At 45.5% G+C, this 70823-nt stretch overlaps 2 protein-coding genes and 1 long non-coding RNA gene across 10 annotated transcripts; 2 read left to right on the forward strand and 1 right to left on the reverse strand.

Annotated features, from left to right (window-relative positions):
* Nucleotides 1-273: 273 nt before the first annotated feature.
* On the reverse strand, nt 274-29130 carry IRX5 (iroquois homeobox 5). Of its 5 annotated transcripts, none has more exons than XM_028740116.2 (4): nt 28320-29130; nt 26049-26454; nt 24947-25723; nt 274-819 (listed from the first exon to the last, which is right to left on the reverse strand). In XM_028740116.2, exons 1-4 carry the CDS (start codon nt 28566-28568, stop codon nt 737-739), a joined length of 1515 nt encoding a protein of 504 aa, XP_028595949.2. In that variant the 5' UTR covers nt 28569-29130; the 3' UTR covers nt 274-736. The 5 variants fall into 5 exon arrangements, with proteins under 5 accessions (XP_028595949.2, XP_077787670.1, XP_077787671.1 ...); XM_077931544.1 differs by having other exon boundaries at nt 26049-26488; nt 28320-28605; XM_077931545.1 differs by lacking the exon at nt 28320-29130 and adding an exon at nt 27653-27714.
* On the forward strand, nt 26844-27499 carry LOC114602197 (uncharacterized). Its single transcript, XR_003707877.2, has 2 exons — nt 26844-27247; nt 27330-27499. It is a non-coding gene; the product is annotated as an uncharacterized LOC114602197 (long non-coding RNA).
* Nucleotides 29131-33899: 4769 nt separating the features above from the next.
* LOC114602194 (uncharacterized) lies at nt 33900-46878 on the forward strand. Of its 4 annotated transcripts, XR_013393625.1 has the most exons (4): nt 33900-34655; nt 36945-36996; nt 38723-43907; nt 45640-46878. XR_013393625.1 is itself a non-coding variant. In XM_077931547.1 (3 exons), the coding sequence occupies exons 1-3, from the start codon at nt 34269-34271 to the stop codon at nt 38737-38739; spliced, it is 456 nt and encodes a 151-aa protein (XP_077787673.1). In that variant the 5' UTR covers nt 33900-34268; the 3' UTR covers nt 38740-46878. The 4 variants fall into 4 exon arrangements, 2 of the variants coding, with proteins under 2 accessions (XP_077787673.1, XP_077787672.1); XM_077931547.1 differs by having other exon boundaries at nt 38723-46878; XM_077931546.1 differs by lacking the exon at nt 38723-43907.
* Nucleotides 46879-70823: the final 23945 nt, after the last annotated feature.

Below are 70823 nucleotides of genomic sequence, written 5' to 3' on the forward strand. Positions count from 1 at the left end.
GGTAAAACACATTATGTTGTTTTAGCCCCAAGATGGGGAGTCTATGGTCCTCCAGATCTTGCTGGACTATCACCCATCAACCATGAACACTGGCCATGCTGGCTGAGGCTGATGGGAGCTAAAGTCCAACAACATCTGGAGGGCCACAGGTTCCTCATCATTGCTTCAGCCAGTACTGCAAATTCAAAACAGTCTCTTGTTTACTGATGCAGGCAGTTTAATTTTAATAGTATGTAATATTCCAAAACCAAGGAGAAAGCACAGACCAACTCAAAAGGTTATATATTTTATTGTATTTTTAAAGCATATGGTTTATGGTGAGCGTCTCTGTTCGGCTATACACTCCTGAATTCACCACCGATTCTTGCAAGAGGTTTCTGGAGGTTTTCTAGTCTTCAGCATAAGGTGGGCAGCTGATGCATCTAGTCAAAGGAGGAGGGTGGTGTGTGTGTGTGTGTGTGTGTGTGTGTGTGTTTTCTTGTTTTTGTTTTGCAAGCATCACCTTGGAGTTTATTGTCAGCATTTTTTGCTGTACTGGAATGAAGACCTTTCAAAACTTTCAGACATGCCAACTTGACAGACCAAGCTCTTCCTCCAAGTTTTGCAATGGTTCAATGCCAGGATTAAAATACTTACAACCACAGAAGGGCTCACTTCTTCTTCTCCAGATCAGTGTATGAGAGGAGTGTATGAGAAGAGCGGAGACTGACTCTGTCTCCAGTTGGTCACACTACCTTTAAAAAGATGACTTGGGAGTGAGGGATTCCGGCCAACCACTTGCTGGTTCAGTGTCAGTGCCTTGTGCAGCTGGGTGTCCACCTAAAAAAGGGACATTCTTTGACAAATTAATGAAGCAAAGTTTCCTGGAGATAATGGAAAGGGCATCCCATGACAGTATCGCCTGAGGCATTATCACAATGGACCTCAGAAAGATTGGATCTACCAATCATCTCCAGCCATTCTCCCATGTCCTTAGAGACTTCCTCCCCCTGGGGAGTAGGCTTCCAAACCCATTATTCTCCTTTATGCCAGGGTCAACATCAGGTGTCAATGTTGCCAGGTAGCTGCCAAACCCTAAACGGAGCACCATGCCCAACCTCACCCCACCCTGAGTTGCAACTCTTCTTCCTTGCTGTCATTCCTGATTCCTGATTCCTCAACAAGAGAATAAATGGTTTCATGAAAAATAAGAATGGAGCAGCGATTTCTGCTCACCATCCCAGGGAAGGCTGGTTCCCTAGGGGGGATGGGACACTGCTCCGTAATAATCTCAGTCTGCCCTCATCCAGCACTCGCCTGTATATACAACCAGTCCAGAGGGTGGCTCTGGTTGTCAGCTTCCTCCTCCTCAGTCTCTGTGTTGTCCTTGCAGAACTCCACAGAGAGGAGAACAAGGACAAAATTAGAATTAGTTGGCTCTGCTGGTCTTGACTCTGGCTCCACCTACTGTTGGCCTCCTGCCTTATGCCCTACCAGTTCCAACAGACACCAGGCACCACTGCACTGCTCCCTCTACGTCCAGGCAATGGTGTGAATTGGGTAAGTGACTGGGTGCAGTGTGGTGTGGCTAAGTGAATAGGTAGCACACAAAAAGCAAGAGTTGGGGCTGCAACCTAGTGTAGCCTTGTTGGCTGATATGAAATACTCATTGGGAAAACAGGACTTTGGTCACATACCCCTATCCCTTGGTGCTTTGTTACATCTGCCTTCAGGCCTGCATCAAAGAGTGAAGGAGGAAGAGGGAAGGAGGGGCACTGATCCATGCCAGAGGGGAGGCATGCAGCCAAGGCCTCATCCAAGGGCGCCTTCACGTCTAGGGCCCAGCCCTCATCAACCCAATATTTAGGGCAGAGGTGCCCAGGATTTTGTGACATCTAAGAAGACCGCTTTGTGAAAATGGTGGTCTTGCCAAAAGAATTCCATTTCTGCCTTTGCCTCTTTCATTATAGCAACAATCGAGCGCTTTGGCCGGTTCCTTTATGAAAGTTTAAAATTGGTTTGTCCATTCCTCTCTCTTTTTCTCCACCCACCCCCCTTCCCCTCTTGCTTCTCACACCTTATCTGGTTTCTGCATTCTTCGCTTCTTCAGTAGTCAAAGTGATTGAAAACTGAGCAGACCACCCTTCCCCGCAGCCACTTGTCTTCACATTTCTCATTTACCACCCAATCAAATGGGCCTTTTGTGGATTGCCATTCCCTGTCGTTGCCTCTGTTACATGCAAGGTATTCTTCAGGTCAGGCAGGTTAAAAAGGGGGGGAGAGAGACTCCAGGAAAGGAGATCCACTTCGGCCTAGCTCTCTGCAGCCACATCGCTGCTGGAACCAACCGCCCAATAGAGGAAAGATATACTACCCCTATTTGATGAGCAACGGGCCAATAAATTCATTAATCATCATTTTATGCCTCATCAAACACTTCCCAAGTTCCTCCATGGGAGTTATACAAATTAGCGGGTGAAAAGGCAGTAATTTTAGTTTTGCTAGGTAAGTGCTTTCTGATTGCCTTCCTCAACAATGCTCCCCTTGACAAGCTAATAAATCAGGCCTTTTGGAACCTTCCTGCAAACAATGACTTCACATAGTTTTTGCCGCTGGTTTTTGGCTGGAAAGAGCCAAAGAGGATGATCTGAAGACCAGAAACATTGGGCTTTATTGCCAAGCGAAAGCTTTATTTGTGAAGAAAAGAGGTAAAAATGAAAAGGGAGGCTGAGGGTTAAGGAGGGATGGGAGAATTCATTTTTATTTTTTTATTGAGTGTCACTGATGGAAGAGAGAGACATTTCAAGTGGTAATGATGACACTGGACCATATATAATAAGGACCAGTTCCGGGAACAGAAACACAGAGAGCTACCGTATTCCAGATCAGGCTGCCATGAGTCCATCCAGCTTAGTAAAGAACAGTAGCTCTCTAGAGTCTCAGATCTTTTTCTATGTCTAGGTAAGCACCATACATTTAAAGCACCCCAAAAAAAAAATATCATGGGAACTGAAATTTACCCGTCACAGAGCTACAATTATCAGCACCCTTAACAAACTACAGTTCCCAGGATTCTTTAGTGGGCGATATGCTTTAAATGTATTTCAAATGTGCTGTGGGTACACAAACTCAGACAGAGATCTTTCTTACTGCCTCCTATCTGATTCTCCTAACTGGAGATTGCAGGTTATAAAAAGCTTGGACATGTAAAACCTGTGTGGATGCATCTTAGCATGTATTCTGCGACCGGGTTCATTTGCAGTGTGCATGGCACACCTCAGTTTTATCCTATGTGTTTGCAGGGCTGCTCCAGTGCACTCCTGCTGCTGATATCTGAAGCTGCCAACACTAACCACAATCCATAGGTATCCTGCAGTTTCTTAAGAAAGCTTACTTTTGGATGTGCATCCCCTCAAAGCAGTTACCATTCAGTTTGAAAATGCAAGTTGAGGTGTGCATGTCTGAAACATCCATTGAGCATGTGCAGATGAGAGCTGCATTGAAGAGTTTGGAGGGAATGTTGCAGGGATGGGAGATCAGCCATGTAAAAATGTGACTTGAAAATGGGTGGGCGGGGGGGGGGGAGAGAGAGAGACACCTCACAACATTTCAAGCTGCCAGTGTGTACCTAACCACAGTTTGTTTCTAGGTTGCATAAGGTTGATCTGTATTAGCCTAGTATTAAATTGCCCCAAAGCAGTGTCTTTTAAGAACGTTCATTGCAATTAATTTTACATGCCGCATAATGACTGTTGGGAGGGATGGGTCACATGTAACCAGAAATACAGAAGGATGAGCTTTTCCTATGTCCTCTTTAAAAAGATGCTCTGTCTGTGAAAAAAGCACTTTGTCTCTACCAGCTGGTGAATGCCAGGAATCCATAGGCCAGTGCTCTGTCCCAGGATGGCACTGCTGATGTTCTGCCCTTCCACTCTGGCTCTTTGCTAGGCCTACACACTTAGGCTTGTGCCACTTCCCTGCCTTCCTCGCCCCCCCCCCCCGCCCACTTGAAATCACTGGGAACTACTCATCAGTGATCTGTGCTTTCTGAATTGCAGCCTTCATCTCATTCCAGGGGCTCCGCAGCAAAGGAGGAAGGGATGGCAATGCAACCAATCTCTCTTTGCCGCAGCACTTTGAAATATACACACTGTTAGCCGGGTGGACAGGTGAGGGGCAGTTACATAAATCTAGAGGCTGCTATTGTCAGAAGTAACGGATTGCCAGGGAAAGTCGTAATAGAGACTGTATTTAATCTGTGACCAATTGATTGCTCCAGTGTTTCAGGTATTTGTAGTGTAGGTTTAGATTTGTTGGGTGGTTTTACAGAAAGCCTCTGGGGTGTGCTGTCTTATCTTTTTTCCCCTAAATTGCTGCCTTTGACAGTATCATCCCTTTTTGGGGGGTGGGGGGGGGTGGAATAGAAGAAACTTGGCCGTAAATCACTGTACTAATCAGCTGTCACCAGCCAACATGCATACATTGGCATTCAGCCGGCAAAATTTGTTTTGGAGAGGCCTTTAGCAACAGAAACCATGTTTGTATCAATAACCATCTGTTAGCTTTTCCTGCATAAGTATGTACAACACAGAAAGGAACAAGGCAAAAAGACGGAAAGGGAGAGAACTGGGAAGGGGGAGAGAAGAGAGAGAGAGTATTAATTACCTGTTTTAGGGGGGTGGAAACCTCTAGAAAGGTATACATTAAGTGCCCAGAGCTTGGATTCTCTACGAAATAAAGCTGCAGTGTGCTCATTTTCGCTTCCTAGACAGTCCCACCGGCTGATGTCAAAGGGGATTTATGAGAAAATGTATTTACGTAGGGAGCTAGCCAATGCATGCTTCAAGAGCTTCTGCGATTTCTCCCCCCCCCCCCCCCCGCCTCCAATGAGGCATTCAAGGAAGATTAACCCAAGTATTTGGATCGGATGGAACGCTCGGCAGAACGTCGAAGTGGAACGTTCGGGGAGAGAAAGTGCAGGTTTACTGGGAAGAAAGGCCCGCTGTGCTCAGCCAGACGGACTCCCTTACTCTGTTTAGGATGGCAGCCTTAGAAATGGGGTTCCCCGGTTCTCTATCTCTGAAATCCGCTCGTTCTAATAAACAGGGACGAGGGAGAGAGATTAAAATAGGCTAGAGGACTGCTTTCTCTGCAGCAGTCTAGACCCGAGGTGTAACTTAAGTACGGTGCGCCTCCTCTTCTCTCGGTTAATTTTCCTTCCTCGCATGACTGCGTGCTTCTGGAAATAACTTGGCAAACGGGGAGCCGTTTATCTATTTTATCACGGGACCTGATCCAATTAAATAAGTGCACATTTAAATTTGTATCCATCAAGACAAGAGCGAAGAGGGGGAAAGGCGGCGGCGGCGGCGCTAGGGTGTTTGTACAAACAAATGTCCCTTGCCAAAAAGAGGGGGGGGGGAATAGCCCCATAACTTCCAATAACCCTGCTTGGTTCTGCTTCTCATTTACTCGGTGGATCCACCAAGAAAGTCAGGGCGGTTGGGGGACAAAAGAGCTACCCAAAAAAGTTTTTGGTTTGCCGTGTGTGTGTGTGTGTGTGTGTGCGCGCGCGCGCGCGCTCTTTGGGGGGGGGGGAGGTGTTATGGGGCACGAAATATCAAAACTCTTTGCAAGCGAATAAATCAACAGCCGAGAATGCCTTCCTTAGCAGCCCACGTCTGAGTCCCGGATCCCAGCTTCTGAATACAAGCTGGAACACGAAACTAATTATAACAGTTGAGTAAGTGGATGGCTGGAATGGGGAGGCGTTTCTGTTACAAGTACCACTTTTATTAGAGGAGGGCTGCATCGGGGTTAGTCACAGTTCAAGAACAGCTTTGCAAACAGCAGAAAAATACATGCATCGTTCTTTTGGGGTGTTCGTGGAGGGCACTGCTCGGCTCCCCCTTCCTTAACTTGAGTTTAATAATTGTTCAGGTTCTTCAGATCCCTTGCTCGGAACCATTGCGGCCCCATAGACTGTAAAAAGAGGTTTCAACCATCATCCCAGAACCAGAAAGTCGCCACATTCCATAATGTAGGTGAGCACACAGGAACGACAACTGTGGGCCTTTATTCAACCCACATTGAATAAAGTTTGGGTTTGAGTATATTGAGTGGCATGTGGGTGGCGGGGTTGGGGGGAGGCGTTAGAACTATGCGTGAAACGATCTGCCGGGTGTATATCCCTTTTTCTTCCGTGGATTCAGGCTGGATCTCAGCAGTAAAGAAGAAGAGCGCAGCAGCGCGATCCTATTCTTAAATACTGTAATAGTTGGCGTGATAAACCCGCATAGCTAGGGCGGACAGGCACTTCAGACTCGGCTTCAAGTTCCACGGAGTTGAGAGAGGCTTACTTTCACGAAAGTGGGTATTGGATTCAGGGCCGGGCTGACGCGAACAACAAATGACCCCTCTCCAAGCATGCGTGCGTGCGCGCGCGCACACGCACACATGCACCACGCACCAAGGTACTGAGCATTTTATATCCAACAAAATTATACTCAGCGCATACCCATTGAAAATAATGGTCTCGACCAACTTAGGTCCATTCATTTCCGTGAGCGTAGCTTATATACAATTCATCTTGCTTTATACTAGCGAGGGGTGGAATGGGGATCCTACGTTTCATTGGCAATGAAAATGAAGCAATACTAACTTAAATCAGGCCTGCAGAAAACCATACAGGGCTTTCGACGTTTCCTTGGGAGTTTTTAAAAAAATGATATTTTTAATGAAACAACAATAATAAATTAAATAATTAACTAACTGCTTGCCCTTTCATGACACTCAATATCAGCTGCCGGAGGCAGATGCCTCGCTCTGCCTAATATTAGAGCTGGAACTGAAATATTGTAGTTTTGATATAAATAAATAAAAGTGTGGTTTTTTATCATAATAAAAAGCAGCATCTGAAATAAGCAACAGGTGTACAATCAGGAAGCCACCATATTCTTCCACCCATTTCCCCTTCCTCAGTATTTATGGAGGGCTGCCAGGAGCGCCGAGACTGATACTTAACCTCCTCAGAATGCACTTGCTTTGAAGCGAGGTCGACTGATGTCGTCGGAGCTGGTGCCTGGGTGTATGTAAGAAGCCTGCGGTTTCTAGTTGGGTGGGGCTTGTCTTCACAGAAACCGAGAGGATATTATGACATCCTCGCTTTTGTGATTTTATTTTAGGGATGCGTACGACGCCCTTCACTATTAAACAAGTTCCTGGGGTGGCTTACGATAAAGTGATTTAATCATATAGAATACTGTATGTTTTCTGTTGATATGGCGTGCGTGAGTGGCACCCGGGAGCCCGTCCTATTGAGCTAGGTGAGACCTACTTCCGAATTAACATTCGTAGGGAGGTGTGATGTCACTGTGAGGGGGGGGTGCTTTCACAATCCGTCCTATATAAACCAGGGGAAATGGCAGTACTTGGATTTTTAACAGGGGCTTTTAAATCAGACAGAGGCGTCTGGTTGTCTAAACTGTGGGTTTATGCTGGGGGAGAGGACTTTTCACCAATCCTCAGGGCATGGGCGTGGCCAGGATTTATGTTGTGGGGGGCAGGCTTCATGTTAGGGGGAAAGGCTCTCTGTTAGGGGGGCAGATCCTCAGTAGGTTAAGCATTTTTATTGATTTACCTGGTATGGGGGGGGCAGCGGCCCCCTGCCCCACCCCACCCCCTTGGCTACGCGCATGCTTCAATGATAATTGTGTTGCAGTGATGCAATGTTGGACATGTTAGACATGGAATGAGTTAATTCGTCGAATTAAATTGTTTTTAAAAGCCAAAATAACAGAGGATCTTAAAAGTATTTAATCAAAGTGTACAGCCCTCCTTATTGCCACAATGTAGACTTTACATTGAAGGTAAACCTCTCAGAAATTGAAGTAAATTCGGGATCCTCTGCTTAGGTCTAGCTCTTGACTTCTTAGACACACACACACGGGGGGAAATCACCAACATTGTTTGTCTGATCTTGAATTAGTTAGCTTGTCCAATTTGCCAGTTCTGTGCCAAGGCAAGGGAATGCATTCAGGGAAAAGAAATAAATTGGAAAAAAAAAAAAAAAAAAATGACCATTGAGAAAGTGGGCTCTCCGCCGTTTCACTTCACGATGCCTTGTTCTGCTCTCTCCTCTTTTCAATCAGCTTTAGCGGGCGGAGTGGGTGGGTATTTCTGTGGTAGCTCTGCAGGGCCTGGGGTCGGGGTGTTCAGTGTCCCTGGTTGCAGAGAAGCATGGGGAGGATCTGCCCTCAAGGCGCGCGTTCCTGCTGCTTCTCTGCATGAACAACAAAGAGACAATCTTGGGGCGCTCGAAAGCACAAGGATGAGTCAAATGCTGCTTGTTATTTTAAAGGAGTCTTAAAGGAAACCTTGTCGATTGTAAATACTTTTAAATCACAGAGTTGGGGTGGAGGGAGAACCGTGTGTCGCCTCTTTCAGAACCCTGTGTTAGACTGTCAACTGCAAAACTTATTAATAGACGGTATCTGGCTGGAGGTGAAGATTGTATCACCACGGTGCGGTGTGTGTCTCCCCCCTCAAACCTCTCTGCCCCACCTCCAGTTGCCCAACAGCTGCAGGAATCATATGCCGATTCTTCTGTCCCAAGAGTTTGCCCTGAGGGGCATGTGGGTTTCTTGGTTTATTTAAAAGCTTAGCTACTGGAGTTATTTAAGGAAAGGCTATAACTGACCACCTATTTTACTCCGCTCGCTATCTGTGGCGCTGTCAAAAGAGAGGAAGGGGCATTTTTGATGCCGTGCCCTTGGACACGTGGGTAAGTTTGTCTTAGGAGTGCAACCCTGTGATCTGAACTATGGGGGGGGGGGAGGGACCCTAGCCTTATTTACTCAGACGTACGCCCCAGTGTGTTTAACGGGACTTAATTCCAGGAAAGTTTGCACAGGATCTCAGTCTTAAGTTTGTTCTCCAAGAGGGTCTTATTTAATAGGGAAACGTGGCCTCTGGTTTCCAGAGGAATGGCTTCGGCTCACTTCCCAATGAACCAAACTTGGATTTCTCAAACTGCCCTCGCTGCACTTTTCACGACAGCTGCTTATAGACTGTAAGCTCCGTGCGGACAGGGACCTGCTGCTTATTTGTCGCGAAGCATCCCGTGCACTGATATGTTACCAGGGAGAGGAGCTGCTCGACAGAAGGAGAAGGAGCCCTAATTTGGCATCCTGGTGGCTATCGCCTTTCTAGGGATCCTTTTCTCTTTTAGCTATCAGTATATTGCCAGAGACACATCAGGCTTATATTGGAAAACAGAAGTGCCATCTAGGCAAGTTTATAATTTTCTCAGTCTCGCCTCTGCTTTACAGTGATTGGCCTTTCTAGCAGGGTTGTCGCAAGGGCTGGGGAGAACACCTATGCAGAATGTTTTGAAGCACCCATAGCTACAATCCTCTATATACATAACACACATCTACTTGTGAGGGAGGCCCATTGAATACAGCGGCATTTACTCCCGAGACCTATACAGGATTCATTTGCAAGTCGCTCTAAATAGAGAGAGAGAGCTAAAGGAAAGTTCTCCCTGCGCTGATTGCAGAAGGAAAACATTTAAATCAGCATGCGCTTAAAACTGCTTTACAAACTTTGGCTGGATCGTGTCCTAAATATTATTTTTCTCATCAAAATGCACCCTTAGGCTCAGTAAATCGCTACAACTGCTTTGTGGATAGGGCTATACAGCTCTCTTTCAGCTATGTCCACCAACCCAGAGCGCCTGCTAGAGCAAGCCTATAGAACTCAAAGATACCGTATAGATAGCTAGCAAAATAAATCTCCCAAATCCACGGTTGGCCAAAACCTTATTAAGACCAATAAAAAAGTCACAAAATTGTGGCAAGCTTCCGCGTTCTCCAAATATCTTCGCTAGGCAAGATGTTACACAAAATGTCTCAAAAGAGTAACCTCCTGCAGATAGGTGGAAACTTGCGACTTATTTTGTGTCCATGCCTTAGCTTAGCAAGAAAGTTGTTCCACAACTCTAGATTTTGAACTCTTTTGCTGTAGGTTCCCGCAAAGGAGTGCGTTTAAGATTGCAGCCTTAAGAGCTCAATGCCAATTCTTGGTAATCTACGACCCTTATAGATGATTGTTTTAAAAATGACAACCCAGCTCTTTCCCGGCCAGCTCCCCTTCTTTCTCTCTGAGTAAGGCCGCGGCTTTCTCTTAAGAGCAGATACGCACTAAAAGTCCGTTTCTTTCCCTTTAGACTCTCCTTCTTGTCAGGGACCCGATCCAGTTCAATCTCATTCATTTTCCCGAGAGGCGTGGGGAGAGGCTTAAGTACCACTCTGCAACTGAAATACCTGTGTTTTATCAACCTGTGATAGCACTTCACTTACTTGATATGCACGGTGCCCAGAATTATTGAGGGCAGGGGAGGAGTGGAAATTCTATCTGGTTAATGTGATTTTAACATCCCATATATGCGCGCGCGCGCGCGCACACACACACACACACACACAGAGAGAGAGAGAGAGAGAGAGAGAGAGAGAGAGAGAGAGAGACGCGCGGGGGGAGGCATGTTAAAATAAATCATATTAATCATATATATGTCTCTGTGTGAAAATGTATGTGTGGTTAACATACGAAGTCTCCCTACACTGCTACGAGCTTTCTTTCTTTCTTTCTTTCTTTCTTTCCAAACCTATCGTTCTTTGGTTTTCACCAATCTCCCCCTCCCCGCATCTTGTAGAGGTAAGGAGGCTGCAGGAATGCGAGTCTACAATCAGCCATCTGTCAGTTACAAGTGGCTTTTTCTTTTTTTGGTCGTGAGGAGAGGGCCGAACGCTAGGATACGCTTTCGTGGCGCTGGGGAGCGGGGGGGGGGGGGGAGAGAGAATGGAGGAGGGGGAAGCAGCAGCCTGCCCGCAGACTTTCCCTTCTTCCTGCGGGTCTGTCTCCGAACAACTCCACTCCAAAGGAAACAGCTGGGCTGCATTGCTCGCACCCAAAATTAATTAAGAGCTCCGTTCGTGGGGATTTGATGATTCAATAAAAACCCAGACTCTCATATTCTCCTCTGTGGCTGCAATGATCCACTTCACTCCCCCCCCTCTCTCTCTCTCTTTTTTTTAACTGGGGGGAGATATATGTCCCTAGATAGGACGGACCGGCCTCTTCCCCTCCCCACGAGCGAAGAGGGGGAGGGTGTTTCCAGATTGTCTCTAATGCTCACACTAATTCAAAATTGCCACTTGTTTGCAAGGTTCGGGGAGGGAGGGACGCTCCCTCTCCCTTTTCAAAATGATCGTGATGAGGAACTAGAAAGTGGCGGTGGGGGGATTGCCAGTGCTGTCAAGAATTAACGTATTGGTCGTTTGGAAAAGCAGCTGGTTTGGGGGGTTTTTTGGGGGGGAGGCGGAGGGGTCTGTGTGTGAGACGGTCTAGCGCCTTGCCAAGTCCAGATGGCCTAATACTCTAAGCAGGTCACGTCAAAAAAAGGAGCGGGGAGGAGGGGGAGAGAAGTGGTTGGTTAGGGGAGGTCATGGCTATCGCTTTACACGTCGTGAGCCGAATTCGATTCGGCTCTAGGGACCCCAGGTTTTGACGGGCGAGAGTAAGGCTGCGCGGGGGGTGGGGGAGTTTCTCTCGCGGTTAGTTAATTCGAAGCAAAAGAATGTCTGGCTGCAGCCTGTGCAACAAAAACCACAATTAACAACAACGCCCACTTGTTTTGTTAATTTCTTTAAAAGCAAACAAAACTTTGCTCCCTCCCCAGCGATTTCAGTTTGCAGCCCCCGTCTCAAGCGAGAAGAGGACTTTCCCGAGTTTTTGAAGCGTCTCACAGCCTAGAAGGCTCCGGGTGGAATAGAAACTCTACCTCGTTAACCCAAGGGGGACTTGGGGGGGGGGCAGAGGACTCACTTTAGTTGCCCAGTGACTTCCGAGGATGGAAAGCTGCGCCCCAGATTATTTAATTTCTCCTTTCCCCACCCCCAGGAACGTTTGACTTCAGTGCAAATAAAGACAGTGTCAGAACCCCTTTCAGTGAATCCGAACCTACCTCAGCTCAGTCTAGAAGCAAGAGTATTTAACGCGCGTTCACGCTACAGATATCTTAACGCGGGTTAAACTCGCTGATTGCAAGGATAATCCAAATTAGTTAACCACGAAATAAGCCTAAATGGTTCCCGCACTGATAAAGACCAGAGCATTTTATTCCGGATATGTTCACCTGGAATGACCACCACTAACAAGAGAGGCATTTAGGACAGTCCTTCCACCCAGAGTCATGCAATGGGGAAACGGATCCTTTTGCCAAACACGGGGATTTGAAGAAAGAAAACGCCTTTAAAAATAGGTGCGGTTCATTTGTCCAGCTAAAATCGCCTGAGCGATTATTTCATATGCATCGACTCAAGACTTTGGGTTGCCTGTTGAGGGGGGGCGTTTCTGGGTGGCTGTCTTCATGGGTGTAGCCACGAGGGGCAGGGAGAGACAGCTGCCCCCCCAAATCAATAAAAATACATAGCAAACTGAGGTTCTGCCCCCCCCCCAAAAAAAAATCCTGGCTACGCCCATGGCTGTCTTACCGCAAGTTCTTAAAATCATTTCCCTCTTTTGACGCAATTGGATATTTAATATCTCTTTCAATCATCTAGAACATGCTTCCTCAACCTCGGCCCTCCAGATGTTTTTGGCCTGCAACTCCCAAGATCCCTAGCTAGCAGGACCAGTGGTCAGGGATGCTGGGAACTGTAGTCTCAAAACATCTGAAGGGCTAAGATTGAGGAAGCCTGGTCTAGAAGACGTTTTGTATTAGTATGTCACATCCACACCATACACTCAAAGAATAATTATATACCACTTTAAGAGACATGCTGTCCCCACAAAGAATCTTGGGAACTGTGGTCTGCTAAGAGTCGCCTATCTACTCTCTAACTACAATGTTCCCGGGATTCTCTGGGAACTGGTGAGTGGGGAATCCAGTTTGAGTCCAAATACCTGGGCCTTGGATTAGCCGAGTTGTCTGTGGATCGGGTTCAAAGCGGACGCTTTTAACTTCCAATCAATGAGCCGAGGCCGGTTCAGCGGATGAAACAGATTTCGGGGTCCGCTCAACTCCAAGCAGCTAATGCTCTCCTTAATTCTCTCTGAGCCAGGTCTATCTATCTATCATCTATCTATCTATCTATCATCTATCTATATCTATCTATCTATCTATCTATCTATCTATCTATCTATCATCTATCTATCTATCTATCTATCTATCATCTATCTATCATCTATCGGTTCATCCTTTAGGATCTCTCAGGCCAAGTAATGGATCTGAAAACTGTTCCAACTGGAGTCGAGGTTGGACTGGCACCCTCCTTGGGAGCAAGCCCGTTGAACCCAGACGGATTTACTTCTGAATAAACCTGCATAAGATTACCTGGCACGTTCCCCACCGCCCCCCTTCTCTCAGATCTCTGCTGGCTCCCACTGAAAGGGTTGTTCAAGCCTATACCCACTTACCTGGTAGGAGTAGTAAACTCCAAAGTGTTAGTTTACAATCCTTAGGTTAGTTCTGAGTAAACACACATCGGATCTAGGATACAAAAAGGGTTCCAGGCTGGCATTGTTGATTCCTGGGCGGGAGGCGTGTGACTTTATTCAAGTTCGCTGCTTTCTTGTGATCAAGATGATGATTATTATTAATAATAAGTGAACAAAAATCGTCCTCCTTTTTGGAGGCTGGAAGAGAGAAGTTTCCCCGTAAACTTGATTAGTTTAATTTATTATATGAGTATTATATATCCTTAGTACATGTGGTATTCCACCTCCCCGCTTCTTCCTTTTTCCCCCAGGAGAGGACCAAGTCGGAGGAGTGTTTGAGCATAAGAGGTGCCAAAGAAGGCAAGAGATGATTGGTGGCAAGGGCTTGCCCATCAGAAGGTCAGCAGTTCGAATCCCTGTGAAGGGGTGAGCTCCAGTTGTTTGGTCCCTGCTCCTGCCCACCTAGCAGTTCGAAAGCACACCAGTGCAAGTAGATAATTAGGTACCAGTCCGGCGGGAAGGTAAAAGGCATTTCTGTGCACTGCTCTGGTTCGCCAGAAGTGGCTTATCATGCTAGCCACATGACCTGGAAGCTGTACACCGCTCCCTCGGCCAGAAAAGCGAGATGAGCGCCACAACCCCAGAGCGGTCTGCGACTGGACCTAACGGTCAGGGGTCCCGTTACCTTTTTGGCTACCAAAAAAGCTACCAACAGCACAGGACCGGAACTAGCAGGACGGACGTCTGTCTGCTGCTGCGCAAGAAGCGAGTGCGCACTGGTTTCTTTAAATTGGGAGAAATCAATAAACGCCATTAGAACCAAACAGTTGAAATAATTTCCCTGCCCAATGGGCATCCTGGCTTTCCATAAAATCCATGCAGTGCTGCGTTGCGTTTTATTCCTGCCTTCCTGCTCCCTGCGCCCCAAACCAGCGTTTCTAGTCCTCATGACCGCAAGAGACCAAAGTTTTCTACTCTGCTAAATGTAGACCACCATTGCAGGATGGAGAAGATACATGAATCTGTATTTGTGGCAGCCCTTCTTCACTCCTGCATAGACTATCCAATCCTTGATGCGGTTTCTACTAACGGAACAGTAGTTACACCGCAGCTCACTTGGAGCCTATAGGCCTACTTTATTTGCTAGGCATCTGCCACTCTCAAAAGATGTTCACCTCGCAAAGGACTTTGCTGTCTTTATTGTGCTTGTCCTCACAACAGCCCTGTGAGGTAGGCCACTCATGAAGATTATAAATGTTAGAGCACAACACATTGGCCAAGGCCACAGGATGTCGCTCCCAGAGCTAAGTCCACAAACTCTCACTCCTGTTGCCTGTTTGGAAGAAACAGACAAGACCAAGGTCACCACAGCCCAACTTAGGTGTAAAGATTCCACTTTGCCTTTGTCGCTTAAGCCTTGCAGTTTATTAGCGAGAAATCTCTTGGGGTTTTTTTGCTTTGGAGATGCCCAGTTTTTTCCCTGCCGCAGCCGTCTTCCTCCAAAACCAGTTCGGATTAGTCTAATCGAACTTCAGGGGAGCTAAACCGAAGTAAATATCCACTAACTCCTGTATGGTGCCTGGCTCCTTGCTGGATTAAAACCGGTGTCCGTGGGAGGGAATCAGAAAGTCTCCTGAGCTTCACTCAGAAGCAATCCCGTTGCAATCCGTGTGATTTAAATGCAAACGAAACCGATTTGAGTTTAGTTACCCAAGCCCTCTAGAATATCTCCCTCCATCCTCCCCCCCCCCCAACTCAGTCTTTGTGGATATCTTTGGGCATTGGGGAAACAGCTGTTTTGGGAGCTGGTTGCACAAAAGCTAATATATACTTTCTTTATTGGAGCAGGGATTTCTCTCCTCTTTCCCCCTTTCTTGCAAGAGCATGACAAACTCTCCCTGTTTTCCCCTCAACCCTGAAAGCAGCGTGTGAATAAAACAATTTGAAGGCTACGGAACCATCTTTTATTCATACTGCCTTTAAACAAGAGTGGAAAATATATTCCCACCGGCCCTCAGGCCACTGGAGCCAGAGAGCGGATGATCTTCGAAGCCAGCAGCATCCTTTATCCTCATTGGGAAAGTGTGCTTAGAAACTGGCGTGAAATCGGTTTCAATCCGAATCCTCCGAACCCGAATGACCCTTCGTTTTCACCATAGCGTTTCAGGGACTGCACGCAAAGGAAAACTAGATCCCAGATTCGTCATCACACACACTCCACGGTAAAGCGAAGTAGAATTCGAATCAATGTAGTCACAATAAAACATCGGGGAAGCCTCCAGAATGACAGTAATACGCAATCACTAAAAGCGGGGAACGCTCTCTGGTGATCATTTTAAATCCGAGTCCAGCTCTGGAACCGGGTGTGCGTGGGAACTCGGATGTTAACCTTTCGGAACTCAAGCCGGAGTCAGCATCTGAGTGGAGAAGATTTAAGGGGTAAAGGGGGACCCTCATCCACTGACACGTGTGCGCATGTCTGTATGCCCAAGCTCCCTTTCCCCTTCCCCAAATAATACCACTTTTATAATACCACTTCAGTCAGAACATCCAATTCCCCATATTCGCAGACCATTCGAAGCAAATCAAGGGGTTTAGGCAAGGTTTGAAAGCGTAAGGGCTTGGAGGAGAGAGCTCTCTGTCACCGCAGATCTGTGAAGATGGTTCCTGTGGCTGTTTACTCGTAAAAAAGTCTTACTGAGAGCAATTGGACTTGTGCCTAACTAGGGTGTGGCGAAGTGGACAAAGAAAGTTTGGTGTGTGGAAGGGGACTTAGGTCAATTCTCGGCTCATACCTGTGAAGCTCACCTGACCCTGCTTCGAGTCTCCTTCTCTAACTTACCTTGCATGGCTGTAGTGAAGATAAAATGCGGAGTGGGAGGGAGACGGACTCTGCGGGATTCTTTTATTAATTATTATTATTAAATAATGAATACTCCCTAGAATTGCATCTTTACGCAACTCTGTCCTGTCCAGGTTTTCCTACCGCTTTAAGGGAGGTATCTTCCTGAATAAGTGTACACAGGATCGCAGCCTTTAAAAAATAGTAACAATCGCGTTATTTACTTATTTTTATATATATAATAATAAGTATTCGAGGGCCCTAAAAAAAATCAGTTTGTACTGCCCAATCCTATCTACATTTTACTCGGAAATATATCCCACTGAGTCCAATGGGGTTTACTCCAAGGTAAAGTACACAAAGGACTGAAGGTCTGGACTGCAATCCCGGGCACACTTCCCTAGGCACGGGTCCATTTGAACTTGGTGGGACTTATATCTCAGCAGACACGCATAGGATTGCATTGTTAAGGGCGTTTTGCAAAGCGCAAACTGAATCTGACATCAAGAGGAGTTTAAAAATCCCTTTGGATTAGTTTTCCTTGTTACGGATCTGTTCGTTGCAGGTGGTTTAAATGATCATAAACTCCGAGGAAATGTCAGACAATAGAGCCCTATTCTTGGTGGGGAAGTTTCTTCCTCCCGTTAAAAGATGGGGCGCGGCAGGTGGGGGAGAGAACCACTTTCCTATTTTTACCTTTTCATCACCAATTAAGCCTCCACTCCTTTTGAATCCGGAGAGTTAGGTTAGTCTTTATAGAGTAAATCTGTTCTTCTTGGGCAGCACCTCTTTAAACGAGCCCCTCAGGAGTCCCAGAGAGGGTCACCTAAACCAGAGCAGTTGCGTTCATATGGTAGTGTGCTCCTCTGCCTTCTGCGCGTTTCCTTGAAATAGCTGTTTTATGTTTTATTTTTAACAGTTTGGAAACCGGTTCCGAATACGCCTCCCGCTTCACCCATTCAGGAAGGAAGCACTCGTTAATCTGCTATTGCCGCCCATGCAAACATACACGGGGTCAGACACACGTAGAAATATTTCGGTTAAACTGGTTTGCTGGGAGTATGACCCTCTAGATAGTGTTAGACTACAGTGCCGGTAATCTCTGACCTTTGGACCGGTTGGCTGAGGCTGATGGGAATTGGAGGAGGGAGGATATGAGGAAGGGGCACATGGGTCTACCACCCCTCCTTCCAAGCTCATCTTTGTGGAAGTTTATGCAGACATTGAAATCAAGTTCTGGTGGGAACCTTCCTTTCAGTACTGACTCGGTCCTGGGAGGCATGATGTCTCTGAGCATGTGCAAAGGGTTCTTTCCTTCTGCTGGGGGGGGGGAGCCCGCATCTGGGATGGAGAGGGGGTTTGGAAACAGGCTTTTGATGGTGAGTTTCATCGCTCTCTCTTTGGAAATGATCAACCCCTGTTTTGAAGGCCTCAGTCAAATAGCAGCCAGGAGTCTTTTGACCGGAATCCCAAGCGAGTAGAGGTGAAAAGGAAAATGGTTTTTGCAACACTGGTGATTTCTCTCCCTCTCTCAACTTGAATTGAATCTAGTCATTTCCATGCTTTTTATGGGACTTTCCTCCACACACGCACACTTCGCCTATTAAGCTTACAGCTGGACGTTCACTACAATCCTAAACACGCAGACTAAGGAATAAGCTCTGTCGAAGAGAATGGGATTTACTCCCGTGTAAACATTTAGAGGATTGTACTCCCAAACCCACGTGTCTCCCCCGCAACTATTACGTGAAGCGGCCACCCTCTCAGCAGAAGTGTGAGACCCACCGAACAAAACTTATATCCGAGTAAACATGCATAGGCTGCAGCTGAACGCCCTAATGGATCTTTGTTACCCCCAAGGAGGTGATTTCGGTATTTCAGCCGCCCTAAGAGATGTTCACATTTCGAAACGATTGTTTTCCCGTGTTGTTGTTTTTCCAGCTGAGACAGATCCTTTGGGCTCTTACTCGGGAGAAAACCCCACTTAACGCGGTGGGGCGACGCCGACCTGCCTAGAGAATCCACCTGCGCCTGTTTAGCTCCTTTCAGTGACTGCTCTTCGCAGATCAACCGGTTTGAGGATCAACCGGACCTTCGCGCTAGACAAAACGCCTGCACTCAGTTTACAGGTCCCTGGAAGCCCTGCGCTCCAAACAGGAAACCCGACTTGTAAACGGAGTGCCTTTGACTTCGATTTATATGCAACCCACTTGCTAGCAAGCGCTTCCAAACTCAGGCAAAAGTGGAGTGCGAACTTTCTGGGACTTGTACCTCAGGACGACTTCCCGGCTCCCATCACTTTGATTTGCAGGTAAAGCTGCGCCCCTGAAAGCGAAAGGAGGGGTGAATAATCGGCTTTTAATCGGCATGCGTCTGAAACCCAAACGAGCCGATCATTAGTTAATTACCACCGAGTTTGTAACAGCCTCTGATGACTGCTCTCTGAAGTGCTGTTTACTCCAACCGTAACCTAAGAGGGATTTTCTTTTTCTGTTTTTAGGAGGTTAAGGCCAGGGAAGCGGGGTTGCCTTGTCTTCTCCCCACCCCCTGAAAGTGAGATCTAAAAGTTATAAGTCTGCAGCGTGGAGGAATGAAGCAATATTTGGAGAGGGATCAGAGACAGAAAGATTCCGGGTTTGAAATTACTGCTTCATTATGTTCTCATTTTAAAAAAATAAAAATCAGAGAAACTACTTTCCCCCAGACCATTCCGGGGCGCTGGCAAACGGTTTGCAGGCGTTTGTGTGCGTGGACGGAGGGGAAGGTTGACCTCACCTCGCTGCGGTTTGATCTGCGCGTCGCGGTTTTCGATTTGCAGAACAGAGATCTGGCTGGAACACGAGGCCAATCAGTCCTCGCAGACCCTATCTAAACCTGCAACATGCACAGCCCTGAGGAAACCTCGATCTCCAAACGAGCGTCAACTCAGAGCATTTCAAACGCTATCCATGGCATGTGTGCTTGCAGAGGAAGAAGTCTCACACTCTTAAGCGGGCATCAGGATTGTGATCCTACGCGAAGGGACTCCGAAAGCAGTGAAGGCTTTTTTTCCAGGAACGCGTTTGCATGCTTACTTAATCCGAAGCAGGTTTGCTTGAAAGCCTCATGGTCCTCTGCACGATTCCCTTCGGATGGGGAACGTAGCTTAACGCCACACCGAGGGCTTCAGAAATGTTATGACCTGGAAGTCAGTCTACTTTGTGGCCTTGACGCATTTGGGCGCCCCCAGCCTGTTGCCTTATCTAAATTCACGGATTTCGACGCCGCTTGTCTCCTTCGCCAGTACCTTTTCTATCCCCACACCACACACATCCAGTACCACCCCGCTTTCAAAATACTGGATCCCAAGTCCCAGCCATTAATTCGGACCCCCCCCCCCATTTACGAGAATACTTCTATTACCCCAAACTTTGTTTTCAAGTCCAGCTGTTTTCTACCTTTGTGTGAATGAGGAAGATAGCTGCCCGGCTGCCCCCCCCCCAACCCAGGATGGATTCACATTCGCTGCAGGTTTAATAAATTAGTCAGAGATCCACACGTTACACCTTTACACGAGTTCTCTCTCTCTTCCCCACCGAACGTTCGAAACGTCTCAGAAAGCTGGAACCCTGGACTGAAACTGACAAGCCTTGTTCTCCCACCACCCCACATCCATAAACTTCACAGGGGGTGAGTTGGCTAGCGCACACCTACCCATTATGAACCGCCTTATGTTTTGCTTCTAAAGCCATGCAGAGACCACTTGTTATATTTAGACGACGAAAAGCGGTTCCTTTCACTAACGCAAGTGGATCGAAACTGGTTTGACTCCAGGTACTTTGCACGTTGCGATTCCGAAGTAAATTTAACTGAAATCAATGGGAATGACTTTCCTTTCGATATCTAATACGCCTGATTACTTCTAATACGAAGGAAATTCCACTGGAACGCATAGATCTTTTTTTCAAGTATTGGTGTGTGTTTGGGGGGGGGGGGTCTATTTAGCACCACGGCACATCAGCCTCCTACCAGATTCACGTGGTGTCCCATTTTGGATGCTCAGGAAAATTGTTTTGCCTCCTCCCCGCCCCCCCCAAAAAAACCCCAGCATACATAAACACTATTTGGGATGAAATGACTGTTTTGTATGTAACTTCCTCCCGAAAATACAGTTGGTGGGAAATAGCACCCAGCCAAGTTTTACTTAGAGGAGACACGTTCATATTAATGGACTTAAGTTTCTCTTGTCCATGAATTTCAGTGCGTCTACTCTGAGTAGAACAAACATTGGACACAACTCTAGGCTCCAGATGTTTTTAGATCTTTAGACATAAAAACAAAAATCACCCCGTTTAAAATAAAAATGTAAATTTGTTTCGGATGTCATTGTAAACGCTAATTACCATAACATTATTTTTGCTGCTATAAAAACAACAACAACCCGAAGACATGTTTTGCTAAGGGTATCCCAGACAAATGCATGTTAGTTACACATGTATTTAAAATTTCACCTGGAGAGGAGAGTACACTTAATTTTTATTGGATTTATTATCTATTCATAATCCTAGTTCAGCCTTAACTAGAATCAAGAAGGACAGCAGGCCGGTTAGTTGTATCTTAAAGGAAATTGATTAATTCCCTTAGGAATTTAATACATCAAAAGAAAACCTTATGGAGACTGTTGGCGCGCCATTCAATATGATCATTATTATATAGAAGGAACCAAGGTTGACAATATTTATGTTTAAGTTACTAACCTTATATTCTGAGTTTGTGTGGTGTCCCCCCCCCAAATTCAAAGACTGAAAGAATCGTGGTTATTAAAATTATAAATAACATCAGCAACAGTCTCGAGGCTTTCATATACGTGCGTGCTGAAAATGGTCGTAATTATTTTTTTAAAAAACCATACCAAGTATAACACGGCCTTCTTTATTTTATTTTAGAATGTCGGGAAGCTAAACATTATATTTATATTTAAAAGGCGCCTTTCAGAATTGAAAGATCGGATGGCCATTTCTAATAGGACAACAGTTTCCCCTGAACTCAACTAAGGTCAACGAATCATCCGCAACTTTCTTTTCCCTTAAATGATGGAAGTAAGTGCAACAGGTTGATTTGTGGAGAGTTCCCCCCCCTCCCCGCCATCACTCCCCCTCCCCGCATCACAGTTCAGATGAACGATTTGACCTGGGTATTGAATCGGTGCTTTCTTTGAAATCATTATTTACAGTATTCTTATGGCCCTAATATGTGATTGTTTACACGTTTAAACAGCTTTGACTTCTTTATTTAGATTTATCGGCCAGGCTAAAAGAGTATTTGTATATACCCCGTGGTTTCTTGGGGGAAATCAAATCACATCTCGGTCGCTTTGAGGGTGAAAGGAAAAAGATTACCCCCACCCGCAAATCGTTTAACTGTATGTAGCTAAACCAATTAGCAGCTAATTAATTATGCGGGTCCAGTCGAAGTTCCGAAAAGCTCGCAAAAGATTTATACAAATATAGGGAGACAATTTTTCCTATTTTCCGAGGCAGTGACGAAAGGCTAGGAACTGACATCCGTAGAAAATCCAAAGTGATGGGGGGGTATTCTCTCTCTCTTTTTGCAGGAAGATATTTAATAATTTTTAAATGCTGGAAGTGAACTCCGAGTTGAAAGATTAAGCAAACGAATACAAGTTGTCGCCTTTCTAAAATCCACGAAAATTCATTGCCATCTCGTTCAAATCAATGGCGTTTATTCCCGAGAAAATATTTTTAGGCTCCCTGTGTTAAGGAAACAATCAAGGCAAGCGGGTAAGAATCAACTTAATTTCCCTTCGATATCGTGGGTTCGAGGCTGGGATGCCAATCAATTTCCAAGCAGAGGTGAAAAATAGAAAAAGAAAGCTATCTTATTTCACTTCTGAGTTGTGGGTTTTCTTTTCTTTTAAAATTTTTTTATATTTTAAGGGCAGTGTTTTCATAAATATTCAATGCCCCTTTCCCATTAATGGAAGAGATATTGCGCGGGGGGGGGGAATACTTTTAATTTTCCTTTCTCCTCTATTTAAAAGCCCATAACCCTGAGACCTGGAAATAAATCTGAGTCCCCCAAAGAACCGGCAGTATGTGTAGGAGTGAGACCCTCACATCAAATCGCGACCCTAGGTGGTTAAGTTTCCTGAGCTCCAAATGATTTAGCAAATCGGAAATCCATCTTTCTTCGGAGCCTTCCTTTCACCCCACTCAAGTTTCCCGTGGATGTGCTAGATATTTTTTTTTAAGCGCTTCTTGTCGCTCCCTCTTTAAACTCGACCAACTTTCAAAAGATGAGCGCTATGTTTGAAATTCGGTACAAGTGTGACACCTACCTGTGAATTTGGGAAGCAATCCAAAGGCGACCCTCCTCAACCTTCCATTTGTACGTGCTAATCTCCGTACAGGCAGCACGCACACCCCGCCAAACCATCAAGTGCTTTTGCAGAATGGAGCCGCCAATAGGGGGAATAATTTTAATGCTAAACTTGAGGCTAGCGATGCAGGGAGATATTTCCTCTCTCTGTCTGTGTGTGTGTATTATACACGCACAACTGAAATGTCTGTCCGTATACACACACATAGAGAGAGATGCACACAGTATATGCACAAACAGAGCTATTTATCCATCTGTTTCCCCAGTGTATTCTCTTTTAATATGTATTCCCCCTATCCCTCTCCGTAAAAACTCTGCAGACCTTTGAAATAGTAATAAGGGATAAATCTGGCATAAAATCGAACTCATTAGCAAAGTTCACGAGCTGACTGCTTTGCATAAAGCCCGACACTGATTAAAAGTAATTAGGTTAAGAGACGGTCCGCTGTTGCCATCCTGCGCTTTTGAGTGCACTTCCACAGGAAATCTCCATCCTCTCCTCCTGTATCCCTGTATCCATCCATCCATCCACCCCGCTCGACAAGCAGCAAGCTACAAGCGATAGACGTTCAGAGTCGCCCGCTAGCATCCACGGGACTGGGTCCCCAGGGGGGCGGTGGGGCAAGGGAAACCGGGGGGAGCCTTAAGACAGCAAGCTGGCATATTCGGCTGCGGGTTTGTTTGTTTTTTTTTTTTGTTGTTGTTGTTGTTTTTTTGTTTTTTTGAGGGGGGGTGTGCTGCTTTTACTGAATCAGTTCATGGGTCCCAGCTAGCTCAGGGAGAGTCCAAGGTCTCTCTGGCAGAGATCTTTCCCAGCTTTTCTGCCCGAAACCCTTAAAAAAAAAAAAAGATGATGCAGAGAGACCGGACCCTGGGACCTTCTGCGCGTTTAACGAGGCAGAATTAGAAGGCCACTCATCCTACGCGGGGATCAGACCCACAGATTTTCAGACTGAATTAACTCCCCTGACAGGCCCTCATTAGATCCGGAACGTCACCGGCGCTTCCTTTCACAAGTCAATCACCTGTACATATTTCACTGCATCCTCCCTCCCCCGCTCACCCCTGTATGCTTTCGCCTTTCTTCCCGGTCCCACCTGTCACCAAATCCATCAGGTGGAACTTATGCCAAATGTAGAGGCTTTGCCCAAATCGCCTGCGTTCAGGAAACATCCGTCCCTCACTTGGAAAAGTTACTTTCAGTTAAATTCTTAGAGTGCAGATTTCCGCTTCCCCTCCCCTCTTTCCCCTTTTAAGAGTGGTGGTGGAAGGAATGTACTCTAAATATGTCTTTTGTTATGGGTCTCCGCCCCAACCCACATTTCCTTCTGTCGGCTCCACTTTGCCATCAAAATGAATAAATAAAATAATTTGTATTTTTTTAAACAGCTCTGTGCTTTGATTAAATACCGACATTTGACAAAGGGGCATCTGCATTTTTATACTTAATCCCGTGGGTTGACCGGCTTCTCCCGCTTCCCCTAATTTTTTTTAAAAAAGTTCTTCGCATTGAGTAATAATATAATACTACTAATCGTAATTCAATAGGCATAAAAATTTAATTTAAACTTGTATATATATATATAGATAGATTTTAAAACTATGAAACAATTTGGGAAAAGACACAGAAATGTATATATATATTTATATATATATATATTTATATTTTATATTACCAAAAAAACCAACATTGATGGCTGTACAGGCGGTTGGATTTCATAATTTACTTCAAAGATAGTGTTACCGATTTAAATACAAAAAAGCTACATTAAATATACAGAATAACATTTCATACAAATTGTTTCTGCCTTCCCCCGCCCTCCCCATGTGGGTATTTTTTTCTTTCTTCCCGCACTTCCTGCACTTTTACCTTAAGACATTATTATTATTATTAGTTCTCCTCCCAAGAGCTGCTTATTTTCTGCTTTCTCAAATAAATTATACCACTGATTTTGGAAACTGGAGTGGTCTGGGTTTCTCTCTCTCCCCCCCCCCCCCCCGTTTTCTTGCTTTCCTCCTTCCGCACTTAGTTCTCTCCTTTTTTAATTAAAAAAGCAACCTCTGCCAAAATCAAGTCTGAATTGGTTGTAAATAAATTAAAACCAACAACAATAAAAAAGCAGAAAGAAATAGACAACATAAAAAATTAAAAAGAAAAGACAAATCAAGGGAGAGGGGATAGTCCGGTCGTGGATGACGAAGAGGGTTTAATCTGGGAAGAAACTCAAGATTAAATATGCGACATACCTTTCTTCAGTTCGTAAGGCGAGTCTTTACTAAGATCAAACTGGGACTGGCTTCTGAGGATTTTAGTTTCTTTAGCCAAGGCTTCCGCTCTGTTCAAAATAGTCTGGTTTAATCCGTTAAAATGGGGGCTGGGGTTCCCCGCCGTCGCCGCGTTGCCGGAGAGGTGTCCGAAAGAGCTGTAGTTCGTGTAACCCGGGTAAAAGGGGCTGGTGGTGTAATAGAGGGGCCGCGAGAGGACCGAGGCGCCATTGGGGAAAGGGCAGTGCGTGGAGGAAGGCGACCGCGCCGTCGGGGATTGCGCGGAGCCGGCTCCGGCTAAACTCGGAGCCTGCGGGGCCGCCTCGCCGCTGCCCTCCTTCGATTTGTCCGCTGAGGTGGCGATCTCCGCCAAAGACCACAGTTTAGGCTTGGAAAGGGCCCCGGCTCCCGCCGCCGCTGCTGCCTGGGGAGCCGCCTGGGGCGAGTGGATCACCGACGTCCCGTTGCTGGAAGGCAGGAGGGGGTGCAGGTCCGTCGAAGGGGGTCTGTACTGGGCGGGCAGCGGGTGGGCCGGCTGCGGGTCCTCTCCTCCGGCCGGGTGCAGCTGCTGGTGCGCTTGGAGAAGGAGGCGGCCCGCTGCAGCAGCAGCCGCTGCCGCCGGCAGACAATGGGCCAAAGGCGGCGAGGCCCCGGGGCCTCCTTTAGACAACGCCTCGTCGGGGGCTTCTTTACAATCCGAGTCGCTCAACGCGCCGTCGGCTTCTTTGCCTGCCGCGCCTCCCTTCGGGTCTCCAGCACCTGAGGACAAGGGCAGAGGGAGGGCGACACACAGTCCTTGAGGCCTCTCTGGAGCCCGATCCTCGGCCTTCCCACCCACCCCGTCGAGTCCCAGGAAGGGGGAAAAAACACCTTCCCAAAACGCGCCTTATAAACTACTCTGGAACCAAGGTTTTCTGGGGACTAATCCAGACAGTTTCTATTTCCCCCTCATGGCCGTTTCAGCCCCATTAAGTCTAGCGATCCCCTGCTCCTCCCTCGCCCCAGACCGATCCCCTTGCCAAAAAGCGTACAACCCAGTTCACCTCCCCAAATCCGTCTCCTCTCATCTCCATCGGCCGCTTACCTATCTCGATCGCCTCCAGATCGCCCTTCTCCTCCAGCTTCTGTGGCTCCTCCTCGTCGTTCTTCTCCAAGTCGATGTTCTCCTCTTCCTCCTCGTCTTCGCTCCGGTTCCGGGGAGTCCAGGTCATTTTATTCTCCTTTTTGAGGCGCCGCCGGGCGTTGGCGAACCAGGTGGAGACCTGCGTGAGGGTCATCTTGGTGATGATGGCCAGCATGATCTTCTCGCCTTTGGTGGGGTAAGGGTTTTTCCGGTGCTCGTTCAGCCAGGCCTTGAGGGTGGCCGTGGCGTCTCGGGTGGCGTTTTTCCGGTAGGCCGGGTCGCCGTAGGGGTAGGATCCCAAGGGAGCCGCGTAAGGGTGGTACCCCAAAGAGCCGGCCATGCCGGGGGTGTGGTCGTAGGGCGAGCCCTGGAGGAAGGAGAAGGAGAGGCAGAAGCGTCGCCTGAGGTGAGAAGGAGACCTCCTAATAATCATTCTTGAAATCCATATCTCTGAGAAATCAAACCATCTCCCTCCCGTTTGAAAGGGTCCTCTCCACAATACGTGGTTGTACCCCCATCTCCATAACAGACTCGGCCTAAAAGTTGGAGTGTCACCATACCTGGGGGTGGGAGTCAAAATAAGTCTTTCCTAAGCTAAACACGAGTTGCCCACCGGTGTCTGAATGCGACCAGAAAGTGTATCTCACCCACCCACTTCCATCTCTGCCAAATTACCAAGCTATAAACAGTAACAAATTACACCTCCTCCCCTTCTAATTGAACGCAACCTTTTACACAAACCCACACACACCCTTCCCCCCCCCCTTTCACTTGGAAGCATGACAGTGTCTAGACAGATAGCAAGCTCTGCCTCCATGACCCACCCCCCACTCCCGAGGGGGAATTTTCCCGACAATAAGCCTTAAACCGAAATATTCGGATTCAACTCTATTCCAGTCCAAGTGTTTCCAAGAGGCCTAACTCGCATTCTTTTTTAAGAAGCTGCGTTATTTAGATTGGAAATGTAACTAGAAGAAGTAGTTCAAGCATGGAAGAGGGAGCCCTTTAGTTTTGGCTTTGTTTAGTTTCAGGAGGGAATAACCACTTTATTCGCTTTCTCTTTGTAGATTTATTGAGCTACTGAAAGCGTTTCTTTTACATAACTTCTGGACAGATGTTTCCAGATGTATTCCATACTGCCTGAGATTATTGTGGAAGGGGTAGGTACATTTAAAAAAAGATAATGAAACTTCAAAAAAATCTTTTTGTACCTACTCTAATCATCATCTTCATCATTATCAGACTGCCATTCGGCTTCATGAGATGGGAATTATAGCTCTGCAATATTTGGGGGGACCGATTAAGACGGCAAGGAAATGGCAAGGGGCAGAAGGGTCACCCCCTTATCCAGCTTTTCTTTTGGGCATCTAAACTGCCGGATTTGACATGAATTAAAACATCTGAAAATCGTACTGGAGAGTGTATGTGTATGTATAGACACGCACCTTCACTGAGACTCTAACTCTCATACGCTTTCCTAAATTAAAATGAAAAGGCACAGACGGAAAGCCTCGCTCTTCTTAGCCCCTTCAAGATCAAAGCTGCGTCCCTAATCACACACTGACCCGGAGTCACTTTGCGGGGTTGACTTCCGAGCAAACACGCTTAGGATCGCCGTGCTCTGCTGCTGCGTGGCGACCTGGCGTGCTTTTACTCGCGCGTAAAACAGCCGCCGAGGATCGTGGCGCTGCCCGGCTTCCTTGGGAGCAAAAGTGGAGTTTACTATGGAATAAAACCAGATCGCGCTGCAGCTCCCGTTCAACTCTGTATTGGGGGGGGGGGGGGGGGCTGATAGTCCAGAGTTAAACCAGCGAGGAGAAAGACGCTGGCCGGCTGCAGGCTTCCTTGCGAGAGAAATGTCCCATTGATCTCCGCGCAGGAATCCTTCCTCCTGCAACCGATTTCTTTTTAAGAAAATGCGGTAGGCTAACCATCCACTGAGGAGCTGCGGCCATGGAAGGTGCCAAAATCCACGGGCAGCTTTTCTTTCCTGCACCCCTCCCTCTGCACTTCATCTTTCCCCACTTTACCTGCCGCTTTCGTCTATGGTTACAGCCTGCAAACCCTCCAAGCTCCAGCCCCCTGGGTTATCCCCACAACTCCCCAATAACACCCGCCCCGCCAAGTCTTCGTCCCTGAGCTCTGGTTCCATCCCTCTCTCGGTCTCCTCCTTTTCCCACAAGCGGCCGGCGTGGAGGAGGAGGAAGAGGGCGACCCGAGCGCTTCCCTTACCACGTAAGAGGAGAAAGCGGCTGCGGCCGCGGCCGCCGGATCAGCGCCGTACTGGAGGTGTGAGTTGTAACCCGGCGAGGGCGCGCTGAAGGCGGTGGAGCCGGCGTAAGGAGAGAAAGCCGAGCCGGACGACGATCTGCCCAGCTCATCCGTCCTGGGGCCGGAGATCACGCTGGTGCTGTACGCCGGGCAGGAGTAGAGCGCCAAGGAAGCCGACGGCTGGTACAAATAACCCTGAGGATACGACATGGCCAGAGGCAGGCATATACCCGCCAGGCAGCGAGCGCACAGCCACCACCGCCGTCGCCAGGAACTGCGTCCGTCCTCCCTCCCTGCCTCCCTCTCTCCCGGGCGCCCTGTGCGTTTCTCTCTACGGCGAGCGTCGTCGAGGTCTGCCTCGGAGGGTGCTTCTGCAAGCCGGGGCTAGCGGGCTCGACGCGCGCGCCCTCCTTCGCCGCCTCTCCAGTGCAGCCGAGCTGAGCTTGGACGCACTCCGGCGAATGGCTCCCTTCTTCTTTTCTCCCCTCCTCTTCCTCCTCCCCCTCTTCTCCTACTCCTTCGCCTTATCTCTCTGCCTCCCTCCTTTGGACGGAGAAGGGCGCTTTCTCTCTCTCTCTCTCTCTCTCTCTCTCTCTCTCTCCCACCCCACTTTCCTTTGCGCGCTTCGCCAAAAGGTCCGGCCAAGACGCGAAGTTGGAAATCGAGGATTCTGACGCCTGCGACGCAGCGCGGCCGAAGCTCCACCTTCCGCGGGTGTTGGCAAAGCAAAAAGGGGAAAAAAGTGGAGGGGGGGAGAGAGAAAAGAAGAGGGGGAGGGAAACGAGAGAGAGAGAGAGAGAGAGAGAGGAGGAGGAGGTTGGCTCCTGCTGGGCTTGCCACAACCAAAGCCAACCAGCCAGAAAACCTCTCTTTTTCCCAGCCCCTCTCTCTCTCCCTCTCCCTCTCTCTCTCCCTCTCCCTCTCTCAAGCTCAACTGCGCCGGCCTCTGGTTGGCAATCAACAGCCAAGCTGTTTAGCGAAGATCACCTCCAACTTTCTTCATTTGCTAAATACACCATCAGCGCAATTTCTCTTTTGATTTATAGCGAGGAGCTTTTGCGCTCTCTCTCTCTCTCTCTCTCGCTCTCTCTCTCTGGCTCCCTGCGCTGGAATGCAAAAGGCACTCAGTTGATGAAATAGATTTCATAACAAGATTTAGTAGCCATTAAAACACACACACACGGGGGAAATAAAATCATGAATCGATGCTTCCCGAGTAAACATTTGAAAAAAGAGCAGTTAATGTGAGGGTTTTGTTTTTGTTTCTTAAACTATCTGCAGAGAAGAGATGCAAGAAGATAACTTCTGTTCCCCACAGTTGCTTCGCGATCGTGCTTCTCTTGTCGCTCTTATTATTGTTGTTGTTGTAGCACATATTACTACTGGATGTTGGTGAGCCACATGGCCCTTTACTCACGAGGAATCCAGCTGTGGATTTCTTCTCCTCCTACCGCTCACTCAGCACCACCCCCTCCCCTTTCGACAGCAGCAACTGCGGGTTAAACGGATTGGGCCAGCCGCTTGACACTTAGCGAGGGGGCTTAACGAGTCCTCCGCAGCCTGCTTAAAGCAGCGTGCTGGAGCTTGAAACGTTTTGGGGATGGCTGGGGGTTGGGAAGCCTGCGTGGGTGCCGCGCGGATCGCACCGTTCGGCCTGCTTGGCTCAGGGCGGCGCCAAACGCCTGGAGGCGCGCGGACTGGCAGGCCAGCTCACGCGCTTTGGGGATCGCGGCGACATACACGAGCGAGCCATATTTTGCCAATTAGTTTTGCGTTTTGACAGCCCGAAGTCGAGTTTGGGAGCAGGCTTTTGGACTGGACTGGGGACGGGAGGCGGGAGGCGGGAGGCGGGATGAAAACTCAACCAAATATTTCTTTTCGGGGGAGTGGGGTGGCGGAAGGACATGTCCTAGTCTTTTCTCCCAACCTACCTCGCCGGGTTGCTGTGAGGAATACCGCACTCTCCCTGTGTGTCCCAACTGGTTTACTGTGGATAAGTATCACGGATTCATTCCGCTCGACATTAATAAGAGAAGTATAGGCAGCGAACGCACAGCCGCGAGCTCGTGCGTAAAGGTCGATGAAGGCCAATGGAACAACTCAAAGGTGCCCAAACCAGGGGATCGACGTCGCGTCGCTCCATCCCCTCCCTGGTCATCTTAGCGGGCTGTTATTTGGTGGAATTGTAGCATACCTGTTGTTACATGCGGAACCAAAGGGCACAGGGCAAACGCCCCCTCAGATGCTGCGGAGATGATTGTAAATGTGTATGTTTATTTAATACGCACAAAGAATCCAAGGTGGGCGTTTTAAAACTGTTGTGATAATAGGGGCAATTTCTTACCTTCCGCCATCAGCCTCCTTGGGATGGAGAAAAATGCGCGGGGGGGGGGGGATAAGGAGAAAAGTGGGGTGGGGTATGATGGGAGAGACCTGCCTGCTGAAAGAGGTTTGTGCAGAACATCTAAAAGAATAAGCCAGGTATCTTTACTACACGCCCCATTTAAAACTCATAAAAGGATAGAAGAGAAAGCAGATTAAAACCATATGGGCCAGGGGGAAATCCACAGCGATCGTAGGATGTAATCGCCTTTGATTCCAGCAGATATATAGGCCAGCAGGAAGATACCTTCGCTTGTAGGAAGATACCCTCTCTCCACCTCTTTTTTGGCGGGGGGGGGGGGGGAGAGGCGGAGATGGGGCTTCGCTTGTGTGAGGTGCCTCCGCATCACCTTGTGGGTGTTTCTGTCTTTCAAATGCACTCTGTATCCATCTCGACGCCGGCTGATGAGCTTTCGAAGTTTCCTCTCGGGATCCACAGACAATGACACACACACAGAGCCAGTCACAATACGTTAGCATGCCTGCATCTATCCATACAGCACATAATCTCAGCCCCCCTCTTGGCGAAATTCCTGCCCGGCTTGCTGATTTATTTATTTTTAAGGGTGCACAGGGGTCTGGGTCTGGAATGGGGTTTCTTTCCTATAGCTCTGGTCTGGTGCCCATTGCGTGTGTCCTCCTTTCCGCGGAGGTCGTTCTTGCCAGATTGCGGCCGCTCTTTCAGCCACTTACTTAGATGAAATACACAAGCAGAGTGTCAGTTTCAAAGCCACGGCAGCAGCCGCCGCCGCCGCCGCCAGAGGAGCGATGATCGCCCTCCGCTTTTGGTCTTGAAAACTCCGAAGGGGGGAGAACTTTGGTAAAAGCAGCGGAGAAGCGTAAGGCTGAATTCGGCGCCTCTTGTAGCTTGCTTGCTTGCTTCTTTTACACACTGGAGACGCGGGAGACATTGGGTTTAAAGGAAAAAATGGAAAAACCCAGAGGGGGGATAGATTGGAGCGGGTCGGGGAGGCGGCTTAGCTGAGAAGAGCAAATTTATCCAGACTGGCTCTGAACAGTGGGTACCCATCTGTCAACTAACCGGGTCTTTCTTTCTGAAACTGAAGGATCTAGGAATGTTCTAAATTTCTGACCCCCCGAGCAAGTTCCATTGAAATCTGCCAAAACCATCTTCTTCTCAAGTACTGTATGTGTCTTTTCGGGAGGGTTTTTAGAAAAGAAAAAGAAAGAAGTGTAAGTTAATAAGCTTGCTGATTATTTAAACTCACCCGGGAAAGAGTTGCTATGCAGTCCACAGATCAGTGATTTTTATTTTATTTTAACTGTGTAAATACGGAGAGGAAAGGAGGGCGACTCCCAGGCTGCAAGCCCAAGCCCATGCTCTTGGGACCCAAGACCCATGGAGCAAAATGAGGCTTGCTTTCAGGCACGGATTCAGTTTGAGGTGCTGCTCCCCAGGAATAATCTACAGGTGCGCGCACCCGTTGCAAGCAAGGCCCTAAGCGTGTCTTACTCCGGAGTAAGTCCTGTTAAATTCAATGGGGTCTCTCCAGGATTACCACGCTGCGCTTTTCTTGCACCCCCATCTACTCCCCCACCTCTCCTCACCTCATTTCCACCCCCCGCCCCTCCACTGCCTGCATGTAATGGTCAAATTATGCCCATGAGGGGGCAACCCGCAACCCAGTTGAACCGAATGTCTTCCAACCATTGACTTCTCTGGCACCGAGTTATCTGCACATGTTGTTTTGCCGTGGAAGACAAAGCAATGCCAAAACTTCAGGGGGCGGGAGGATTCCCCCCCCCCCATCCATTCTGTTGAAATCTCTCGGAGAAAGAGGTGGTGGACTTCTTTCTCTCAGTGCCTTGACTTGTAGTTGTTAACTCTTCGGGACAAAGGGAGGGGGACGAGGAAGGAGGCGGGGAGCGGGTGAAGATCCTGTCATGCAAATCCGGATTCAGAGCAAGCAAGTCTCCTGGGGTTTCTTCCCCTGCATATTTATCGATTTCTCTCTCTGATCGCTGCTGCTAATTCTTTTTATGCGTTTGAAGGGTGAATTCTTGACTGGAGGAAACGCCTGCTTTAAATAACAATAAGAGCAATCATATAATAAAAGAGCGCCGCGTCTTTTGGTGTGTGTTTATATGTTGTATGATTACGCCGTAATCAGACGGTCTTCAATATAAATTCGTGCTAAAATTTCCTTTCCTTTATTTTCTTATAATTGGAAAGAGGATTTCTAGGGGACACACGAAAATCCTCCAGAGAAGGTTGGGACTCGTTCATTTTATTTATAGCCACGATGTAGAATAGCTAGTCTACTCGGGAGTAAGCGACGTTAAATTCAATGGAAACCGTGTAAGCTCATATAGGGCGGCAATTCAAGCCTACGGAAGTAAATTTCCGGCTGCTAAGCTTGCTCACACGTTCCATGGGAGCAAATCCTATTGGACACGGTGGGACATACTCCTGACTAAAAAGGTGTGTAGGTTATGCTTTGTATTTTACTTTATTCCTCACGTGACTCACCTCTTTGGAGATTCCCTGAAGCCCTTCCAGGAAATGGAAGATGGGGGCTAGATTCTGTCCTTCAGCCACCGGATCGCACAGGGTTCTTGTGTACCTTTAAAAACTGCACTATGCTGGTGGCGTTTCGTATGTGTGTGTTTGTAAAAAGTACCCCCCCACACACACACACTATAAAGCATTTCATTGGGGCAGGGGCGGTATGCTTTATATGCAAAAGGTCCCAGATTCGGTTCCCGACCTCTCTAAGCAGGGCTGGGAGAAAATCTTTGCTTGGAATTCTCAAGAGTCGCTGCCAGTCAGTGTCGACAATTCTAGGTTGGATGGACCAATATTCCTGGTATAAGGCAGCTTTTCGTGGGTTTTGTATGTTTTCAGTTTTCCTCTCAGAGAGTACATAACTGTCAAATTCGGAGTTCTATTTATTTTTCAGCCAGACCACCTGCAAAGTTTCGATCATTCCCACTGCTTGAGATATTAGCAGATAAATCGGGGTTGGGAGGAACCTGTCTGGGAGACACTACCCACAAGAATTGTGTTAAACAATTGGCCGAAAGAAGGAAGATTTATACTGCCCTCATATCTCTCTCTCTATTTTTGCTGCCTCCATCCCCAATGAGAATTGAGTGCAACCGTCAGTTCGGTTTTATGCACAGTGTACATTTCAGACACGTAGGCTCCACAAATGCAAACCCCATTGAGCGCAACGGGGCACCTCTGACCCTCCAGATGTAGCTGGACTCCAACACCCACCAGCCCCCCTCCAGTATGGCCAATGAACAGGGAAGACGGGAGTTGTAGTCTAGCAATACCTGGGTGGGCAAATTACTCCGTCCCTGGATTGTATAGCCTTAGTGCACTGCAAACTCCTGTGGTCTGCGGTGCTTTTCCTCCGCCTTGGGAATCTGGGTTTTGATAAGCGCCGCAGCAGAGGCGAAACCGATTTTTAAACTGGGTTATTGTGCCGTGACATCCCCCACCCCAATTCATCAGGGATCCTGGGGGTGTAGTAAGAAGCAGCGAGACTGAAACATCAGGAAATGAAGAAGGAAATGGTGAAGAGGAGAACAGCTGGCGGCGGGCAAATCAAGAGAAACAGCAAGCCGGCTGGGGGAAAAAATCCCCGCCAAAGCAGCGTTCATTTTCCGCTGAGAGCACAGGTAACGTTTGGGACTACATTACCCAAGCGCCTTTCTTCCAGCAAGCCCCGCCTATCTCTCTCTCTCCCCCCGCTTATTGGTGTTGGCCTTTGGCGTTCTGCCGGACGCGTCGTCCCGATTGGCGGAAAGAGCCTGCCACTCGGCGTTGCTACAGAGACGCGAGTCAAACCTGGGCGAAGGCGCTATGGCCCCAGTGGACAGCTGCAGCCTCGCGCCCTGCTCGGGTTCTTTCCTGGCGCTTGCAAAGGAGGGATCCGGAGTGGAAAGGTGAGCAGGGGCTGGGCGGGTGGACTGGAAGGCAGGCAGGCAGGCAGGCAGGCAGACATCCTCTAGGGGGAGGAGCAGAGCTGTGCATCCCCCCTTTGCAATGCTGTGGCTCGGGATGCACCCCCCTTCTCTCCGCTGATTAAGGTTTGGGGTAGGATAGCTCTACCTGCGTTAGCTCTTGTTCCTTGCTAAATTCCTCCTGGTTTTGCAGCACGCTGCAGGATGGGCTTAGCTTGCTTTTGATGTAACGATTGCAAAGCCATTCATTCATTTTTTATTTTTTATTTGCATGGGGGCGGCGGCACTGAAAGAATGCAACCGTGGTGCTCAACGTTTTAAATAAAACAGATCATTATTAACCCAGTGTTCAAAGCGAGGTCGTCATATTTTCTCTTCTAAGATTCCCGGATCAGGTATTTGGGATACCCGTTCTCTCTCTCTCTCTCTCTCTCTCTCTCTCTCTCTCTCTCCCGGCTTCCTTGCCCTCTCTCCTTCCCCTCCCCAGCAGAATAAGGGCTCAGCAAATTTGTGCATCGAGGTTGGTGGGGGAGAAGCAGAGCAACCCTACTGCACATAACAGAGGTATCTTAATACGGGTTAATTACCATCCCAGGCACCTGAGCATATTTCGTGGTGGGTTTTCCTTTCGTGGCTGGTGGTTTCTGAAAGTTCTTAGTGATTGATTAAAATGGAATAGAAGTGTGTTCTCAAGTACAGTAAGGGGGTGTGTTTTGTAGGCTGGTGAGCAAAGAGTCTCATTTGGAGTAGTTGTGAGTTGAGAACTCATGTGCCTGTGTGTTTCTTAACACTTCTTCTTCAGGGGTTAATTTTGCATATATCCTGGTGTGTGTGTGTGTCCTTATGAAAATGCCCCCCCAAAGTACCTGAGGAGGTGGGGCAGCCCCCACTTATCACTTCCCCAGGCAGTAACTTATCTTTCTCCATTTCCACAGTCACTGTGGAGTGAGATGGAGTGGGGTGAGGGAGCAAAACCAAAACCAAACCAAACAAACAAAATTGAAAAGCAGTTTATTGAACCATGATGCTAAAATGATCAATGAAAGCAAGACAGATAAGGTTGTCTGCAGGCTGAGTTGTGTAAGGTTCTGTTTACATGTCTTTTCTTGAAGGACCTCATTCCTTCTTCTCATATTCTCCAGATGGCTACAATTTTACTTCTTCAAGGTTTTGGTTAGTCCTCATCAAATGTGAGGTTTTGCAACTTGAGGCTTACCTGCAAAAAAGTCCCATGAATTGAAAAGGGGATTTCTTCTCAAGTATGTGTGTATTGGATTGCAGTCTTCACCTGCAATCCTACACACTATATACTTGAGAGTATAGGTGCACATCTGCAGTCTGCTTCCTCAATATTAGTCATATTAAAGTGAATTGAATTGCTTCAAACCCAGAACATGGTCCCCAGCTTTTCTTGGTTCAGAGTAATGCTAGCACACAAATTGTGAATGGCAGTTGCAAGTAATATTGCTGTATTCTCCTTAGCGAAAAGTTTAGTGTTGCAAATTAATATGCAACTATCAGTGCACAGTTATTGTGTTAAAATAACAGTGACGCAGAACTGTTGCATTCCTGTTGTTAGCGATATAAATGTAAATTCTTGGTATCTGTGAAAACTGCAAAACGTTAAAATAAACCCAATGCTTCTCTAATTCCCAGAGTAGCGGTTTTATTTCCTTGGCTAAATATGTATGATCACGGGTGGCTTATTGAGGGTTTTTTTTTTAATTCTGTGCTGTCTTTCATATAGCTCAGGACTTTATGAAAATGGCTATTTAAATTCTGGTCAAAATAAGTAGATCGGCTAGAACCTCCCAGGCATCTTACTAAGGAGACATTATTTCTCTGTGTGAGTTTGAATATTTCCTAAGGAGGTTTTTCTTTTTACATTTCATTTGTCCTAAAGAATCAAGAATCAGATTCTACATTTTTTTTAAGAGTGCATGGTGTTTTGCCTTTTGGAAACATACTGGCTTTCTGTAAAATGAATTCCTTGGCATTCTTACATGCTGAATCCACACAGGTGTGCACTTTGATCAGTTTTCAGCGTGTCTGTGGCACAGCTATTTGTCCCCAAGTTAATTTTTAGTGCTTCAAATCTCTCTCTTCCCTATGCCTCTCTCAAGACTGTCTGTCATAATCTCCCAACAATTGCACTCAGCAAGTAAGATATCATCTTGCAAAGTTTTTAGTGTATTTAATGTCCGTATGGTCTGTGCATATGTGTGTGTGTAGTCAAATGAGTAACCCAATTTGTTTCTCGCTCAATTGCAGCAGAGCTGTTTAAAGAAGCTTTCCACTCCAGTCAGTGCCTCAGAGGCAGAAGGTAAGGTGGCTGCTGTGTAATAATAACCTTTTCTTGGTGATTTACATTCTGCTAAAAATGATAAAGCTATTATTATTATTATTATTATTATTATTATTATTATTATTAATTAATGTGCAATAACCTTTTCTTGGTGATTTACATTCTGCTAAAAATGATAAAGCTATTATTATTATTATTATTATTTATTAATGTGCAAGCTTTGGACTCTGTTTGGTGAATGAAATGCCGACCAGGAACGTGCTGCTCCATTGCAGATGTAAATGCCTTTCATGAGCTGTCCTTGCCGTAGCATTCCTCTTGCTTAGCCACTGCAGTTTTAAGAGGACTGTAGATAATTTTTCAAGGTATTGAAACATTTAGCCGTGGCTTCCTCTGCCGTGGTTGTCACCTCTGCTTTGTGTCAATTGCAGATTCATTTCGTAAGGATGTCTCTATTTTCTGCTTTATCTGCACATTGATAGATCCTGCATGACCAGGCCAAGGGAGGCTTTGCTAGGAGATGACTGTGTTTGGAAACACACACACACACACACACACACACACACACGAAGGAGCTGAAATATAATCTGCTTTTTAGGGGGTCTGTTGGACTCCTTTTGATTAAAGGAAAATATGAGCTCGATCTGGAGATTTCTCCCCACTTCCCTGCACTCTGCTGTGTGTCGCTTTAGCAAATAGTTTCGCCAGCGCAAAAGGAACCGTAACATCCTGCTTGATAAGTTTGGCTTCCCTTTGCATGGATCAGTTTGGAACGGCTTTCTTTGGAATTCATGCATCTCTTCGCACCGGGGGCACCTCATGCCTGCCAAATACTTCCACTGCTTCTTTGCAAGCAGGGGCAGAACATTATCAAGTACCTAAAAATGGGCGAGGATGACCCAGCTCCACTGTGAGGAGAGCGGAACTGTGCTGAGAACTCCAGCCCCCCCTCAGCACACTTCAGCTTGAGCACACATACCCCCCCCCGTCCCCCACCGTCCACACATGTGCATGGCTCTTGACTTTCCCCCTCTCCATATTATCACAACAACTTTGTAAGGGACATTAGGGTGAGGGAAAGAGTGTGACTGGCCTCAGGTCACTAAGGGAGCTTCATGGGTGAGTTGGGACTTGATCCCTGGTCTCTCCCAGGTCCTAGTTAAATACATTGACCGCAACACCTTTCTGGCTCTTTCTGAATACCTCCATCACTCCCAACTGGGGGTGGGGGCAGAAGAAGAAGGTTCTCATGAGCCGTCTAGTAACCCCCACACTTTCAGTTAGACTGGATAATCTCTTAAGGTTGTGATATTTCCCCTCTCCTCTGCATATGGTTGACTCGGAAACCTAGAGATTTGAAATATTTTTGTTTTCCATCCTGGAAGAGTTCATAGTCCCTGCACAGGCACACACTTCTAGATCTGTATGCTTCGCGTTATTAATAAAAATATTGGCGTGTGCAAATGTCTGTGCAGTGACTTAGTATAACTCTCTCTAATTACAGATTTAATATACCCATCAAAAAAACAACAAAGAGTCTGGTGGCACCTTAAAGGCCAACAGACTTATTACAGCCGAAGCGTTTGCATTTCTTAGCCTTTTAGGTGCCATAAGACTCTTTGCAAGTTTTGCTGTGACAGACTAACACGGCTAACCCCTCTTGAACTTAAGCTTCCCATTTTACCCATGGGGAAACCGAGGCGAAGAGGGAGTAATTTTCTTTCTTTTTCTTCTCCTTCCAAAGGCCACCCAGGGAGTTAATGGCTGTTATGAAGTTGAACCCACATCTTCTGGACCAGGACCAACCCCTCCAGTTATCTCCTTCTGCCATCTATTTGTGTTAGCCATTTTGGCGTGCTGTTTTAATTTCGCAGATGTGAATAAGAGGGGTTTTCCCTTCCTTTATTTTTTGAAGGTTCATACACACACACAAGTATGTACTGTACTGTATATATGTGTGTATTATTATATACATATGCACATATATACATTTCAGCCTTTTAAATAGAATATTACAGATAGGTATGGAGACCTACAAATGCTGAAGTTGCATTATGGGAAGTGGTGGTCTGTTTGCCCTGCGAAAACCCAGGCTCCCCCCCCCCCGGGGTGCCAAGCGTGTGTCTAGACAGTGTGGCTGCACGTGGAGGCTCGTTTGATTGGAATGCTCCCTAGGCTGAAAATATTCCTTACACATAGAGTATTAGATGTTGGGGGAAGTCTATGCTAGGGCTCTTCTTCCATGATATTAACCTTGCAGTCCTGTACTCATCTCTTGGAGGTAACTGCCATTGAATTAAATGGGACTTACTCCTGAATGTATATGGCAGGTGTGGCAAACCTTTCAGCGTTTTAGATGTTCCTGAACTACAAAACCCATCAGCTCCAGGAAGCTTGGTCAATGGTCATGGATGATGGGAGTTGTAGTTCATCAACATCTGGAGGGCCAAAGGTTCCCTACATGCAATAATAGGGATGGGTGAACCTGTCAGTTTTGTTTTTTCTTAGTTCCTCAATTTAGTTCCACTCTCCACAGTTCCACATCTGTTGCAAAACTTTTTTTCAAGAGTCCTCGTGAAAATTTGTTAGCATCCTACTGAGAATGTCTCCCGTTACATGCCTTTTAATATGCAGTGTTCCCTAAAATGCACATTTTTGCAAAGCAATTTCCCCTAACATTATGCCTTTTTTTGGTATGTTATTTTCACAATTATATTCATTTCATGGACACTTTGCCCTTGTGCACTGCAAAATTAGAAGGGTGGATTTCACAGGATTGTCAATGTTTCTGTTCACTATTTGTTTCAAAAATGCAAACCTAGGTAGCTTGCTCTTGAAGTGTGAATTGAATCACATTTCTCCCCCATCTCTAAGTGCTGCTAACCCTAATATTTTTGTACGGAAAAGCTTTTTATTTTATTTATTCATTTTGGTGTCCATGTACTGCTTCCTCTCAGTGATTTCAAGGTAGATCAAAAAAAGATATAGAAACCAGGTCAGGTGAGCATAAACAACGTAAAGCAATGCAGATAAAGTAACAGTTAATAATCAGAGAATTTGAAGTATTTAAAATTAATTTTAAGAGGCTGTGGTCTTTGCCTAGCATTGGATAAAGGACTATGAAGTTGGCAATGGGGTGTTCTAGAATTCCTGGGCAGGATGTTCTGCAGCTGGGCCATAACTATCCAAAAAGTTGCCTCCCTTGTTGATGTCACCTGTGATGAAAGTGCTACATGTGGAAGAACATGGTCCCAAGACCTTAGCGTTTGAGTGTAAATGCATGCTCCACTTTTTAACCCAGAGATGCCTCAGGTGGCGAACCATAAGGTATAAAAGCAATCTCATTATAAGAAAATTAAAGAACAGTCAAAAACAGCCAATTGGAAAATAGTTTTGAGACAGACAGTGCCTATTGCAATATTAAGGAAATCAGCCAGCCAGACAAAACTAACAAACGCCTCCTGGAATATACAAGTCTTTAATCAGTAGCAAAGAACAAAGCCATTTGAGAGAGTTCCAGACAGATTTCCTTGGGTGTAACTGGTGAGAAGGCTTTCTCTCTTGTTCCATCAGCTGTATTTCTGAGGAAGGTGGGATCCTCAAAAGAGCTGCTTCAGCTGATCTGTAAGGACAAGCAGGCTCTTCTGGGAATTCCAAACTATTTAGGATAGCCTTCCCCAATCTCATGCAGTCCAGATGTTCTTGAACTCCAGCTCCCATCAACCACAGCCAGCAGGTCAGGGAAGATGTGAATCAGAGCTGAAGATATCTGGAGGACAGCGGCTTATCAGCACCACATTGAAATGAGCCTGGAAACAAAATGGCGGCCAGGATGACCAAATGACAAAGTAGCTACATATTCCATTGAACTAATACTGAGGGTAAAGGTAAAGGTACCCCTGCCCGTACGGGCCAGTCTTGCCAGACTCTAAGGTTGTGCGCTCATCTCACTCTAGAGGCCGGGAGCCAGCGCTGTCCGCAGACACTTCCGGGTCACGTGGCCAGCGTGACGAAGCTACTCTGGTGAGCCAGAGCTGCACACGGAAAAGCCGTTTACCTTCCCACTAGTAAGCAGTCCCTATTTATCTACTTGCACCCGGGGGTGCTTTCGAACTGCTAGGTTGGCAGGCGCTGGGACCGAGCAGCGGGAGCGCACCCCGCAGCGGGGATTCAAACCGCCGACCATGCGATCAGCAAGTCCTAGGCGCTGAGGTTTTACCCACAGCGCCACCCGCGTACTGAGGGTAGGTATGGGCAAATCTCGGTTAGTTTCAGTTTCTGTCAGTTTCTCATTTGTCCAATCATAAATTTAGTTATCCACATTCCTCTATCAGTTTGTGGCTATTAATTTAAAAGGTCCTCATGAAAATTTACCAGCCTTTTTGGTGCAAATTTATTCCAATATACACATTTATGTTTGTGATTTCACCCCCTAATATCCATATCTTTGTACAACAGTTTCTCCTAACATAATGCAATTTTGCATGTTGTTTTGACTCATACATATATACATTTAATGCATATTTTACCTCAATATATGCATTTTTGTACACATTACTTGACTGGAGAACTGCATTGCAAGATTCAGAGATGCCTGTGTTTTAGTTTGAGTATTGTAGTAATTAGCAAAGGTACCATTCTCAGCTTCTTGGCATCAACATGTGCTCAGAGGTACCCAGTTCTGTAACTCTCAGACTGCATCTGCCTGGCGGAGTCATCGTTTTGCACTAGTTGGCCTAGCTTAAGCCAGTGTAAAGTACACCAGATCCAAACTCCGTTCAGGAATGGAACCGCTGCTGGCTGAGCTGGCCTAAGCCTGGCAAAGGAATGAGCAGGTCAGGATGTAGTGGATCTCTGACTCAGACACCTGATTCCAGGCTCAGGTGGCATTAAGTCCCCAGCCCTGGCTCAGCTAAAGATACACTGGCATAACTTGCTCATCATGGCTCAGCTGGCTGAGCCAAAGCTAGCTGAGCTGAGGCCAGAGTAAAAGGGGTGTTCTGGAGGTATGGGACCAGTGAGACCCAGGGTGGGTGGTGGGTAGGGCTTAAGCGAGATCCTTAACTTGGTCATGTGACCTGGCAACCAGGCATAGGCCACTATTTTAAAGGCAGCGTCCCTGCTGCTGAATAAAGGTTGGAGCTGGTGTAACAGTACTTAAACCAGTTTGCTTTACGCCAGTTTCTTGTGCATAGGACACTTCCCTTGAAATAGCATTTGAGTTATACCACCCTTTTTGGAAGCTTACCTAGTGGCTGTTTCCAAACAAGTGGGAGCTGCAACAAAAGGCTGTAGTGTGGAATCTAGCCACACCACACTGTTTAATTCCCCATTTTCTATGTTTGAAAGAGGTGGAAGGGCTATAGCTCAGTGGAAGAGAGTCTGCTTTGCAAGCAGAACATCCCAGGTTCAATTCCTGGCACTTCCTGAAACTTGGAGAGCTGCTACCAGTCAGGGCAGACAATAGTGAGCTGGATGGAATGAAGGTCCTACTCAGTATAGGCAGCTTTCTATGTTTCCATTTTTCTGCAAACACAGTCAGAGTGCCATGGGCACTGAGCATGCTCAGCCCTCATTGGGCTGTTCTCCCCCATTTTTTAAAAAAACTTTTGCAAACTTCTCTGAAGCCTGCCTCTCTCTTGTACATGAGTAGTGCTGTTTTGCTATGTGAGTGACAGCACTCATTGCCCAAATGTTGGAACTAGAGGGAAGGATATAATCCTTTTCTCTGTATGTGGTTTTTTAATCCCCTAACAAAATCAGTAATATCCCAAAACAAACTGAATTACAGTACAGGGTGTCCTGACAAAATGGATGGTTTTTGTCTCTTTGGGTTTTGATGTGACTTGTAGTCCAACAACATCTGGAGGGTACCACACTGGCTATTTACCATACCTCAAGTATTTGCCTCTTTATATTTTTCTGTCTCCTATTCCCACTTCTGTCTGAATTTCCCCCACTTCTTTTTGGCAGTCCTTATGTGAATTATATATTTTGAGTCTCATAATTATTTGTTCTTTCTTTCATTACAAAAGAAAGAAAGAGAATAATGTTAAGACATTTACTTAGAAGCAGGTTGGACAAGAGAAGAGAGACGGTTTTCCTTTGCTTGGAAAGCAGCACAGAATTTTTTTTAAAGCTGGGTGAAAAGCAAAACCTGGCTGTCCTGCTTTGAATTAAATCAATATGCCGGTTGCTGAGTGATTGGTGTATCAGGCATGTTACCCTGAGAAGCAGGTGTAACAGCTCAGAACACTTTTTTCGTCCTCTGCAGCTTTCTCTACGCTTGGGAGTGTTTTCGTTGGCCTTTGATAAGTGCTTAAGCTTTGTCCTGGAGGTTGGAACGGTTCCACCAGTTTGTTCCGACAGGCAGAAAGTCCTTGCCCAAGACTGCCTCCCTTCGTTCCAATTGACGCCCTTGTTTGCTAAGGGCTGTCTCGAGTGCTTGTTACCCTCCGAGTAGACCCACTGAAATGGGTGATGTAGGCCTGTAAATTCTGATTGGCCTACTCTGCAAAAACTTAGTTGGCTGCAACCCAGAAGCTCCGTTGTACAGGTTAGATTCTGAGAAGCTGGCGTTTCATGGGAAATGCCCATTGGTGTCTCCTTTACCTTTGCAACTCTGCATGAATTTTGCACACCCATAGCGCCGCCTAGGAGAATTTGAAAAAAATTGAACTGAGAAGAGTGAAGGATTACGGAAAGTGTTTATGTTGGCGTGTGTGTGAGTGTGAAGGGGGTAAATGCAACAATAGGGAGCTTCCTTTTCAGCTGCTGTTCTGTTAGCATTATTTTACGGGATGCAATTCTTTTATAGTTGTTCTATTGATGATTTGCTAATGGTGTTATTTATTAATTATATTCATTTATATCCCACCTTTTCACCTGACTGGGACTCGAGGCAGCTCATGGAAATTAAGACAACATAGGTAAAAAGTTAAAAACACAGAAAAACAATCATTAATCTCAGATAGAATTAAAAACTACTAAAATACAGATGATGAAAACAAGAAAAACAGACAGCATTATTAAAGCTATTTCCTTTAAAAAGCAGTTAGCTCCCAAAGGCCTGTCAGAATAAAAAGTTCTTCACCTGCTGGCAGCAGGAGTACAAGGTGGGTGTCAGTCTAGCTTCTCTAAGAAGGGAGCTCCTCCAAACTCTGAGAGCAGCCATTTGTGCTGTAACTATCGTATTCTGTTGCTGTTGATGTTTGTAAACTGCTTTGGGATTCCCTTGGATACAGAGTGGCATAGAAATACAATCTATCAAATCTAAAGTTCTTGTTGGTTACCTTGTCTTCTTCATGCAAGGTAACATCGGTCATGATAAGAGGTGCCCTGGTTCATTGAAAAATACTCTTATCTTGCCAATCTCTGGGGCCCAGCTGTCCCTGATATTATTATTATTATGAAAGGATTTTTTAAAAAATAAAAAAAATACATAAATATTAATCTCATGTGTCTTGCTCTTCCTGCAAGAACCTCAGGGTGGTGTGTGTGTGATTCTGTTTTGACAAACTTGTAAGGTAGGTTAAGTGGAGAAGCAGGGACTGTCCCGAGATTGCGTCATGGCTGAGTGGGGATTTGAACCCAGTTCTCCCTGCTCTTGACATTCCAACCACTATCACACCTGGGTGCTGATGGAAAAAAATGATAGTTATTTGTTCTCACGTATTTTTATCCCATGTCTCTTTTGATCCACTCCATAATGCTGTGCTCCACTCACATTTTCATCAGCCTGACCGACCTCAGATGGTTCTGAGGATAAACGTGGGAGTTGCGGGGGGGGGGGGACAGGACAGGACACCCCTACCCTTTCAGGAAAGGTCAGGTATAGATGCAGTAAATAATAAACACTATAACCCCACGATGAATTTATTTCTCATTGTCCTCACAGTTTTGGGAATGACTGCCCTGTGCCACATGCGAATTTTGTGCCGTCTTCATATTCAGTATTGATTATCTTGCTTTTCTATGAGCATGAACCCTCTCTAGCAGAAGCGGAGAACCTTTGACCCTCCAGATGTTGCTGAATCACAGCTCCCTTCATCCCTGAGCAGTGGCCATGTGTGCTGGGCCTGATGGGAGTTGGAGTTCAACAGCATCTGGAGGACCATAGCTTCCCTGCCTTGGCTCTAGGATGCCTTTGATTAATAGCCTGGTATGTTTTGTGAGCAAAACAAAAAATCCTCTCCAAACCTATGATTAGCCACTGTGCTAACGGGCGTGGCAGGGGAAAAGAGGGCAGGCTAGCTGGTTCATGGCAGGCTTGGGAGCCTGATAGAAGGTTTTGAATATTTCCTGCCGATATCCCCCCCCCCCTCCTGATTCGGTTCATAAACTCTTAACGTTGTAGGGGAATAAAGTGGCTTTGGTTATACCCCACACCTGTGTTTTGCCTCTTTATTTCAGGTCTCCTGATGCAAAGGTGCAAATCAGGTGAAATTTGTGTTAAAATGTGAGAGAGTTTAAATAAATAGTTGTCGAATGTGGCAAACTGAATTTAAGATTAGAAACAGGAGAATTGGAAAGGAAGTGAGATTGACAGATTCACCCATCCCTACCTTTTGCCCTTTCCACCATTTTGTAAAAGGTCTGCTTGTGTCCACTCATTTGGCCTATAAATGTAGCTTTCTTTTCTTTCCTCCTTCTGTTTTTCAGGTGTAGTTTGCACGGCTTTCCTAAGGCACACATGGAAGTTGCTCACCAAATGAACAGAAGTGAAAGGCGGCATGGCACCACCACCATTTTTTTATTTTTTGAAGAAAGCTGAATCCTTGGCCACCCCATCTAGGGAACTCCTAGGTTGCTATAGTGAAGAGAATGTGAAAGCATCTTGCTTCTGACAGTAGCCCAACCGCCATCATTGGGAAGCCTGCAATCAGGACATTAAGGGAATTGTCCTGTCTGGTTGATGTCTGGAGCATCTAATACTGAGATATACTGCCTCTGAAACTGGAGGTTCCTTTTTCTTTATATATTTTTAACCTGCCCTTCCTCCCAAAGTAGCCCAGAGCGGTAAACACAAAAGTGATTAAACACAAAGAAAAAACATATTTAAAAAACCCTCAAAAGCATTAAAAACACACACACTAAAATGATCCATGTAGCTATTGATTGAACTATCTCCTATGCCACGGAATAATGCTTAGGACAACTTTCCTTTTGCAACCTGTTGGTGTCCTTACATTTTGGACTACAACTCCCATCAGCCCTGGCCAACATAATAATTAGGGATGTTGGCTTTTGTTGATTGCTATATATTGTCTGGTTTGGTATTTGTTTTGTTATGTTGTTAAAACCAATAAAGCATTAAAAATAATAATAATTAGGATGTTGGGAATTGTAGTCCAAATCATCTGGTGGATGTCAGGTTGGGGAACGGTGGCACAGGGAGAAAAGCACTATATGAAGAATGATTATCAGCTTTTCTCCTTAAATAAGCTAGCTTAGTGTTGTTTTGTTTTGCTGTTTCTAGAAATGTCCTATAGGTGACAGAACAGAGTAAAATAGCTTCTTCACTGTATCCAGAATAATAATTCTTTATTATATCTGATATAATATAAGTTTCCCCACAGGGATCTGGGTGGCCACAGTGAGAACTAAGGGGGCCAGAAGCCTGATCTCTCAATATGAGGCTTTAATTATGGTTTTAATTCTGTCTTTAATGTATTAGTTATAATGATACCTCACCATTCCCCTGAGGAGCTTAAGGTGGTGTGCATGAGTCTCTTCCTCCCCATCTTGTGCTTCACAACAAACCCGGGAGGTAGGTTAGGCCCAGAGACCTTGGCCCAATGAATCTTCATGGCCGAGTGGGGAATCGAACCCTGGTCTCTCAGGTCGTAGTCTAGCACTCTAGCTATTATAGCACCACACTGGATCTTGTTAGAGAAAAATTTTTAAAAAATGGCTTAGATTTTTCTGCCCAGGTTTGTTTGGGGAACTTCCAAATGAAAGCAGAACACAGAAGCCGCTGTTTTCCCTATCTGCGTCTACATCTAAAGTGCCGCCTTGATTACACTTTAGAGCACAATCCATCTTCAGAGGTGAATTTATAGAGAATCTTTATGAGGAAGAACAGCCATTGATTTGTTCTGAGCTTGCGGACGAAGCCAAGAGCCGACTCTTCGATTGGCTAAAATTTACTTAACTCCGTTAGCATTTTTAAGACGGCAGGCTTGTTTTACGCGGGACGGACTTTCTGCACAACTAGGAGCGGTGAGTGATGTTGACGGCAGAGGCAGAAGCGCCTGCTAAGTGTTTAAATGATGACACCATTATGTGAAGTGATTTTTGAAATGAGAAGATTTCGGCCCAGAATTACCACGGCTCTCTCATCTCCTTTTCAAATCTGTACTTTGCCAGCTACGCGGATGATGATTGATTTGTTTGTGACAGATTGCAGGAAACAGCCATTGATTTTTCAATATTTTTACCTTAAAATTATTTACAGTTGTAACCATGGGGATGTATTTCCATGGGCTGTTGGCTTCTGAAAGACGAGGGATAATATTCCCTGGTCCCTGACAAGACAAATTACCTGTAATGAGTTCAGTAGCTGAAGGGTATGCTTTTATTTTAAAATATGTCAATAACCTCAGTGACTAAACGAATATTGATTCAGCATAATGAAGCCTGAGTAATGTGAAAATGAGCTCTTCAGGGGTAGACAAAGGGGGAAGGCTATCCCCCTCCCTTTTCTTTCCCTTGCTTACAGCAATGACGCTTTTCATTCTTTATGGCTAGCTGTCGAAAAATATGCAGCGTTATAAACAAGTCACTGGCTGTTAAACAATAGAGGGAATAAACGGAGGCTCTCGACCCCAAAGGCTGGTATGCGCAGTGCATTTCTAAGATAGCAAGAACAGTCTCGGAAGTCGGTTCTCTGTCTTAAAGCAATGCTCTGCATATGGAAGTTTCAACCAAAATTGCATTCGCCACACAAAGCCTGAAGTGCTAGGGACTCATTAAGATCTGTTCTTCAGGGTGAATATTTTGGCAAAATTTAGTCTGTGTGTCCAGGAAAGAGAGGGAAGTGTAGAAGTCCAAAAACAGCTTTTACAAGTTGCCGTTTTCTCCTCCTGCCACCCTGTTTTGTGGTTAAAGTGTTGGACTAGGACCTGGGAGACCAAGTTTGAATCCCTACTTGGCCATGAAGCTTGGGCCAGTCACTGCCTCTCAGCCTAACCTACCTCACAGGGTGGTTGTGGGGATTAAAATGAGGAAGGGGGAGAACCACGTATGTCACCTTTTACTCCTTGGAGAAAAAGGCTGGAGAGAAATGCAATTAATAAAACAATAAACTAGTCTCAGCGGGTGCTGGCAGGTAGCTGTAGTACTTTGTCCCCACTTCTCCTGCCCTGCCCCTCAGAACCCTGCATATGCCATGCAGATGTTGCTGGACTCCAGCCCTCTCTCATCCTCAGCCAGCATGGCCAAAGGCCAAATGTGATGGAAACAATACAATCCACCAACATCTGGAGGGCTATGGGTCCTCCATCCCTGCCCAACAACAACCACTCCGTGAAGAAGGTCATTATTGCTATCTCCATTATACAGGTGAAAGCTGGAGGCTGGCAGATGGTGGTTTACCAAGGCAACCTTCCTCAATTTGCAGGAAGTCTCGGCTTCAGTCACCTGCATTTTCAGGTCAGGATGGACATGTCCTTTGTCTGAATCCCTGTTGGGGCCACTGACAGCCCATGCAGTCAAGATGCACCAATGGCCTGATGTAGCATAAGGCAGCTTCCTCCGTTGCTAAAGATAACTGCATCAAGTGCCATGGATTTCTGCTTTGTATTGTACGCTCAGGTGCTTATTAAACACTGGTCCATAAAAATAATCTCTCAGCTGCTCATTTAAGACGTCCCACCCCTTTTCATCACCTGTCCAATCCAGTTTTGCTTCCATAACATTGGCATTTTATTTTTCAAAAATCAACCTTTGATGGTTATATTCCCCTTCCTGCCCGGCAGTTGTTAGAAAGAAAAAGATTCCTTAATAATATAAGCTGCCTCTAGTTTCTCCTCTCTCTCCTTCCAAAGTGAATTCTTTTTTTATTTGTCATGTAGGAAAGGCTCCTATATCTATGGGTTGGTGACAACAGCTGGTGCCACAGACTTCGTACATAATTCAAAAATAGTGGAAGCATTTCCCCTCTCCTCTGCTTTATTTTCTGTGTGCACACATTTCATTTCCAGTGTGGTTCCGTTTGCCTTCATTTGATCTGATCGCTGCTTTGACCTGTCATATTTTATCTTGGTGTCCTTTAGAAGGACCATATGCCACTTCCCTTAGTTACCTTGTGTGGTAGAAAAGGGGAAGTAAATTATTCCTGAGAAATTGCTGCCAGGCTTCCCTCTTCAGTGTGTGGAGCTCTAAAAGGCTACGGGCACCCATTCACCCGGGTTCAACCCTTGAGCATTAAATGGTTGTGCATAGGTGTTGTGGGTCTGCTGGAGATGCACCCGATGTATTCGCATTCTTCCCTCCCAGACTCATCTGCCATAAGCCCGAGCATTCAAGACAGGAAAGTCCCAAGGGAATAAATGGGGATACAGCTTAAGGAAGAATTGTGGTTTATACTGATCTCAGTATTTGAAAGGAGCGCTGTTAGATCCATTTTGCACTGCACCATAGGCACTAGGGTGTTTGCAGCTGAAAAAACCTGTAAAGTAAGAAGGAGCATACCAAACTCTTAAAATCCTGATGGATGTGCACAAGGTAGTTCTGATATCTGGAGATATCCCCACTTTCTACAGATGCCTTTCTCCCCTTTGCACTTGATCTCCTTTCTTCTAAAAGCACCAGTCAGATGCTGTAATGGAAATCCTGTGTTTTACGAGAACCCTTGGGCTTGCTGATCAGAAGGTTGGCGCTTCGAATCCCCATGACGGGGTGAGCTCCCGTTGCTCAGTCCCAGCTCCTGCCAACCTAGCAGTTCGAAAGCACCTCAAAGTGCAAGTAGATAAATAGGTACCATTCTGGTGGGAAGGTAAACGGTGTTTCTGTGCGCTGCTCTGGTTTGCCAGAAGCAGTTTAGTCATGCTGGCCACATGACCCAGAAAAACTGTCTGGAGAAACATCGGCTCCCTTGGCCAGTAAAGTGAGATGAACGCCGCAACCCCAGAGTCGTTCGTGACTGGATTTAACTGTCAGGGGTCCTTTACCTTTTTTAATAACATCAGTGGCCCATCTAGTACAGCATCCAGTTCTTATAGTGGCCAACCACATCCCTGTGGGAAACTCTCAAGCAGGATTTGACCACAAGAGCACTCTCACCTCCTGTGGTTTCCAGCAACTCATATTCAGAAGCATTGCTGCCTTCCAACTGTGGAGACAGAGCATAGACATCATGGCTAGTACCTATCAATAGCCCTCTCCTCCATGAATTTGTCTAATCCTCTCTTAAAACCACCTAGGTTGATGGCCTCCTATGGGGGTGAGGTCCACTGTTTTATTTGCTGCATAAAGAAGGATATTTTCTGTCCTAGGTCTTCTAACACTCAGCTTCATAGGCTGTTTCTGAGTTCTGGTGTTATGAGAGAGGGTGAAAACCTTTTCTCTCTCCGATTTCTCCCTGCCATAGGAGCCAACTCCTAGGGGCCGAGGACCCTTCACCCTCCCCTAAAATATTTGAGGGGGCTTTCCTGCCAAAGTTGATGGGCATTGCCATTCAAATGGTGTGTGTGCCACTTCTTGTGATCGATTATAATGGGGCGGGGTTTACCTACCTGCCCCTCACCCCAATATTTTATTCAGGTTGGCATTGCTGCATAATTTTATAAACATCTGTCTGTCATACCTTGTATCTGAACTAAAATGTCCCAAAGTGATATGAGACAGTAAGTGAACCAGAACTCAGATGTTCTTAAAAATGTGCACTTCTCTGGAATTTGCAATGCAGTTCTCCAGCCACGTGTTGTGTACAAAAATTCCTATACTAGGGTAAAGTATGCATAAAATGGCACATATTGGTGAAAATAAAGTGCAAAAATGCATTATATTCGAGAAAATTGCTTTGCAAAAAATGTATATGGGGCAAAATTGTGTACACAAATGTGTGAATTAGGGAAAACTTGCACTAAAATCTGAAGTTTTTAATGAGGACTTTAAAAAAACTGAAAATGTGGATAATTGAATATAAGATTGGGGTAGAGAAGCTTAAATTGACCCATTTGCCCATCCCTAAATCTTGTGTGGGGCAGGTAACAACATGGGTGGGAAGGAAATTTTTGAGAAATTGGAGGACCAGTTTCAGCACAGCAGTAAATGAGTTTTGCCCCATGAAAAATGGTGAAATTCCAATGAGTTATCCTTAGCCACTTCTTAATTGGTAGCCATGGGAAGAAGGTACCGGTAAGTGTTAGCACTTCCTTGCTCCAAATCTGAATCCTGCAATGCTGGGAGTTAATAGCAGATGCAGCCTTGGGATTCATGACTGATCATCTCTTTCCATCAACCTAAGATTTCGGCTTTGCCTGAAGTCTAGAGTCTTCAATTGCCACACAGGGTCTATTTTTAATCCCCTTCCAGAAAACAACTTTGAAATGGGTTTGCTCCTGCTGCTGCTTAATCTTCCATGTGTGGTTCAATGGACGTACCATGTAGTTATCCCTAATTAAACCTGCGTAACACTAGACTTGTGTGTTTCATATATAGCATAGGAAAGGGCTGCATTAGGTCAGAGACTCAAAATCGTACCTCTGAGTGCACATAATGACCCGGCATTAGCGTTTAGGTTTGCAATGCTGTTTATTTAGCAACTCAAGATAGAAAACAAAATGTAATCTTGGAGCAGACAGAATCCATTTTTTATATATATAAATACTCCAAATAATAGGTTGGTTTCTCCCAGACTTCCTGGCTCTACAATGATTGCTGTATTCTGTGTGAATATTTCTAGATCTCAACCATTTTTGACTTGCTTGCTTTACTGTCTATTTTTGCTACACACACACACACACACACACACACACACACACACACAGTGTGTGCGTGTGTTTCGACAGGACCCACAAAGTACCTTTTTAAAACTAGGAACTATAAATTCAATTTCAGCACTCTTCTAATTCAGGTTGGAGTGAACAAAGTGTAATGCACTTGTGAATGTTGATGTGGCCGTTCTTCTTTGTTAAGTCTTAAGACGGGTGGGGACCTTTGGGCCTCCAGATAGTGTTGGACTCCTGTTCCCATCAGCCCTTGCCAGCCTGTCCAATGGTTATATTCAGTTGATCAGCCAGAGTGGCTTGCAAGCCAGTAGAAAGTGCACCACCCATGCCCTCAGGTGTGCAATATAAAAAGAACATGACACAAAAGGGAAAAGGAATGAGGAGGGAAGAGAAAAGCAAGCAAATTCAGGCACCACATTATTAAAGTTAGAAAGTTCCAATAATAACCAGCTGTTAAGGAAACAGGTTGCTCACAGTTCAGAAAATAGGCCTTGCCAGGCTCTAATGTAGCTGGAAACTGTTGACCTTACAGCAGGGGAGTCTTTTGCAGTGAACCCTCCCCACTTTCCCCAGCTTTAAAAATGTCTTTATTTTGATCATGGGGCACCTTAATTTCCTCAAAGCATTTATGCATATTAAATTCACACCCACAAATCTGATGCAAATGTTTGTGTCATGACCTGATTCTGTGAGTCCTTTAAGTATCCAGCTTCATCCGTCCCTTTCAGAGTAGGGCAGGGGTGGGGAACCTCAGGCTTGCGGATGGGTCAAATGTGTCTCCCACCCTGGCTCTCTCTATCCAGCCCCCACAAGGAACATCGCTCACTGAGTGATCTTGCCTGCCTGCAATGTGTCCTTCTTCATATTGTCATTCATATTAATTATTTTACATTGATACATTTCTCCCAAAGATCTCAAAGCATGATGCATGGTGCTCCCCCAGGTCCTCGTTTTATCCCCACAAGATTTTTTTTAAAAAATACACAATACACTGTTTTAATTGATACAGCTCCATTTATGTACACGACACACTGCAGTGTAAGCATAAGTAGAAGGTGTCCGAAGGTGTCTGCAATTCAAATAACTTTAAAGATAATTCTGCTCTCACTGAACAGAAAAGCAGTACAGTGGTACCTCGGGTTAAGAACTTAATTCGTTCTGGAGGTCCATTCTTAACCTGAAACTGTTCTTAACCTGAGGTACCACTTCAGCTAATGGGGCCTTCTGCTGCTGCCACCGCGCAATTTCTGTTCCTCATCCTGAAGCAAAGTTCTTAACCCGAGGTACTATTTCTGGGTTAGCGGAGTCTGTAACCTGAAGCGTCTGTAACCTGAAGCATCTGTAACCCCAGGTACCATTGTATATGTTAGGAACCTACAGGAGCACTGATGCCATAGTGATGCAAAACTGAGAAAATACTGATGCACACAATTTCCAAAAGTGCCACGCACACAGAACTTCAATAATCGGCTTTCATAGACCTCAGAGTATGAGAAGAAGTAACCCATGACCTTCACCAGGGCTGGGCGACCACTGGATGCCACTGAATCCCCAACAGTTTTAAACTGATTTTAATACTGTAACTCGCCCTGGGACCTTGGGCTAAGGAATGGAACTAACGCTCTTATTGGCAACAACAGCAACCCTGTGAAGTAGGCGATACTGAGACACAGTGGTCTGCATCCATGTTCTACTCAAAGTCAACCAATTGTAACGAAGGGACCTAAGTTAGTCATGCCCATTCATTTCAATGAGACAACTCTGCACAGAATGAGAATGGTTTATTCTCACACATCATCTGAATATACCTTGACCTGGGAGAGACCAGGGTTCAAATCCTCACTGAGTGACCAGTCACTATCTCTCAGCCTAACCTGAGAGGCAGTGACTAACCTAACAGGCAGAGGCAGCCCATCCCATTTCAACACCCGAGGCAAAATGGGAACGTGCCGCCTCTCCCCGCCCCACGCTGCCGCCCCCACCCCCACCATTTCTACTGCTGGTGGAATGCCTCCCCTCTCGCCAAACTTGACGAGAGCTGGGGTGTTCCGCAAGGCACTGCCATTCTTTGGAATGCCTTCCTCTTGCCAGTGAGAGACTGGGCATTCTGGCGGCGGTGGGGTGGTGGGGTGGGCAGGGCACTGCCTCTTGTACTTCTGCCACTTGAGGTGGGTTGGCTCTGCTCAGCAAGTAGTTGTAGGGATGAAATGAGGGGGAAGAACTGTGTGTGCCACCTTGAGCTCCTAGGAGAAAGAGGAGGGATTGAAATGCAATAAATGCAATACATAAATAGGCTGCTAATCCTTGCATGTTTTGTTCCCACTTCAGCTAAAATGCAGGCTCTCTTGCTGATTCATCCCGAACATTAGTAAGTGCCCTCAGGCGTACTCAGTAAGAAAGATGCAGCAAAGCTCTGGCCTACACAGTTAATTAAACTCTCTTGCAGTCTTTTTGGGTAGCTGAAAGATTGTCATAGTTCCAGAGGCCGGGGTGGATTTTCTCTGGGGCTAGATGTCAGCAGTGGGACATAATGAAAATGTTCAAAAGATGTTTAATGCTTTGCCGATCTTAGGGTGCAAGTAGGTTCATACGGGGAAAGACAGTCCTCAAAGTATTGGGGTCCTGAGCCACCAAAGCTTTATAAGTCAAAATTAGCACTTTGAACAAGGAACAAGACCAGTCTGAAGTCATCTATGAATGGAGACTGCAGGATGGTAATTCCAGCTTTAGTCAAGATTGCCAGGCAGGAATGTCCTTAACATTGCAGACAGCCTCCGATCCTCCTATGTTTATAGAGTTCTGCTATATAACAGGGCAGAACCTGGAATGAACGCTTGCTCTCTGAGACCAGTTTTAACCACATTCAGTCTTTTTCAGTTCCGGCTGTCAAAAAAGTATTCTGCTCACATCCACAGACTCACATCCACTGTGTTCTAGCGTCATTAAATGTGATGCAATCCTTTAATTACTCACTTTGCCTGGGAACTAATTTAGAAAGCATTGTGTCTTAAAATTCAAAAACAAAGAGGCCAACAATGAAAACATACACCCAAACATTGAATTTTGGAAGGTTCAGGACAGATAAAAGAAAGCACTTCACACAGTGCAGAGTTAAATTGTGGGACTTGCTCCCACAAGAAGCAGGAATGGCCACCAACTTGGATGGGTTTAAAAGAGGATTGGACAAATTCACAGAGGATAAGGCTATCAGTGCCTACTAGCCATGATGCCTGTGTTCTACATCCACCGACAGAGGCAGAATTAACCTGCACCTCCACGGACAGCTGTGAGTCCAAAATGACCCCAAGGCTGTGCACCTGATCCTTTAGGGGCACAGTTACCCCATTCAGGACCAGGGAGTCCCTCTCCTACCTGTCTGCCCCCTGTCTTGTTGGGATTCAACCCTAGTCTGTTGACCACCATCCATCCTCCAACCACCTTCAGACACTCACACAGTACATTCACCGCCTTCACTGGTTGTGATTTAAATGAGAGCTAGAGCTGGGTATCACCTGCATATTGGTGAGCACCCAGCCCAACTCACCTGATGATCTCTCCCAGTGGCTTCATTTATATGTTAAAAAGCATGGGGGAGAGGATGGAGCCCCGATGCACCCCACAACTGAGCACCCAGGGGTCTGAACACACATCCCCCAACACTCCTTTCCAGATATGGCCCATGAGAAAGGAGTGGAACCACTGCATAACCAGTGCCCCCAGTGCCAGTACTGTGTACCCTTGAGTACCTCCAGAAAAAAGTACCTGTGCTCCCAACTCCCAACCCTCCTAGATGATCAAGGAGGATACCGTAGTTGATTTTATCAAAAGCTGCTGAGAGTTCCTGCAGAACCAGGAAACAGCTTTCTGATTTTGCTGGGTCTCTAGTAAGTTTAAATGCTTTACTTACACAACTTCCAAAGGTCAGATTCATGTGTTATTCCATTCAGCAGCTAGAAGCACACAGGTAGAAATACAAAATATAGTAAAAAGGATCTAAGCACATGGTCTGAGCTTGTAGTGATCAAGATCTGGTGTGTCCTATCTCATTGAGATGACATGGATAAAGAGAATGAACAAAGAAAAAAACTTAACTTCCTTCCAGGTGAGGGGTGTGACGTAGCTAAGTCTAGGAATACAGATCTATGACCGCAACCCCTTCATGCACTGACTACTGCTATGCAAGTTGCTTATATTTAACTGTAATTTCCCATTGACATCTAGTTGGCCACTGGACTAGATAGGCTATTGGCCTGATCCAGGAGGCTCTTCTTATGTCCTTATAGGTAACTCTTTCTTTGCAGACTGGCCCACACCAGTCCCTCAATTACCATGACATATTGTGTGAATGGACAGGGAAGCAACCAGCGTGGGATGCAATTGGTTTGAGCCTGCGTGGATAGTGAATTGATAGAGGACGGTCCACTTCCATTTGCTTCCAAAACCATAATTTGGATGTGCCTTATAAATGGCCCCCCTTTAGCTGTTCACCATTAGGTATCTCCGATTCAGACTAAGCAGAACATCTAAAGCACAGGTGACAAATGATTACTGCTGTTGCACTCTGCCACAAAGGCTTTATTGAATGTGGACTTCTAATCTGCAAGATGCTGTCTTTGAGAGCATTTTAGCATGTCACCTCGGGCTGGTGCTTGCTTTGAGCATGCTCCCCCTTTGCCTCTCTTCTCTGCTAATTAGGTTCTCGTAAACATTTGTGGTGTCTGAACGCCACTTGTCGAACTTCTCCGCTTTCCCAGCTATAGCCGAGTGTACAGCGCCTGTAACTATTAGGTGATCATGTTGATTCGACAGCCCTTTTAATTTAATAGAATAACAGGGAGGCAGACTAGCATATCCGTTAATTTTTCAAAACATTTTTATTCCACACAAATTAGCGCAGGTCCTGGAGGGCAAAATGACAAGAGGTTACTGGTAGACTATGTATTTAATTAATTGAAAAAAAAATGCTCAAATTGCTTTTACAGTTGTTATTAAAAAGTAGAATCAGTGTTGCCACTGCTCGACCATAATTAGCACCCCAGGGAATTAAATATTTAGCATTAGTAATGTTACAGCACTAAGGACACAAATTTCTATTTTTGTAATGAAAGCAAAACAGTGTAAGTGTAAATCGGGGAGTTGACAGTTCTGGCATGTGAAACGGTCTGGGATATTTCAATAAGACACCTCATTGGACAGCGAGTCTTTCCACATTATTGTTTGGAAAAGATCTGCGAGCTGAAATCCCAATAGATGCCCATTACCCTGAGTATTTAGACTTCTAATTGCATGCCGTGAGAACAGTTGGGCAAATGTCGCACCAGGAGCGCTTGAAACGTTTTCCCAAACGAGCCTTTTAAAAAGTTCGTTTCTTTTATTTTCCAAGGAGAAGGGTGTGGGCAAATGGATGAAGCCATGGAAGAAGAAGAGGTCTTGTTTCTTTTCTAAAAAGTTTAATTGCATTTTAAGCGTAAGGAGTTTTGGTGAAACAACATGAACAGTTGGATGGGGGGGCTCTTAATGAGCTGTAGTTGGTGATGGTTAGAAAGACCCGAAGGGATTCATTCATGAAATTAATGGGATAAAATGACTTGGTTAAAGCACACTGTGATGGTTGAGCTGGGTTTGAAAGCCCAGTTACAGAGCCGTGTCTCGTTTTCATTCCTAACAGGCCATGTAGAGACTTTAAACAACCATCTGTTACGACTGTTCAGCTTGTCAAAGGGTATTATATTACCCTCTTCCAGTTGATTCAACTTTTGGGAGTAAAGGGAAAAGGGGGAGAATATCCAATGGAATCCACTTCCATGTCCGATTTTTATTTTTCAACACAAAGTATTTAGATAAGAACTCATCAAAGCCGTCAGTGCTCTTTTCTGAAATGCCAATGAGGGGAAATGAAAGCTGAAAAGATTTGTAACTAAGAGGAGATGCTCCACACTAGCTCTGAAAAGAGATTTTCTCTAAATATTGATTGAATAAGTCTGTGCATCCAGAAACATACTGGGTTCAAAGGTGCCCTTCTGTTTTTAGAAGGTGTTCTCAAAGGCACTCTTCTCCAGCTTAATACTATTCAGATGTTTTGTGTTACAACTCCACATCATCCCAGACCATGGCTATGCTGACTGGGCCTGATGGGAGTTGTAGTCCACAACATCTGGAAGATACCATGTTGGCTAACATAGTTTATTGCTGTTTTACATTGATTCCTTTAGACATCTTCACCCCTGCTCCTGCCAACCTAGCAGTTTGAAAGCACATCAAAGTGCAAGTAGATAAATAGGTACCGCTCCGGTAGAAGGTAAACGGCGTTTCCATGCATTGCTCTGGTTCGCTAGAAGCTGTCTGCAGAAAAACGGCGGCTCCTCAGCCTATAGAGTGAGATGAGCGCCGCAAACCCAGAGTTGTCCGTGACTGGACCTAATGGTCAGGCGTACCTTTACCTTTACCTTACATCCACATAATGAAGAAGACTCAAGGTCATAGGTGGCTAACCTGTTGCTCTCCAGATGTTGTTGGCTCCCAACTCTGAGCATGGCTAAGGGACTGGGATGATGGTAGGTGTAGTCCAGCAACATCTGGAGGGCCATAGGTTCACCCTGTTCAAAGCCTACAAAACCTCTGGCCACCATGAACTCTGGTGCCATTGGATTCGGGGTCCTACAGAACATAATGAATCAGCATGGCTTCTCATTTGGAAACCAATCTTATTCCAGAGAAGGACTTTAGAGCACATGCTCTGCAAATGGAGGGTCCCAGGTTTTATTGCCAGCATTTCCAAGTGAGTCTGGGAGAGTCACCTGCACTGCTTTAATTCCTTGTAAGCCACTGCCAGTCAGTGTAGACAATACTGAGCTAACTCAGGAATGGGGAACCTGCCATCCTCCAGAGGTTGTTGGACTGTATATTCCCACTAGCTCCTGTAACTCTCCATATGTTCTTAGATTCAAACTCATGTCAGGCTCAGTTAGCATGGCTAGTCGTCCGGGATGAAGTTAGTTGCAGTCCAACGACATCAGGAGGGCCACAGGTTCTCCATCCCTGAGCTAGATAAACCAATGGTCTGACCACAGGGCAGTTTCTTTTGTTCCATAATCCCTAAGCACTTTGCACTGGAATAGTTTAATTGATCTACAGTGCTTTCAGTTTGTACTTCTGAAAATGGTGCTGTTTCCTTGGTGCTGCTGGCAGCCACTGCACAGACCTGATAGTGGAGCTGCTGAAATTTATCATGTTGACAATTGATCTAAAAAAGTACTTCTTTGTGTGGACTTGGACAACTTATTTAGATTAGGCTCCATTTCAACAAACGTTTCCCCCCCTGAAAGGTTGTTAGTGCTTGCCTCTCATCTGTCAAGGATTGGATCAAGTCCTTTGAACCTTGCTTTAATTCCTTTCTCTTTATGGGCAGCTGGGTTGTAGAAGAAGGAAATCAGCTTGCAATTGCTCAGTGACAGAGTATCTGCTTTGCATGCGGAAGGTCCCTGGTTCAATGCCTGGCATTACCAGGTAGGGCTGTTAAAGATCCCTGTCTGAAACCCTGGAGAGCCGCTGCTGGTCATATAGACAGTACTGAGCTATGGTCTGACTCAGTACATATAAGGCAACTCCCTATTTTGCTATTTCCTGCTTTAGAATACGGTTAAGAAGCAATCATCCTAATGAAAGCTTTCTTTTCAAAAATTTAATAAGAATAAGAACAGCAGCAGCAACAATCATATACACAAATACAATTTTTATGAGATAATAATGAATTAAAAGCATCATATGGTTATACATTTTCTTGGTACTTTATTTTTGCCAAACGTAACAAACATGCCCCATTTTGGGCTACATCTGTTTGGCTAATTTATACATGATAGAAGAACAGATGAATGGAAATGCTAGGGACTCATAGTCCATCTGGGTCAGCTTCTGCTGAATTAAAGAAAACCTATTTTAAAATCAATGGCACCAATGGCATCTTACACTATATAAGCTAAATCTGAAATACAAAACAGGACAGGATGACTGTTTGAGATGTGGGGCAAGAAGAGCCAAGTTTATGCATAAATTTTGAGCGTACTTTGTCCTTCAATGTTTTTTTTTCCAAAATCCAGTCCGTAATACCATAACTGGTAACTTATACCTCATGAGCCCAAGCTAGTATTTTTAGGGTTTTTAACTGATAAAACCATAGAAAATGTTTCAGAGGTGGTACTTAATTTATCAACAGCTGCAAAAATACTTGTTGTAGAAAAGAATTGGGGGGAAATAGAGGAATGCACCATTGGATTGAGAAAATAGGATCTGTTGTACCAATGATAAAATTAACTTCCTTTTATGATGGCTTTCTTTTCTATTGTCCATTAGCAGGCCATTTTCCTAGTATTAACATCACAAGAACATAACCAGAGAAACCTACAGGTCCACCCAGCCCGGCACCTGCTTCCCCACCATGGCTAACCAGGGGCATTCACGAAGCCCACAAGCATAAAGGGTATCAAGATTTCCCTCCCTTAGAAATCCAGCAGGCACTTGGAACTAGGGATGGATGAGGAATCTGTTTCAACTGGATTTGTACATGGAATATAGTGCTTCTGACCCAATCGGGCTTTGCCCTCCTGAATCAAGTGCCCACTGCACAGCTTAGCCACTCATACATTGTGATTAGGAGAGAAGAATCATGTGCAAAACTATGCACAAAAATAATACATAATAATATTCATGTTATTTGTATAAGAGGGAAGGTCCATGTAGTACTATATTTCTGCAGCATCATTATATAAGTGTTCACATATAATTTTATACAGTGATATGGATTGTTGTATGTGTTGATTGCTTTAGGAAACCTGAAGTGTATAGACGTATAACATGCACATAATATTATACATATAATAATGTGCATAATAATGCACATACTTACCTGCAGTCTCTCTGTAGGCAAGGTGGTAGGGTAAGGCAGGTGGAATAGCTTGCCCACCCTCGATTCCCAGCAACCGGTATTGAGAGGGACAATTCCTCTAACAGCAGAGGTAGAACATATCCATTGTGCTCAATAGCTTTTGGAGCCGATGAGAAGCCATCAGCACGTACCAAAAGTCTGGCACATTAAGCATCTCCAAAAGTAACTGAACATGAGGGGGAATTCAGCGTGTGTGCATTTTTACAGTTCTGGATATTTCTCAACTGCTTAAGCAATTTTAGAGAGTCAGATCAGTGTAGCTTTTAAGTGTTATCGCAGTCGTTTCATTGCATCGTGTCTCTTTCCATTGGAATCATGTAGTAGGCCGGTGTAAGATGTCAAAAGCATTCTCGCACAATGAGTTCATCGCAGCAATGAGACATGACAGGTTGCAAATCAAATACACTGTACCTGCTTTTTAAATATAGTGGAGGCAGCAACAGGAATGAGGTGGCCATAAGGGTTACAGTGCAGTAACGGAAGATGCAGCAATGCCTATTGCATCAAAACAAATAGTATATAAAATGCATTTATTTGTGTCTCTTTGCAGGGGAGGGTGCAAGCTGGCATTCATAGCTACACATTCCCGCAGCAAAGCCACCAAATTGTTTTGGAACAAGTGTCAGTTCTGGTTCAGATGTGGCCAAGATTGTTTGACAGCCACCTTACAGGTTTGAACAAGGCCGAGCAAGGTTGGCGAAACGAGCAAGCGGCTCTCCACTTGGCTTGTGACTTTGTTAGACATTTTTCATCTCTGGGAGCATAAAAGAACAATAAAACCTACAATGCTGTCTTAATCCCAGCTATCATCTCCTAACAAAGCCACCTTCCAGTCAACCATGCTTGAAAAGTCATATGGAACCTTAAACCTCCTGAACTGAAATTCAGAAGCTATCTGGCAAAAGGGAGGTACAGCGTGTGCTCATTTTAAAGTACTGTGATATCACTTTAAACATGCACAGCTTCGCACACCCACCCAACCCCGAGAACTCTAGTGTTTAAAGGGTGCAGAGAGTTGTTAGAACAGCTCATTTCTCTTCCAGAGCTACAGTTCTACATAGTTCTTTGTGAAGAGGACTTGATTGTTAAACCACTCTGGAATTGTAGCTCTGGGAAGAGGAATAGGATCTCCTTACAACTCTCAGCACCCTTAATAAACTGCAGCTCCCAGAATTCTCTGGGGGAAGCTATGACTGTTGAAAGTGGTATCATAGTGATTCAAATGTATGGTATAAATGTGGCCAAAGTCTATATATCAACTATCTGAAATAGAGCCCATTTTCAGGTGTTAAGACTGGTAGTTTTGCCACCCTCAGAAATTGGGGTAGAGGCCCAGAAGAGGGCTTTCTCTTTGCCAACCCCTACATTTGGAAATTTGGTGCCCACAGTGTTGCATTTATTTATTTTACCTATTTCTTTGAAAATTTATAATCCACTCTTTCATAAAATATAAAAGGCATCTTATAACACATGAAATGCAATACAATCAATCCATAAATATCTATAAACACAATTAAAAACACCAGTAAAACACCAGTTGTTATTGGCATCCGTGTGTCTTGAGAGACAATGGAGTGCGCATCTGGGAGTGAAGTCAAACTACCGCATTAGCAGCACTGAAGTGGCATTGGGCATAGCCAGGAGTTTTGCTGGGGAGGGGGAGTTGTTGTGCATTTTTTGGGTGATTGCCCAATGTATTTTTTTGGGAGATCACAGGTAACCCCCCTAGAGAATATTATGCTCCCCTGTCCCCCTTGCCTACACTCATCTGAAGTGACCTCTCAGGGCACAAGCCTGGGCAGTATGCATGGAGGTCTTGGGCTGCCCAGACGACAACATCTCCCTCTCGGCCTTGCTGATGTGGTCCAAAGGAAAGCAGAGCTATATGTTTGGCACCAGCTGCAGGAGTTGCCAGAAGGAGGCTACAAGGCATTGTTCAAAGATCTTAGGGACTCCACTCCAGACTTGTGTAGGGTTTATTCCTTAACCCGTGGGTAGGCAAACTAACGCCTGGGGGCCAGATCCCGCCCAATCGCCTTCTAAATCCGGCCCGCGGACGGTCCAGGAATCAGCATGTTTTTGCATGAGTAGAATGTGTCCTTCTATTTAAAATGCATTTCTGGGTTATTTGTGGGGCCTGACTGGTGTTTTTACATGAGTGTAATGTGTGCTTTTATTTAAATGCATCTCTGGGTTATTTGTGGGGTATAGGAATTTGTTCACCCCCCCTTCAAATTATAGTCTGGTCCCCCCACAAGGTCTGAGGGACAGTGGACCAGCCCCCTGCTGAAAAAGTTTACTGACCCCTGCCTTAACCTTTTCTTCTCCTGAAGATGTTCCACAAGGCAGCAGATGTTTATGATCAGAGTTTTCCTTCTCCTAGATGGGCTACATTCCAGATTGGCGAGCCCCATCTGCCCCTCATTTCCCTCTACAGCATGTGCAGAAACTGCTTTCTTGACCGTTGGCCTATTGGTCTCGTCTGCTCAATGTGTCAGAGCCTGCCTTTGCTTGCTGGGGTAGTCCCTAACCACTGAGGGTTTGAGATTCATTGGCTACCCTCACCTGGTTTAGCTGGCCAATCAAAGCTATTCATGGAGTGTGGCTGCTGTTGCACACTGACACCTTCTAGGAGCCACAGATGACAGCTGAGTGCAGATTTTAATATTGTATTTTCATATTGTTGTAATCCCCTGTGAGACCTTACAGTGAAGATCGAGTAAGAAATATATCCTATCGTACTGCATCATCTGAAGCTGCCTTTTCATCTACTCTAATTGGGTGTGATCTCTGAGACCCCACGGCCTTTCTACCTGAGGTCCTCTTTACCTGGATACACTAGGAACTGAATCTAGGATCTTGAGTGTGCAAAATGTCTCAGTCAGTTTATTGTGTTTTTAGCAAACAGCCATTATACACATGAGTGCAAAATGTCTGTTCTCTGGTTGATCCCTGGACCCTCCTCGGTTATTGGTACTTTTTTCAAATTAAATTGTACTTGCTGAGCCGACAAACCACATAGCTATGATTCCCAGATCTGCAAGAGTGTTGGACAGACACTTTAAATCCATATATACGATAAATAAATAAATCCCTCCACATGTTGGGAACAAGGGCTCTATCATAGCCTTCTCCTTGAGATGCCAGTTTTCCTCTTTTTTTTAATGGACAACAGTCAGTCATGTGACCCCTGCCCTGCACTGTAGTGGTACAACCCAAATTTTAGCTGACCTCTCCATAGAAAAGTAGACTGTGGTTATCTCACACCACTAACATTTTAATGAAGGAAACAACAGATGACACTGTTTTAGTCACTTGAAAGCTTTATTATATTTGCTGATAAAAAAAGAAGTTCTTCTCTGTCTCTTAAAAATGAAGTAACCTCAGCGGTTTAAGTGTATGTAGCAATTTTCGTTAATGAAAGACTTTGGACTAGAACAGAGTTTTTAAGTGCATTTATTAAAGGACTTCTGCATTTTCCCCCCATGTCTGCAATTACTTACAGTAATAGCGTTGGCTGTAAATGAGTAATTTTACAAGGAACTGCTTGGTCCTCTTGTATTTTATGGTGCTTTTAGAAGTTCAGCAAGTTCTCAGGCTTTCTCAGAGCTAAGGAACAAAAGTCCTGTTCTCACCTTCTTTTTTCAGGCATTGGAGGAAGTAGTGTGATGCATCGCTAAGAAAAAAAGACAAAAGAGGACACAGATTTGCATATACTCTGTCTGAAGGGCTGTCCAATCAAAGTATTTAAAGAGTGCTATGGAGGGTGTGAGTAATTTCACCAGCTCCACCCCTTCACGCTGTGATTGGTCACTGCCCTTGGTCCTGTCGTGTTTAATAAAACTTCCCCTTACTGTTGGTCCCCTGCCTCCTCCCCCAGCACATCATTTATCAGTCATTAATCCATCTGCAACCACTCTGGGCAGTCCATCACTGGAGTTTGGAGTTATTGAACTGTTGCCCCATCGCCTCTCCCACCTCAATAAATATCATGAGCAGCACACTTCAAAGGCCCGGCTTCTGAAACTGAAATGACTTAACCTTGCAGCAGGTTAACCAAGATGCAATATCCATGTTGACTGATCATTTGCAAGTGTGAAATGCCGCTTTACTAAATAACATGTAAGACATTCTCCTCCCCCCCCCCACTCCTCTCTCTCTCTCTCTTTTTTGAAGCCTTGTATATGATAGTTAATTAGACAACATGTAATTTGGCTTAACATTTTTGTGTCAGTTTCGTGAAAGGGAGACTCTATAATTAGGGAATACAGATCAAGTTTCTGTCAGACTTATAACCTCTCACTCTAATTTAATGCTCACTTCTGCAGTGCAATGCCACACGCAGTGTGCAGAATTCCCCTCCCTATCCACACTGTCTTTTACGCATGGCTAGGAACCACATTGCCTGCATTACACAACTGACAGCAGAGTGGAATCACTCGCAGAGCTGTAAGGGCAGGTTTTAACAACAAATTTGCCCATCAGGCAGATCTACCAGACAACAGTGTCCATGAAAATGAAAGACACAGGCAAATCTGTACCTCAAGGAGAATATATCTGCTTTAAACAGTACACATGTGTTCCATTTTGTGTGGATGAACCCTCTCAGTGGAAGTAGAATAATAACCATCATGGCTAGTAGTGATAGCCATCATGATAACCATGTCTTCCATGACTCAAAAAGTCTATAAAGAGTAACTACAAACCTACCCACCCCACATGTACGAGAATGAACTTGAAGAGTTCAAAGTTCAACCCCAAAACACACTTAACTCATGTTCAGTTTGGTTTGGCAAAGTATAGCCTTGATGTACAACCAAGATGGTTAAGTTTGCAGCCCTCAATGTTATTAGACCAGAATTACCATCTTCCCTGACTATTAGCTACACTGGCTGGGGCTGATGGGAGTTGGCATCCAGCAATATCTCAAGGGCCACAGGTTGGCCACCCCTGATGTACAACACACAGATCATGCACCGGATAGAGTCTGTGATGCTAAAAGAACTTGCGTCTTATGGAGTGGGTTCCCTTTTATATCTTATCCTATTCAGCAGGAAACAAAGTTTGTCATCCTGGAGGCTTCAAGCCTTTCATGAGGCCGAGGTAACCTCTGGTGTAAAAAGAGGGGGGGAAGCGGCATAAGGAAAACAAAGCCCTGTTGGTTTTGAGTCATCCTGTCAGCTGTGGCTTTACAGAAGACCTGGAGTGCAGCGAAGGTGCTGGAGTGGAGTTTTGCTGTTCGATCAGTTCATGGAGGCCAGGATAAAGTTTGGCACATAGATGAAACGGCAGATGAAACAGGAGCACGGAAGTTGTGATCACAAAGGCAGCTGAGGTGAGTGATAGACAATACCTGATCTAAAATTCCTTTTGTTCTTAACCAATTTGATAGCATGGATTCTATTGCACCACACTGTTTCGGATTTTCTTTCTTTAATTTAACTTTTGTTAAGTTTTGGACCAACACCTCCCCATCACATTATGTTTCCTATGGCAACAACAACAACAATTAAAAATATTCTTTATTTAATCCCCAGTACTCTTTTAACTGAAAATCTTATTATATGGTCCTTCTGAAATGTTGTTCCACTCCTTTGCGTTATGGTGCGCAAATCTGCATAAATTAGCGTTAGCCATGGTTATTTTGCCAGCCATAATTAATGTGACTTAAGCATTATCGCGAACAAAAATCTTATGTTTTATTTATTTATTTATTTAAAAAAGGAAACCAACAACTATCGAGGGCTAGAGGAAATTTACCTCTGGATCGACTCACAGAGACAATAAAATAGGCTATGATTTCAAGGTGAGATCACAGCAATGAGAGGAGACCAAGTTGAGAGAGACCAAGGCAGACCACAACTAGCATACAAATATATTTGTATGCCCCACCCCCAGTGTCCAACAGCTAGCCTATTTTTGCTGACACCAAATGCAGAGGGTTTTTCTTTCTTTCTTTCTTTTTGCAAAGTAGGTTGCCATATTTCTCTATGTCGGCTGCCTTCACCTTCATGGATCACAGATTCAGAGCTTTTCATATAAGTCTTGAAGCAAATGCATTGACTTCTGGACGCAATTCTCTTCCATGCCTCATACAGCAGCAGTGTCGGAAGTGTGTCCTTCAGATGATGCGGGAACACATCTGCTACCATCCCTGGCCATTCATTGGCCAGGCTGGCTGGGGCTGACAGCAGCTGGAGTCCAAGCAGTTACTGTGGTGCAGCGGTTAGAGTGCTGGACTAGGAACTCAACGAGCAGGGTTCAAATCCTGCACAACCGTGAAGTCCAGTGGGTGACCAGGGCTATTGTGAGGATAAAAAGAGGAACGGGATGAGAACTGTGACTGCCACCTAGAGCTCCTTGGGGGAAAGGTGGGATATAAATGCAATAAAAAATAAACAAACATTTGGAGGGCTGGATTCCCCATTCCTACTATCCATCTGAGGACCAGCATGCCTGAAGAACTGCTTTCTCCTACACAAGCCTACCTGGGCTTGAGATCATCTTCTCTTCCTTAGGTAATCTCCTCCTTGCTTATTTTCTTCTTCACTGGGATCCTTCTTCTGAGTGACTTCAATGGACTGAGGTGTAACTTATTGGGTGCCTGATGGTGGTCTGAGTCTGTCCAGCTAAATAAGCTGGCTGGATAAAAATAATTTTCCTTATTTTATTTATCTTGTTGGTTTCAGGGATCAAAATGCCTTTAAACTTTTATCTATCTGCATTGGTTGCCCTAATGAAGCCCAAGTTTGATTTAATATTTGCTGCTAGATCAAACAAGGCTACACCCAATGAGTTTTGTGTGTATGATAAAGGAGATCGCTGCGTCTTTTGAAATGACATATGGGCACCAGAAGAAGATCAAGCCAGGCAGGAAATGATGTTACATTGTACATGTGGCAAAGGAATATAACCTTTTCAGGGTCACGCAGCTAAATCATGTTTTACATAAGCCAGGATTCTCTGTGTGTTTTCGTTTCTCATCATGATGAATCTAAGAGATTGTAATAAATTGCTGGGACTGGGACTCTGCATCTGAACTCTTCTGGAGTTTTTTCATTCTCTAATGGCCAACAATCATCCCTCCCAAATTGGACTCTGAGAGATACAATTTTATAGTATTAAAAGCATAGCAAAGGATGTTTCAGGGGGGAAATGCAGAGCTGGAAAACAACAGAAGGCTAGACACAAAAATAGGCTAGGTGTCAAAGGGCAAGCTTGAGAAGGGTTTCTTCACTGTTAGCCAAAAGTTATATAAGTGAAGAAGGCACAAACCCCTCTGTTGTGAGGGAATTCCACCACTTTGGGGCTGCCACAGAGAACACTCTCTCCTTGTGCTCCTAACTATAGCTGGACCTATTCCATTTAGTTATTATTGATTAATTAATTAATATTAATTTATTATTTATACCCCACCCATCTGGCTTGGCATTAACTCAGAGCACATAGCCAAAATTGACCAGGTGTGGCTGGTGGGTAGGCTGCAATAATTTTTCTTCTCTAATAACAAATGTAATAAAAATGTTCCATGTGTCTTGAAAGTTGTCCAGTTCAGATACTTTTTCTCGGTGCTCCAAGTTTCTGGAACCTTGGGCAGCCAGGAAGGCTGCAGAATGCAGGCCACAGAAGAGATGATTTGCAGAATGAAAGACAAGCCACTCTCAAAACTTCATCCACCTCAAAAGTAACGTAAGTGCAACAACAAAACCCTTCCCCCTGCTTTGATAATATGCATAACCAGGCAGAGGGCCTTCTTGGTAGTGGTGCCCACCCTGTGGAATGCCCTCCCATCAGATGTCAAGGAGACAAGCAACTATATTACCTTCAGGAGACATCTGAAAGCAGCCCTGTATAGGGAAGCTTTTTAAGCTTTAATGTTTTACTATGTCTTGATATATGCTGGAAGCTGCCTTGAGTGGCTGGGGCAACCCAGTCAGATGGGTGGGGTACAAATAATAATAAAATATTATTACTACTACTATTACTATTACTACTACTACTACTATTATTATTATCAGTTTCTTTTGTAATTAGTTGATGGACAATGAAATGAGAGAGGACTAAAAAGAAGGAATTTTTGGTATAGCACTAAATTAAATAGCTTGAGGGAAGAAGCACCCTGCTGGACTAGGCACTACCAGCAGTTCTTCTCCTGGATCTGATCACTGGGGAGACTGTTTCAGCAAAGGAACTGCTCTTTATCAGCCAGAGACACCACTGACAGCGACTGTGACTTTAAGAACTTTTGTCTGAGCTTAGTTTTCTCCCACCACATTCCATTTTTCTCATGTGTCATACCATTTTAGGTTCTAAGCTTGAGAGCTGGGCCTGTCTTAGCACTGAGTTTTGTAAGGTGCTTTGACAGCCTTGTTGGCTGAAAAATAAATAGCTTTGGTCACCCTATATGATGACCTCTGTTGAGAGAGAGACAGGGGAAATTTGTCCCTGCTAATTCTTCTTGACCCCTCAGTGGCTTCTGATACCATCAACCATGGTATTCTGAAGTGGCTATCCAAGTTAGGGATGGGTGGCACCACTTTGCAGTGGTTCCAGTCCTACTTGGCTGGTCGTTTCTAGAGGGTGATGCTTGTGGAGTGCTGTTTGGCCCTGTGGAGCCTTTGGTTTGGGGTACCTGAGGGCTTGGTCTTATCCCTTGGTCTTATGCTGTTCAACATCCACATGAAATTGCTGAGTGGGGTTATCTGGAGTTTGGGAGTATGTTGTCAGCAATATGCAGATGACACACAGTTCTACTTCTCCTTTACATCTGAAGGTGTGGCTGTGTTGGACCGATGTCTTGCCTCAGTAATGGACTGGATGAGAGCCAATAATCTGAAGCTCAATGCAGATAACACATAGGCACTGTTAGCAGGCAGTTTCCTAGACCAGATGGATGGGAGGTGGCCTACTCTTGATGGGGATACACTTCCTCCGAAAGAGCGGGTTTGCAGCTTGGGGGTACTTCTGTCACTTAGGGTTAGGCGGCCTCCGTGGTGCAGTGTGTGGGATGTGAAACACAGAGCAATCAAATACAACATTCCTAGAGTGGACATAAAAGGGGATGTCTGTACCAGCCAGTTAGAACTTCCTGTTTCCTCCTGGGCTGGGACAGACTTCCTCTACATGTGACCAGAGGTGGGCGTGACCTCACCTATGCAGATAACAAAGCAGCACAGGGGAGGCAGCCATCTCTGTCTCTCTGACTCCATTCCTCGAAGAAGCAAGATCTCCTTAGCCTGAGATGCTCTGTTGGCTTCCAGCCAAGAGAGGACAAAGGAACTATCTCCTTATGGGATAGATTCCATGTGTATATATTTTGTAACTTAAGTCAGCCTTCAGGGATCCATCTGTGAACAGAATGTGTGTGAGTAAACTCTTTTATACTTTTATACAAGACTGTGTCGTGTCTAATCTTTTTATGAGGGAATAAAGGGGAATTACCAGGGAACTTATTTCAGAGGCTTAAACAAGCCTGGCAAAGACATTATCCAAAGTAGAGTGGTGCCTCAGGTACAGATGCTTCAGGTTACAGATGCTTCAGGTTACAGACTCCACCAACCCAGAAACAGTACCTTGAGTTAAGAACTTTGCTTCAGAATGAGAACAGAAATCGTGTGGCGGCGGCGCGGCGGCAGCGGGAGGCCCCATTAGCTAAAGTGGTACCTCAGGTTAAGAACAGTTTCAGGTTAAGAACGGACCTCTGGAACGAATTAAGTTCTTAACCCGAGGTACCACTGTACAAGTTTAAAAGGGGGAATGTTACTCTGCTAAATTGTAGAAATTGTTAACACAAGTTGGGAAGGATATAATTAAACAATATATCCTCTCCTGCCTCCCTGAACATTCCCACACAGCTTTGGCTGGTGGCCCAGCTGCACCCCTATCTGGACCAGAATAACTTAACTTCTGTTGTCTATGTTTTGGTAACCTCCAGCTTAGATTACTGCAGT

Source organism: Podarcis muralis, chromosome 7, assembly GCF_964188315.1.
Source record: "Podarcis muralis chromosome 7, rPodMur119.hap1.1, whole genome shotgun sequence".
NCBI lineage: Eukaryota > Metazoa > Chordata > Lepidosauria > Squamata > Lacertidae > Podarcis > Podarcis muralis.

Excerpts from the sequence above, each read along its gene's own strand:
- IRX5 (XM_028740116.2), bottom strand. The coding sequence starts at position 28,568 with ATGTCGTATCCTCAGGGTTATTTGTACCAGCCGTCGGCTTCCTTGGCG. Across the intron at positions 26,455-28,319 it reads CCGCTTTCTCCTCTTACGTG|GGCTCGCCCTACGACCACAC; the intron begins GTAAGGGAAGCG and ends TCCTTCCTCCAG. Across the intron at positions 25,724-26,048 it reads TCTGGAGGCGATCGAGATAG|GTGCTGGAGACCCGAAGGGA; the intron begins GTAAGCGGCCGA and ends CCTTGTCCTCAG.
- LOC114602194 (XM_077931546.1), top strand. The coding sequence starts at position 34,269 with ATGAAGAAGGAAATGGTGAAGAGGAGAACAGCTGGCGGCGGGCAAATC. Across the intron at positions 34,656-36,944 it reads GAGGGATCCGGAGTGGAAAG|CAGAGCTGTTTAAAGAAGCT; the intron begins GTGAGCAGGGGC and ends GCTCAATTGCAG. Across the intron at positions 36,997-45,639 it reads CAGTGCCTCAGAGGCAGAAG|GTGTAGTTTGCACGGCTTTC; the intron begins GTAAGGTGGCTG and ends TCTGTTTTTCAG.